General features: G+C 47.0%; 4 protein-coding genes across 5 annotated transcripts in view; all 4 read right to left on the minus strand.

Moving 5' to 3' along the window:
* Positions 1–5,723: 5,723 nt before the first annotated feature.
* LOC129326347 (galectin-1-like) lies at positions 5,724–9,114 on the minus strand. The gene is made up of 4 exons (XM_054974501.1): positions 9,106–9,114; positions 8,465–8,547; positions 7,803–7,909; positions 5,724–5,869 (listed from the first exon to the last, which is right to left on the minus strand). Exons 1-4 carry the CDS (start codon positions 9,112–9,114, stop codon positions 5,724–5,726), a joined length of 345 nt encoding a protein of 114 aa, XP_054830476.1.
* Positions 9,115–29,838: 20,724 nt separating this feature from the next.
* Positions 29,839–47,587, minus strand: LOC129326591 (galectin-1-like). Of its 2 annotated transcripts, XM_054974822.1 has the most exons (5): positions 47,504–47,587; positions 46,016–46,497; positions 37,124–37,254; positions 36,343–36,502; positions 29,839–30,069 (listed from the first exon to the last, which is right to left on the minus strand). In XM_054974822.1, the coding sequence occupies exons 3-5, from the start codon at positions 37,195–37,197 to the stop codon at positions 29,911–29,913; spliced, it is 393 nt and encodes a 130-aa protein (XP_054830797.1). In that variant the 5' UTR covers positions 37,198–37,254; positions 46,016–46,497; positions 47,504–47,587; the 3' UTR covers positions 29,839–29,910. The 2 variants fall into 2 exon arrangements, with proteins under 2 accessions (XP_054830797.1, XP_054830796.1); XM_054974821.1 differs by lacking the exons at positions 46,016–46,497; positions 47,504–47,587 and adding an exon at positions 43,431–43,491.
* Positions 46,339–51,811, minus strand: LOC129326348 (galectin-1-like). The gene is made up of 4 exons (XM_054974502.1): positions 51,753–51,811; positions 50,179–50,309; positions 49,390–49,549; positions 46,339–46,497 (listed from the first exon to the last, which is right to left on the minus strand). The coding sequence occupies exons 1-4, from the start codon at positions 51,759–51,761 to the stop codon at positions 46,339–46,341; spliced, it is 459 nt and encodes a 152-aa protein (XP_054830477.1). The 5' UTR covers positions 51,762–51,811.
* Positions 51,812–64,158: 12,347 nt separating this feature from the next.
* LOC129326677 (galectin-1-like) overlaps positions 64,159–70,577 on the minus strand; it is a 9,899-nt gene continuing 3,480 nt past the window's right edge. The window contains exons 2-4 of the mRNA XM_054974973.1: positions 70,364–70,440; positions 67,412–67,571; positions 64,159–64,391 (exon numbers count right to left, since the gene is read on the minus strand). Coding sequence (XP_054830948.1) covers positions 64,233–64,391; positions 67,412–67,571; positions 70,364–70,440 — 396 coding nt within the window. The 3' untranslated portion in view covers positions 64,159–64,232. The remainder of the gene's footprint in view (positions 64,392–67,411; positions 67,572–70,363; positions 70,441–70,577) is intronic.

Genomic DNA, 70,577 nt, shown 5'->3' on the forward strand with positions numbered 1-70,577 from the left:
CCGAAGAGGTCAGGAAAGCTCCCACTCCTTTGATTTTCTGCAAACTGTGCAAAACGGAATGATTTATTTGCTCATGAGTTACTCCCACCCTCACATAACTTTAGCTTCCATTCCAAATAGCATCAGGGGCTTTCTGATGTTTCAGTTCCCCTCACCGCTGCTTCCCAACTCCCATCATCACGCTGAAGCTGGTGGGCCACTTTTAGAGTCCAGGCTTTAGTTTTGGACGAGCAACAAAGCCCGTTGTGTTTAACAATACAACGGGCTCTAGCAGGGTCTTGTGAGGGCATGCACCACCACAGCAGCATTCCTGTGCTCCTCTAACGATTTCAGCCTCTAACTGGTGGAAATTGCACCAGCCCTGGTCTGCCTCAAATGGGTAAAAATTGGGCCAGGGTGGTGTGCAGGAGCCACTTCAGGGCCTGTTGTGCTGCCCTAGCAGGTTTCCTGCACTCAGCACCAGCCCGATTCAGCCTCAAGTGGGCAGAAATCAGGCTAGTGCAGAGTGCAGAAGCATTCCAGGGGCCATCGCACTACCCCAGCAGTGCTCCTAAGCTCTGCAGTGGCCTGATTCAGCCTCACACAAGTGGAAATTGGGCTGGTGCAGCTAGGGGTGCCAGATCCCTCAAGTCTCCCAGCGGGAGACTGGGACGCTGGATCCTATCCCCATCACCACTCCTGCTGTTGTGCTCCCAGTGTGTGTGATGATGTCACTTCTGGGAGTGATGTCATCACGCAGGGTCAAAGGTGCCCACATGACAACGTCACACGTGCCAGGGAGGGCAGAGAGAGCGTGCAGCTTTCTCTCTCTCTCACCACCACGCTGCTGCCGTGCCCCTTGTCCCTGCTGGCATGGGCAGCACAGGGGCAGTGGCAGCTGCGGCGAGAGAGCGAGCTGCAGTGGCCACGGCCTGCTCTCTTGCTGCGGCCGCCCCTGTGCAGCCGGCGCCGGCAGAGACAAGGGGCGTGGCTGTGGCGCCACCGCCACCACTGCAGCCCTTGTCGCTGCTGGCGCTGGCTGCACAGGAGTGGCCATGGTGAGAGAGCGGGCCGCGACAGCCACAGTGGCAGCAGTGAGAGCAGTGTGCTCTTGCAACCGCTGCCTGCTTTCTCTCTGCCACCGCCACCACCTGCTCTCGTGGCACGGGAGTGCACCCCACACCCAGGGGTGCACCGTGCCACTCCGGGAGGGGGCATTCCAGGGAGCGCACCCCCTGCTGGCCAGGTAAGTGGGCATGGGGGGAGGGGGGATTGGGGGATCCCCCGGCCCAAGCGGGGGGATGGCAACCCTAGGTTCAGCACACAGGAGCACTCTAGGGCCCATCGAGCTGCCCTACCAACGTTCCTGATCATCAGGGCTGAGAAAGGTTGCACAGGCAGGTCAGGCATTCCTGCCTCCACCACACACCAAACGGGGCTGGAAAGAACTGCCAGACAGGCCGACTATTCCCGCCACCACCAAGGTCTGATAGGGGCTGGGGAGGGGTGTGCTGGCGGGCCTGGCTTTCCCGCTGCTGCTGTAGCCTGATTAGGGCTGGAGAGGGGTGCACTGGTTGACTGGGTATTCCCATCGCTGCTATGGCCTGATTGGGGCTGGTTGGCATCCTAGAATTATCTGACTTTCTCACTTCTAATGTAGAGTTCAAGTTGGAAGGGATGCAAAACATTTTATCTGCAAAGTGCCGAACAAAATGGTCACAGCAGGCCTCCAAGCAGCCCACCTCCTCCAGCAGGCTAGATTTCAAAAGGCCTCTAGCATTCGGAACAGCTCCTCTCACCTACCTTGTGTGTGGTGGTGGTGAAGTGTGGTTTCTTTGCCACCATCATCACCACAGAGTAAGCTTCAAAATGAGCTTTTGCTCAAGTCTTCTCAGATTTGTTCTGAGTCTTCCTCTGCTGTCACTCTTGCCATCTCTCTTATCTTTTCATTGCTCACAGCCCATCAGTAAACCAAGGGGCTGTCTTGGCTCAGACCCAAGAGAGATGGGAGCCATCATGTCAAGCTCCCAGTCCCCTAGAAGAACCAGACTAGGGAGCTTCATCACCACCTGCGAGACCACCTCCGTCAGCTCAGGCAGGGTGATTGATGGGCACTGGGGTGGGCAGTACACTAAGAGAATCCCAGTCTGGCCTCTCAGTCCCAACATAATGCATGGACCCTCAAAGCCAGAAGTGTCCTGGATGGGTCACCATGCTAGGAGGACACGATCCTTATATGGAATACAGTGACACCACCTGCCTGCCAAACCTACACTGATGTGTCACTGAGAGCTGAATTAGACAAGACAAAATACAGAAGTCTATGCATGTGTTTATCATCATGTTTGTTCCTACCTGCCCATGTCTAGTCTGTCCATGGTGAGGATGTGCCCTGTAGCTCTACTCTGTGTGTCAGGTTCTAACAGGTGACCCTCCAGATACTTCACTGCATCAGACAAGCCTGTAGGAGTTAAAGCTCTTTATTACTGGATCAGTTTCATTACCCTAACAAGGCATTGACAGGAATAGTGATAAATGGCAAAGCATCAATTCTTATACTTTTCATTGGTGCTCATGTTCAGTATTTCCTTGGGTTCCTCTTCTCCGTCTCCATCCCCATCCTTCTCGGGGACTGGCTCCCCTTTTCTGAGGCTCAGCTTGAACAATTGACCCTTTTGGTGATCCCTTAATTCCATTCCCTTTCTGGCCGAAGCCATTTATGGGATCCATCCTTGGACCGTCATCACCAGCCAATGTCTGTAGTCAGTTGTCGAAGGCTTTCACGGCCGGAGAACGATGGTTGTTGTGGGTTTTCCGGGCTGTATTGCCGTGGTCTTGGCATTGTAGTTTCTGACGTTTCGCCAGCAGCTGTGGCTGGCATCTTCAGAGGTGTAGCACCAAAAGACAGAGATCTCTCAGTGTCACAGTGTGGAAAAGATGTGGCAGGTCATTTATATCTACTCAGGAGGTGTGGGACTGAGCTGAGTCATCCTGTAAGAGTTTCCCAGGGTGTGGGAACCAAGGAAAAACAACCAAGGAAAAACAGTCTCCTGCAGGAAAAGTGTTTTTGCCATATATCAAAGGAATTACTGATCAGATGGGAAGGCTTATGAAAAAGCATAACCTCCAAGCGGTATTCAGACCCACCCGAAAAATACAACAGATGCTACGATCAGCAAAAGACAGTAGAGACCCCCTCACCTCTGCAGGAGTATACCGTATACCCTGCAGCTGTGGACAAGTTTACATCGGGACCACAAAGCGTAGCATCCAGACAAGAATAAAAGAACATGAAAGACACTGCAGACTTGGACAACCTGAAAAATCAGCAGTGGCTGAACATAGCCTAACTCAAACAGGGCACAGTATCTTATTCCAGGACACCAAAATACTGGACAACACTTCCAACTACTTTGTCAGACTGCACAGAGAAGCCATTGAAATTCACAAGCATAAGGAAAACTTCAACAGGAAAGAAGAAACCTTAAGAATGAACAGAGCATGGTTTCCAGTTCTGAAAAACACCAGGCTAACAAAACACTCCACACCCGACAATAGCCCTGCAGAGAAGATTAGCACATCAAGCACCAATCCATATGCAAAAGAACCTCCTCAGGATACAGTGAAGCCTCCCGCCATTAGCATTCCACACCCTGGGAAACTCTTACAGGATGACTCAGCTCAACCCCACCCCTCCTGAGTAGATACAAATGACCTGCCACATCTTTTCCACACTGTGACACTGAGAGATCTCTATCTTTTGGTGTTACACCTCTGAAGATGCCAGCCACAGCTGCTGGCGAAACGTCAGGAACTACAATGCCAAGACCATGGCAATACAGCCCGGAAAACCCACAACAACCATCTGTAGTCAGTTCCTCTCTTAGGTATCACCCCGGCCCGAATTGGTGCCGCTGCACCGAGCCCATGCTTTTCTGTGGGGTCTTTGAGTGGTTCCTTAGTGTTCCCAGGAGTGCCGCTGCACTTAGCCCACGCTCCTCCACGGGGTCTTTGAGTGGTTCCTTAGTGTTCCCAGAAGCTCTGGTGTCCTCTCCTTCTGCTGCCATAGCACAAGTAGTAGGAACTCTCAGATACTCAGGGTCCGAGGGGATCAGTGATTCCTGTCAAAATGTCAGGTTCTGATGGGTGACCCTCCGGACACGTCACTGCATCAGACCAGGCAGTATGAGTAAAAGGTCTTTATTACTGGGTCACAGTTTCATGACTCTAACAAGGCATTGACAGGAATGCTGATACATGACAAAGCATCAGTTCTTATACTTCCTCTCTCTCCCCTCTTCCTTTTCCCAAGCTGGGGACCGTTAGTTTTGGTGCAGAGCTTTCAGGCGGGAAGAGCAGTGTCAGACCTGTTTGTGAGAAGAGTTCTTCAAGGCCAGCTCTTCTCAGACACAGCAGAAAGGCATAACATAAATGATACGGCATCAGCAGAGAGCACTGACTAGTTGAGCTTTACACTACGTTCCTCTCCCCCCAATACAAGCAATGCAGTTGAACCATAGCCCCCCATTCAGGTAGCCATTTCAGCCTACAACAAGTCATGGCAGACATCTACTGAGCATGTCTGACAGTCTTACTCGGGATTGGTTGTGAACTAGAAAGTTTAAAGGTTATTGGTGGAGTTTAGGTTACCAGGTTGATGGGGAAAGTTAGAAAAAGAGAAGGAGATTGATGGATGTTAGAGGATTCCTGGGATTACAGCTTGAGACAGAAAAGCTTAGAAGTGCCAGTTAAGGGTAGATTGATGTGGGTAGGGGTTTTTGATCCAGATTGGATGCCGGCAGAGAAAATAAACTGAATGACATTGGATTCTTTGGTACTAATTGCATACCCAAAGAAAGACATGGGAAGGGGATATAAAAGGATCTTCCATGAAGATTGGTATACTTACATGTCAGGATTCGATAGCCAATAGATTCTTGCATGTAGTGAGGACTACAAAGGGAACCAAATGATTAAGACATAACTGTGGTTGTTGTGGATTTTCCGGGCTGTATAGCCGTGGTCTTGGCATTGTAGTTCCTGACGTTTCGCCAGCAGCTGTGGTTGGCATCTTCAGAGGTGTAGCACCAAAAGACAGAGATCTCTCAGTGTCACAGTGTGGAAAAGATGTTGGCAGGTCATTTATATCTACTCAGGAGGGTTGGGGTTGGGCTGAGTCATCCTGTAAGAGTTTCCCAGGGTGTGGAATGCTAATGGCGGGAGGCTTCACTGTATCCTGAGGAGGTTCTTTTGCATATGGATTGGGGCTTGATATGCTAATCTTCTCTGCAGGGCTATTGTCAGGTATAGAGTGTTTTGTTAGCCTGGTGTTTTTCAGGACTGGAAACCATGCTCTATTTAAAGGACTATAGCTGGACTGAGTTTCCATCAAACCTAGCAGTTTATTTGTGTACTGCACCGACTGTAGATATTTGTGTGTTGAGGAATTCTGTGCATGAATGAATTTGTAACATTGCTTAAAGAAGTAAGAGGCACTTGCACTTTGTAAATCAAGTATTTATTAATAAGAGAGGCTTTGCACGTTGAGTGTTGTTGTTTCCTGCAGGGAACTTTCCCTTCTTTGCTTCAACCCGTTTAAATGTTAACAGCATGCCCAAGGATTATAGAAAGAAGAACCAGGTCTAGAAAGAGGACAAGTTCACAAAGATGTCAAGAAGCAAATAGGGGTTTATTTGCTGACTCATCTGTAGCCCGAACAGAGGCGCAGGGTGGCACAACTGAACTCATTCAATGTCGATAGAATGGACCTCGAAGTCATCATCCACTTTGATGTAGTCGATGTGGTTCAGCTTTAGCGGGCTTTTGAAATCAAACACCTTGCCGTCAGGGTATTCACTTTCACTTCGTCGGCTTTTATGGTGAAAGTGATCTGAGGAGGAGAGATCAAGGCATTAGCTGATTGCAGTTTTCTTGGGGAAAAGAGATACATACCCTCCAGATGGGGAGGACTCGGCCTCACTGGCAGTGCAGTTTATGGAAGGCAGTGACCAGGCCACACACAGTCCTACCTTGGGAGCATCCATATGCCTGGGGTCTTTATGGAGAGGGGTCTCATATCCCCTAAGTGGGAAGCTATGGTGGCGTATCTTTCCCAGGACTCTGTGGGAGAAGGCCATATTCTACCAGCATTTTACAACCAGAGCCTAACCTGGGTGACCTAGGCTAGCCTGACCTTGTCAAATCTTGGAAACTAAGCAGGGTTGGCCCAGGTTAGTACTTGGATGGGAGATCATCAAGGAAGTCCAGGGCTGCTATGAAGAGGCAGGCAATGGCAAACCACCTCCATTAGTCTCTTGCCTTGAAAACCCCAGCAGGGGTCGCCATGAGTCAGCTGTGACTTGATGACCCTTTCCACCTCTACCAAGAGCTGGCAATGTGATTTCTGAGGGAATGAGGGACATGGTTCACATCACAGGTTTTCACATTTTCTGCCTCAGTTCCCCAGCCTGACTTTCATTCCATCAGGGCCAAGCTAGAAGTGACGAATTTACACTCGAATGGCAAGTGAACAGACTCACGTGTATTCCTCCCTGTTCACTTGCGCTCCACGTGATTGAGTAGAGCACAAGTGGAGTGCAAGTGAACAGGTAGGAATACACGTGAGTCTGTTCACTTGCCATTCGAATCGTCACTTCTAGCTTGGCCCTCTGTCACACGTCAGCTGTGGGGAACTCAATCCCCAAACGCAAGAAATTCTGATTCAGAGTGGGGCATTTGTGCAAGGAGTAAAGTGCCTTTTACCCGGCCCTCCCCCCACTTTTCCAGACCCCAAACAGCCACCATGGGGGGGGCATTTCTTGCCCTTGCCTACATGCCCCTTCCTCCCATGTGCCGTGGTCCCAATCCAGATCAGGCCCACACATGATTGGGAATGGTTACAAGCAGGGCAACTGCTGACTGAAAGAGAGCTGCAGGAGAAGAGGGCCACACCAAAGACAGAACGAAGGAATAAAACAAAACAAAGGTGCAGCGGGAAAAGAATTTCCCCCCCATTATACTGCTCCTTTCATCTATGCTTCCCCCCACTCCTGTGAGAGATAGATAACAGTTCAAAGCTCTCATGTAAGCCTTGAGGGACCTGACCAGTGCATTTCCCCCCCTGAAATGCTGTGGGAATTGCTTGAGAGTATTATACAGGTTAGTTTTATATGCATTTTTACATAAGAACATAAGAGTAGCCATCTTGGATCAGGCCAATGGCCCAGCCATTCGTTGGACTTTGTGTCACACAGTGGCCAAAAACCAGGTGTCCTCAGGAGGTCTGCCAGTGGGGAAGGAACGCTAGAAGCCCTCCCACTGATTGCCCCCCCCCCAAACACCAAGAATACAGAGCATCACTGCCCTAGACAGAGAGTTCCATCTGTACCTTGTGGCTAAGAGCCACTGATGGACCTCTGCTCCATATGTTTACCCAGTCCCCTCTTGCTTGAAGCTGCCACCACCTCCTGAGGCAGTGAATTCCATGTGTTAATCATCCTTTGGGTGAAGAAGTACGTCCTTGTATCTATTTTAAACTTAGTTTAGAAGTGCTGTGTGCCAATTCACCCCGAGAAGATGGCTGCTCTGAAGGTGGACTCTATGACATTATACCCTACAAACCTCTCCCTCCTCCAAATCTCCAGCAGTTTCCCAATCTATGGCATGTAACTCTAGCACTCACTGAATGTGCCATGCCCAAGGACACCCCCCCCCATTTTTGGAGCCAGCCATCACGGCTTTTCCCTCAAGTCCTTTCCATTTTCCACTCACCCTGGTGACTTCTCCTTGCTTGAAGGGGAAGTGATAATCCCGCATCTCCTCACCCCACCCTCCATCCTTCCTGGAGTTATACACAATCAACCCTTCAGTAAAGCGAGGGTTAAAGTGAATCAAGGAGGTCAAGTAATCTTTGCCCAGGTTGATGGCAAATCTAAGAGGAAAGGATACAAAGACAGCACGTTTAGGCTTCTGGGTTAATATAACAATTCAAGCTAATGCTCTGTTTTTTTGTCTATTGGTAGTCTGTGCCCCCTTCACTTCAGAAGTGTAGTTGCACAAAGCAACAATAAGCATTTAGTGTTCAGACACAGCCTTAGAGGTGGGTGGGAATGTGGTTGGTATTGTAAGTAAGCCAGCCTGCTGGGCTCCTGTCTTCTGGAATAGTCAGGAGGAAGAGACCACAGATGAGCTTGGAGTTAAAGCACTGGGAAACCTGGTGGAAAGATGGCAATCTTACTGGGGGCTAAAGCAGGGGCAGAGGAAGGAAGGAAGGGAAGGAAGGGAAGGGAAGGAAGTGTGGTTTCTGCCTTAGATGACTGGAAGAAGTCCCTGGCCATGCCCCATAGACCATTTTTGGTTCCAGTGCATTTCAGATGTTTTACGCGACTAATATGGGAAACTTCCTAATATGGAAGACAGAACCCAGCCCATTTCTAAAACCTGCCCAGGACACAGATATGCCCAGTTTTCACCCACCAATACAAACCTCTTAGCTCCTGGTGCCACCCTTCCCTGCACAGTGATCGAATCATCCACATGGAGCTTCTTCAAGTTGCTGATAATCAGTTCCTGAAGGAGAGGGAAAGCAGGAGCATTATTGGTAGGTGGGTGCTCTCTAGCCTGTGGACAACTTGCCTACACCCATTTCTCTAGGAGAAAGGTTAAAGATTTCTGGCCCCAGAAACACCATCAACCAAAGAGGGACCTTCTCCATCCAACTATGCAAGCAGATGTCATCCTGCAAAATGTGACATCAGATATAAAAGCCTTTTAGTGCTCAGGGTGCTGCAAGGCCATTGTCCCCCCCCCCCAAGACATCTGCTAATGAACTGTTGTAGATAAGTCATGCTAGTCCTTTAGCGAGGAGCATAGAGGACAAGCTGTGCCCCACCCCAGATAGAGGAAGAGGGCCAGCTCCTCAGCAATCCCCTCATGTGAGACAACCAGCAATCTTCTGGAGTAATTCAAGACTTCCATTTTGTCTCAGAAATGAAATTCTGGTAGTATAGCTATTGAGATGCACTACATGAAAACACACAACACTGGAGGCAGAAGTACTGTTACTAGCTTTGTCCAGTACTTCTGCAAGGATCTGTCTAGGAAGTTTCACTACAGCAGCAGACTTACTTTGGCCATAGCAGATGAAGGCTGCAATTCTTCTGAAAACCTTTACCTAGAAGGAAGCACCACTGAATCAAATAAGAGCCAAGCTACAAGTGACGCCTGACACAGGTTGGACACTTGTCAGCTTCCCTCAAGTTTTGATGGGAAATGTAGGCATCCTGGTTTTACAGCTTGGCTCTCCATTACAGCTGCAAGACCAGGATGCCTACATTCCCCATCAAAACTTGAGGGAAACTGACAAGTATCCAACCTGTGTCAGGCGTCACTTGTAGCCTGGCTCTAAGGCTTCCGTCTGAGGAAATATGCTTTGAATTCCATTCACTCTCTAAGTACTGCTTCAGAGTTGCCCATCTACCATTCACCCACCGACAAGCATTTCAGCTCTAATAACCCATTCCAGTTAACCACTCAAGAAAGGTTACAGTGCACTATTGACATCTAACAGTTCAAATACACTAAGTTATCAGTCAAGGACTATCCCTACAGGCCATCACCTAGACTTTCGCTCTACAGACAACTTACGTTTGCCATTGCTAAATCTGTAGAACTTTTCCTTAGGACTGCTAAGGCTTGACAAGGCAGCTTCCAGCAGATACCCTGCAATGATGCTTGATTGGGCTGTCTGAACTTCAAATTGAGGCCTGGAGCCCGCCCTTTCTCTTCCCCAACCAATCAGACATGAGGTTGTGAAATCTTTTTTTTTCAAAATTTTTTATTGGATTAGATTATAATATTATTCAAAACATACATTGCCCCCTTATAGATCTTTTTCTAACCCCCTCCCTTTCCTCCCCCCTTTTTGTTGACTTCCAACAGTTTTCCAACCCTAAGTCTATCTTATTATTTAATTACGTAATATCTCATATATCCTATTATACACACATTTAATACTCTTTTCTCTAAGCTTATTTAATCTCTACTAAAAATACTCTATAATATAAATTTCCCTTTGGATGCCTCAATTAAACCACATATCCTACATAAAATAATACTGGCATAATAATATATATTAGCAATCAAGATATTAAAAGATATAACATTGTATTCATTTTACTTTCCAATCACCTATGTTCTTTGCTTTCCACCATCATCCTAACTCTAATATTAGCTTAGACTCTAATACTCTATTACTCATCCATCTTTTACTATTTATGTTCTAGGCTTCTTTTAAATCTATAAGGTAATTGTTATATTCAAATATCTCTTACATACACTTTACTTAAACTATATATTGTAAATAATATCTAACTATCTTAATCTTATATATCCATAGTGAAACATCCATTATTTAGTACTCTATAGTTTTTGATTTTATCATAACTCCATTAATAGCTTAGATTTTTATAATTAAATTCCCCCCTCGGTAAAGTCACTTCTCTCTTCTTCTGTTACATTTCAATAATTCTCGAACTGCCACAGTTCTCCTTTCACGTCCCATTTTTTTTCTAAATATTGTTTCAATTTCTCCCAGTCTACGTTATACTGTCCTGGATCAAGATCTTTAAGTTTTCTGGTCATTTTATCCATCTCAGCCATGTACAACAATTTATACATCCAATCTTCTATAGTTGGTATTTCTTGTACTTTCCACTTCTGCTCATACAAGAGTCTCGCTGCTGTAATCATGTAAAATAACAATGTTCTATACTGTGTTGGAATACCTTCCATTCCCAAGTTTAGTAGCAACAATTCTGGGATCTTATTTATTTGGGTTTGCAAAACCTCATTAATTACTTCAATTATATCTCCCCAGTATTGCTTCGCTACCTCACAAGTCCACCACATATGATATAGTGATCCTTCATGTTTTTTACATTTCCAGCATTTATTTGACATGTTAATATTTCCTAATGCAATTTTCTTTGGTGTCAAATACCAACGATAAATCATTTTATAGACATTCTCTTTAATACTTGTACAAGCCGTAGTCTTCAGAGTCGTTTTCCACAAATATTCCCACGCCTCCATTGTTATTTCTTTATTAAAGTTTATAGCCCACTTCACCATCTGTACTTTTACTGTCTCATCTTCTATAAACCATTTTAAAAGTACTTTATAAATCCTTGAGATTTCCTTTTTACCTTCTTGTAAAATTACCTCTTCTAGTTCTGAGTTCTCCGTTCTTATTCCTCCTTTCAAGCAATCCGAATTGTAAAGATCTCTGATCTGTCTATATTGAAACCAACTGTAACATGAAGACAACTCCTCCTCTGTTTTAATTCTCAATTTTGAAGATTCTACTCGAGTTATCTCCTTATAGGTTAAGCATTGCTGCTCATTATCGACAGTCCTCGGATCTATTACTTCATATGGAACCACCCAAGAAGGAATTCCGTCCTGTAGGTAATTTCTATACTTCTTCCAAATTGTGAAGAGGCTTCTTTGAATATAATGATGTAGAAACATAGAGTCTGCTTTTACTTTGTCATACCACAAGTACACATGCCATCCAAATATTTTTTTATGTCCCTCCAAAGCCAGCAATTTGCGATTCTTCAGTGTCATCCATTCTTTTATCCATGCCAAACATATTGCTTCATAATATAGTCTTAGATTGGGCAGTTGCAATCCATCTCTCTCTTTAGCATCCTGTAATAATTAGCTTCTCTCCAAGTATCGGGGACTTCCTGGTCTTGCATAACTCCATTAATCACCTCTTTCAGGAAAGGCACGAGTTCATTAGCCATTACCTTATAAAATTTAGCTGTTAGTCCATCCGGACCTGGTGCCTTTCCTAATTTTGTTAGCTGAATTGCCTCTTTTATTTCCTCTTCCGTCACTTCCCTATTCAATTTTTCTCTCCAACCTTCAGAAATTGCAGGGAGCTTCATCTTTTCCAAATAGCTCATTATAAAGTCTTTGTTCACTTCCTTTTTTTGATACAGCTTTGCATAAAATTTGAAAAATGCTCTACTAATGGCTGCTTGTTCCAAATGTGTCTTATTTTCCTCACAAATTTTATTTATGGTTGTATTGTCGAAGGCTTTCACGGCCGGAGAACGATGGTTGTTGGGGGTTTTCCGGGCTGTATTGCCGTGGTCTTGGCATTGTAGTTCCTGACGTTTCGCCAGCAGCTGTGGCTGGCATCTTCAGAGGTGTAGCACCAAAAGACAGAGATCTCTCAGTGTCACAGTGTGGAAAAGATGTAGGTCATTTGTATCTACTCAGGAGGGGTGGGGTTGAGCTGAGTCATTCTGTAAGAGTTTCCCAGGGTGTGGAATGCTAATGGCGGGAGGCTTCACTGTATCCTGAGGAGGTTCTTTTGCATATGGATTGGTGCTTGATGTGCTAATCTTGTCTGCAGGGCTATTGTCGGGTATAGAGTGTTTTGTTAGCCTGGTGTTTTTCAGAACTGGAAACCATGCTCTGTTCATTCTTAAGGTTTCTTCTTTCCTGTTGAAGTTTTGCTTATGCTTGTGAATTTCAATGGCTTCCCTGTGCAGTCTGACAAAGTAGTTGGAAGTGTTCCACTTCCAAAATACTGGACAACACTTCCAACTACTTTGTCAGACTGCACAGGGAAGCCATTGAAATTCACAAGCATAAGCAAAACTTCAACAGGAAAGAAGAAACCTTAAGAATGAACAGAGCATGGGCTCCAGTTCTGAAAAACACCAGGCCAACAAAACACTCCACACCCGACAATAGCCCTGCAGAGAAGATTAGCACATCAAGCACCAATCCATATGCAAAAGAACCTCCTCAGGATACAGTGAAGCCTCCCGCCATTAGCATTCCACACCCTGGGAAACTCTTACAGAATGACTCAGCTCAACCCCACCCCTCCTGAGTAGATACAAATGACCTACATCTTTTCCACACTGTGACACTGAGAGATCTCTGTCTTTTGGTGCTACACCTCTGAAGATGCCAGCCACAGCTGCTGGCGAAACGTCAGGAACTACAATGCCAAGACCACGGCAATACAGCCCGGAAAACCCCCAACAACCATTTATTTATGGTTCTCTTCTCTTTTCTTTTCTTTAATTGCCACGCCAAATATTTCCCAGGTTTATTTGCACCCTCAAACGACCTCTGATTCATTCTCTTGTGGTTCCATTCCAATTCTTTATTATTCATTGCCGTCAATTGTTCTTGTAGGATTTTAATATCCTGATATATCTTCTTTTTCCCTGGTCTCTTCTTAAGTTGTATCTCTTTGGCTTTTATTTTCTCCATAATCTCTAACCTCTTCTTCTCTTTTTCTTTTCTAGCTCTTGCATTTAAGTCCATTAGTATGCCTCTGGTCACTGCTTTATAAGTGTCCCATACCTTATTAGTTGAAACTTCCCTGTTCATATTATGTTGTATAAAGAATTTGGTCTCCCTTCGCAACAACTCAATGTTGTTTTCTTCTTGCAAAAGATCTTCATTTATTCTCCATCCTTTTCTTTTATTTCTTTTCCCAAATCTCCACATGATTGGGTTGTGATCTGAGCCTACCATGGGCATTATTTCCACCTCTTTAGTCCATAATGCTAAGTCTTTGGAGGCCCAGATCATGTCAATTCTTGATAAAGTAGAATGTCTTGCAGAATAAAATGTATATTGTCTAGATTTGGGATTCTGTCTCCTCCACACGTCTTCTAAAGTCTCTTGTTCCTTTATTACAAAAACGGATTTTGGTAGTAGTCCTCTTTTCTTTTGTGCAGTTCCAGATTTCTTATCTTCCTCCAAATTAGTAACTCCATTGAAGTCTCCAGCTAAAATTATCTGGTCATAAGATAGTCCATCAAATTGTTTACTCAAGTCCTCAAAATTTTTTTCTTTTGCTCCATTAGGTGCATATATTCCAATCACCAACAGCTTTTTTAAATTCCACATAATTTCCACTGCTAAATATCTAGCTTCTGCATCACTCACTACTAATTTAGGCTGTAATTCTTCTTTTATATACAGCACCACGCCTTTTTTCTTTTTTTTTGAAGCAGCCACAAATTCACTTCCCAATTTTGCACACTTTAAATATTTTGTATCTTGCTTTTTAATATGGGTTTCTTGCAAACACACAATGTCACATTTTTGTTTTAATAGCCAGTGGAAAATATTTTTTCTCTTGTTAGGAGAGTTAAGTCCATTTACATTCCAAGATATTATTTTGCACTCCATACTCATAATCTTGTTGTTGGTAAGTCCTTTACATTGTCCCTAATAAACTTTTCCATCTCCAATTCAGATCTGATGCGCTTTTTAACTCCTCCAAATTCGAAGGACAGCCCTTCTGGTATTTCCCATCTGTATCTTATCTTCATGTCCTTCAAGATCTGAACCAAGTCTTTATATTTTTTCCGTTCCAACAGCATCAATCTGGGCAATTCCTTCATAATAATCACCGCCTTGCCGTCAACCTTCAATGGATCCTGAAATTGTTTACTCACAATCATTTCTCTTATATTTCTAGTCGTGAATTGCACAATCATATCTCTTGGTAATTTCCTCTGGGTCGCGAATCTTGAGTTTATTCTGTATACCACATCTAGGAAAGCCGCAATTTCATCTTCCTCTTTCCCCAGGTATCCAGCCAAAACTTCTATAATCTGTTCTTGGGCAGATTTTCCCTCAATTTCCGGCAAAGCATGAAATCTCAGTTTTCTCCATATGTTTACTTTCTGCTACAACTATTCTGCCTCTCATCTCCCTCATCTCAGTTCGTTGTGTGTCTGCTACAGTGTCCATTGCATTTTCTACTACATTATCCCTTTGCTGTGTGGCTTGCAGTTCATTTTGTATTTTTTCCATACCTTTCGTCAGTTCCGCCAATTCCTTCTTAAGTGTCTCTTTAAACTCCTTCGCCATCACCTGTATCATATCTTTAACTTCTTTATTTCCTTCTGAAACTTTTTTATCTAGACTTTCAATTGCTGCTTGCCACTCCTTTTTTGACATCGTGGGGCTGGCTTTACCTCGCTCCCACGAGTCCGCTCTTTTCCTTAACTCCGTGGCGTTTAACTTTGTGTCCTTTTACTTTTAAAAGTCCCACATTTAATTTATTTCTTAAAAAACACCTTTACACAGTCCAAAATGTCGGGCGTCTTTTCTCAATGGTTATTTCAACTCTACTTTCAATCCAAGATGGCCTACTTCCTCTTCTGCTGAAGCCACGACCTTTCCCTTCTTCAAAATGGCGTTCTTCTGCTTCCTGTCTCATAGAAAGGGCCGCTTCTCTCCAGCTTCTCTATCGTTCTGACGTACTTCCTGTTCCTCTGCCCCACACAGCAGTTCTTGCGATGATGAGGCTTTCCCACAGTCCACTATCTCTTTCTTCCCGCAGGTATGTAAACAATTATCAACTTTCTCTGCTAACTTCGTTATACATAGTCCTTTAAAAAAAAAAAATCTTGCCGGAGTTTCCCCTCGTTACAGTCAACCTGCGGCAGTTTTTAAAATCACTTTAATACTTTGCTTCTTAAAGTACTCAGTCCCGTTTCAAGAGATAGTAATCTTTACCTTCTTAGTCATTTTCTCGGGTTGTAATCACTGTTTCAATATTCAATTCACTTCAAATCCCCTTGTCTCTGTATGAAGCTTGGGTATGAGGGTCTTATGCCAACCGAATTGGCTCCAAGACTGCTGCAGAGATCTTGGCAAAACCTCTCTTCGGGTGGGACCTCAAAGGACAAGAGGGAGTCCGTTGCGTAGGACCCCCCCTCGCCCGAGATCAACGCGCCCTCAGGTTCTTGAGCGTTCTACGCCTGTTCTCCGCCTGAGAACAGTTGGCTACGGGCAAATCCTCGCCCCTCTAGCCTCCAAAACAGCAGCCTGGACAGCTCAGCTCTTAGAGCTGCGTTAGACCTTCATGGATTCCAAGCCGGAAGTCATGAGGTTGTGAAATCTTTACGAGAACCTCATCAGAAACACTTTGGTTTTCCACCTTACAAACACAAGCCAGTGTTGCAATAGTTAAATAACACATTTATTGCATTGCGATTTCCCTCTCCATCTACTCTATATTATGTTGACAATAACCAGGTGCACAGAAAAACAAGGCAATTTCTTTGAGAAGGGACAGCATTGTCATTGATAGCAAAGTTCCACAGAAGTCTTTTCTGAGAGTTGTAGACTTAAACAGCAGCATAATCAAAAAGGGTCCAGTAGCACCTTTAAGACTAACCAATTTTATTGTAGCATAAGCTTTCCGGAATCACAGTTCTCTTCGTCAGATGCACAGCAGCATGACTCTACAAAGTAAAGGATGAAAGTCCAGGGCACAGAGCCGAGGGAATGGATGGAGACCTGTGACAGAGACAGAACTGACTATTCCAGAAAGAGAGAGAAGACATTTTTTCACAGTCACTGTTGATCCAACAAGAAATGCATACGCTCATTATGTGGCAAACATAGAAAAAGTATGTGCAAAATTCTTCCAGTTTTCTGCTGAGTTACCACCTTTGTCTTTCTGCCTCCAGAGTTTTATCCCACTTATTGGGGGAAACTTGCTCTAAAGCAGACACATGGCAAGTAAGAGTCTCCTTGACTGTTTCAAAGCAGTACATTAATCACTAAACCTCAAGGTGGTATGATGATGTTATCTAAAATGCTAACAACCAAATGGCCCTGACACTGGATACTTAAATCTGGAGCTTTGAGCCATGAACGGTCAAGACAGATCTTCCCACATACCTAAAAAATGCCCCAGGTATGCAGAAAAATCTGAAATCTAAAAAAAATGCATTGGGTGGTTAAAATAAAACTCCAAATGATAAAAGGAGTGCCTGAAGCTTTAATCAGTGGATATAGCTAGGCAGCCATAACAGTTTAGCCAGTATACCAACTTGATTTCTATCAGGAAAAGGTGGGGGCAGGGCCATTTCCAGGGCTGTTTTAGCCTTTAAGGGAGGACTAGGGCTGCCAGGACGGGGGCATCTCTGGGGCAGCTGAACAGCAGGGTCACTGCCAGTGGGGCACGACTTCACTTCCAGGAGTGACATCTTCATGCTGGATGAAGGAATGCTCCTGTGATTCTTAAAGAATTGGCCCTGTGCAAAGTGCATGAAGATCTTGAAAATGATGAGTACCGGGTAAGGGGACCTGGCACCTCTAGGGAGGACACATTGAGGCCAGTTCTAGAAGCAACCACCACGCCACTTGATACTACATCACTTGCATGATTCACCCAGACCTGGCTGCTTGTTACTGTTCATCAGCAGCCCTTCCTCCAAAACCAGTGGTTCGAGTTTCAGAGCAGGATCCAGGAGACCCAGGTTCTAATCAGCACTCTGCTGTGGAAGCTCAGTGGCAGACTTTGATCCAGTCAAACACTCTCAACCTAACCCACCTCTCTGGGTTGTTGTGAGGAAATTGCAGGGCTTTTCAGGTCCAGAACTCTCTCTGGGATTCTGCCCTCAAGCAAGCCCCAGAGACTGGCCAGCCAATCAGAGATGCTGAGTAGAGGGGGAGTGACCGCCTCAGTTTAAATGGAGAGCAGAGATACATTTCTCTTTGGACAGGGATATCCAGAGCTTTTAAATTATCCTCAACTAGAAACAAAGCCCGTTGTGGGAAAAAATACAACGGGCTCTAGAAAGGGGAGAGCGGGCAGACAAGTATTCCCTCCTCCTCCGTCACTGATCCCGGCCAGTGAAGGAGGGGGGTAGGCATTGCCACCTGCTCCGCACCTGATCTCAGCAACGTGAAGGGGGTGGTGGGCTTTGCTGCCTGTTGCATGCCTGATAGAGGTTGGGTAAAGGGGGACAGGCATTGCCACCTGCTCCACTTCTGATCCCAGCTGGGTGAAGGGGGTGGGCATTCCACCTGCTCTGCTCCTAATGCCAGTTGTGATAAGGAGAGTGGTGGTAATTACCACCTGCTTCACTCCTAATACCAGCTGGGTTAAGGTGGGGAGTGGGCATTGCCATCTGCTCTCCTAATAACAGCTGAGTTAAGGTGGGGGTGTGCATTGCCGCTTGCTCTGCTCCTAATACCAGCTGGATTAAGGCAGGGGCGGGCATTGCCACCTGCTCTGCTCCTGATCTCAGCTGGCTGAAAGGGGCGGGTATTGCCACCTGCTCCGCTACTAATATCAAGACCAGGGAACCACAACTATGTATAAATTTTTGTTAATCAATTTTTGAAGTGCAAAAGTGCAAAAGTGCCAATGTGAATAAATACAAAAAGATAGTTACAATATAAATACAAAATACAAAATACAAAATTACAGAGTCCATCCATGTATATCACATAAAATCCTGAATAAATATTCAAAATATTCAAAATATTCAAATATTCAAATCCTGAATAAATATTCAAATACTCATACACAATGGTGTATGATTATTTGTTTGTTACAATATATTTTTATGCTTGCAGTGTGTCCGGTCTGAACTGTTTTATGCCCAGGATGAAGTGAGTTTTTACTCACAAAACGGGTTAATGAAAAATTGCCTGCATACTCCCGTCGGTGATTTTTGATGTATTAATTCAAGTTGTTGGACTGTGAAAGAAATAACATCTTGCACTATTCCCCACCTACTGGCTTTTCTATTACTGCTGGCATCTTGCACTTTAAATGTGTTGAAAGAGCTCTACGGACTTTGAATATTTATTCAGGATTTTATGTGATATACATGGATGGACTCTGTAATTTTGTATTTATATTGTAACTATCTTTTTGTATTTATTCACATTGGCACTTTTGTACTTTTGCACTTCAAAAATTGATTAACAAAAATTTATACATAGTTGTGGTTCCCTGGTCTTGTTGTTCTCCTCTGGTTTCATATCAGGGTTGCCCGTTGTTTTCCTCCGCCACTAATATCAGCTGGGTTAATGTGGGGGGTGGGAATTGCCACATGCTCCACTTCTAATACCAGCTGGTTTAAGGTGGAAGACGAGCATTGCCACCTGCTCCGCTATTAATACCATCTGGCTGAAGGGGGCAAGCATTGCCACCTTCTCCGCTATTAATACCAGCTGGGTTAAGGTGGTGGTGGATGTTGCCACCTGTTCCACTCCTAATACCAGCTGGCTGAAGGGGGGGCAGGCATTGCTACCTCCTCTGCTCCTGATATCAGCTGGGTTATGGTGGGGGGGTGGGCATTGCCCCCTGCTCCACACCTAATATCAGCAGGGTTAAGTTGCAGGGAGGGCATTGCCACTTGCTCTGCTCTTGTTCCTGGCCTGGGCTTCTCACCACAGCATGTTCTCTGGAGTGATATGGTGAGTTACCTGGGCTTTCCTCTGCGGCATCGCCCTCTGGTGGTGCACCAGGGTATAAAGTGAGTTGTTTGAAACACGTTTACTGAATTATCAGGGATTAGGAACGGTGGATAAGAAACTGGAACCAGCTTAGTCGCTTCTCAGTTCCCAGTTTCTTATTTGCCGTTCCTAGTTCCTTATTCGTAAATGCAAACACAATTATTAAGGAAAATTGAAAAGCTCTGCACTCCAAAATAAATTTTGGAGCAGCACATATCATATACCTCCATATTCAGGGACACTGCCCTCCAAGTGGACCTATGCTGGGTCCTGCTCCAAAGCCCAGTTCTTGTGGTGTTCACTCTTTCAAAATAGGGTGCCCCAGAACAAATGCACAGGCAGAAAGGGGGGAAGCTGCACCTAAAACAATCTTTGGATCACCCTGAATCACACAGCCACAATCTGCAGAGATTGTCCCCTACAGGAAGACATGCACTGGTGCCAGTCCAGATGTTGGTTCTGGCATAAAGAGCTGTTTGGGCTCTCTTGTCAGGTGTTGTTTGCATCTGTCATATTCAGACTGAAGCCTGGGACTGGATGTTATGGTTATTCTGGCCTACGCTGTAAGAGGTTAATAAGAGTTAGTAACTTTGTCTCTCAACCTCACAATGTGAAAGTATGTTTGTTATCTCATATAGACTCTGCATAACTTTAAATCCTGCTGCTGTTTCCTGCATAGATGTTTACCAATGGATTTAGCCATCCTTTAGGAAAGGGAGGGGTAGCAAAGAGGGAGTTTTAGCCTTTAATATATATGCCTAATACCTGCTTGTACCCTCATTCCTGGCAATGAATAAGTATGAACCAGTATGATCCTGGTTAGAGGTGGGCATGGTCCAGAAAACAGACCTAAATTAGACATGGTCCTACCCGATTTTTGGTTCACTAACACACAGTTTGTGGGACTCACTATTCATGAACTTTGGTCAATTTGGGCTGGTCCATCAGTCCGTGGTCCATGAGTCCAGACTAGAGATGGGCACGATCTGCATTACGATCGAAAAAACCCCACGATAATGGCAATCGCACGATCATGACATGGCGGATTGTTGTCTTCCATGGCGAACGATCCAGCGGTCGGGAGGGGGTTGGACCGGGGCTGGACCGGGGCGATGGTGATAGGATCGGGAAGCCAGACATTCAGGCACCAGTAATCTATTCCCCTGGCAATGGAGCCAGGGGAATTCCTGAGCTCTGTTTGCCCTCCTTCTGTCACGGAGGTTTCATGCTGCACACGGAGGTTTCATACTGCAGCTTGAGGTTAACTTTTTAGCAAAAGAAATTTAAGGCAAGAAACTTGATAATATTTCCCCTAGGGAGGAAAAGCAAACAGTTGTGAGTGAAAAGGTGGCTTCCTGAGAAAAATATAAGCAAAGTGATTGGGAGAGGAAGGGGTTAAGAGAGAGAGAAAACAAAAACCCCTGGCTTTGAGAGCGGCTATCAGCTGAAGCTGTTTTGCGCTCCTCTCCTCCTGAGTTCATTCAGTGCGTTGAAAGAGTTAATACTGAAAAGAGATCTCTCTCTCCTCCTGGCTTCTCAGCCCAGTGCCTGCATCCCTTTTCCAAGAAGTTAAGAAGGAGAAGAGGGAGAAGTTAATGTGCAAAAGAAAATACAGCCGTCTTTAAACTCTCAGCTGGTGGAACTCTAATTAGACAGGTGGTACAAATGATTTGGCTTTTTCATGACTAGAAGGGTAATACTTGGTAAATAGAGGGCTCAGAGGAGCTGAGCGGGAGTGTTTGCACGTGCCCAGCGCCCGCCACTGATCCACGGATCGGGAAACGGGAGATGCTCGGCACGAATCGTTAATTTGGGATCGGCGCCAGCACCAATCCACGATCAGCTTGATCATTAATTTTTTGGAGATCGTGCCCACCTCTAGTCCAGACATCCTGGCGCTGATCTGTCAATTCCCTAGGCAATGGAGGAGATGTCCGCAGACCTTTTGCAGCCCAGAAGTGACATCATCATATGGTCCCAGGAGCACATGCACGCACTTCGTGCGTACATATGGTGACAGGGTCACCACCTCCTGCCAGGAGTTGCCCCAAGTGCTGGCAAATAAGTTCTACCACCTCTTTCCCTAGAAAAAAAAGCTTTGCTTGTAAGTGCTTAATTGTCTGATACAAAATATGCTGGCAGATATATAATCACAAAGCAAAATCATATACAATATACAGAAAATATTATCTCCACAATGGCAATCTTCAGTCTTCAGTACTTGTGTTGATGAACACACGTGTGCTAAAATCGAATGTGCGTAGGTCGTGTGATCATTAAAACAAGTACTTGTCAGATAGGCCTTTAGCATATCTGCCATGTATCAGGTGTGTTGTGATAGTATTGTGTCTCTGAGTAAAACCAGTATTCTGTTGCTTTGTTGCAAACTACTTATCTTCCAGACAAGGTGTTTTGGTTACCAGTTCCTGCTGAAGCCTGGGAACCCGACCTTGGAATTAACGCAGAGACTGAGCAGAGCTCCTCTCTCCCCCCCTTCCCTTCTTCCCAGGCAATGCGCGCCAAAACCTCCATTGGCCTCTCCTTCCCACTGGGGGTGGGGGTGGAGACAGTGACCTATAATTGATCCTGCTTTACTACCTTTAGGCATTCCAGTCAATTCCATTGTTACAGCTTCTTGAACTGATATCTTTCCTTAAAAAAATAATCTTTAACTCATACACCACAGTGATGCAGTGAAGTGATTGGCGAAGTACCTGGCAAGACTTGACAGTACTGAAGACTGGCGACTGACATTATGGAGAAATATGGCCTGCATATTTTGTGCCAGACAATTAAGCACTGTTACAAGTAAATTTTGTATTGTGTTTCATTAGTCCATAGCACGGTGTTATTTTGTGTTTGCAATGAAACTCTTCTTTCTTAATTTCATGCCCTTGCTGGGATTTATTTGGTAATATTTTCATTTGTCATTTCATAATGCAAGTGCTATTATTAGTGAGGTCTTCCTCTTGCAGTAATTTCTCCTGAATTTCGGGATACTGTTAAAATCTTCTATCATGTCATTGCCACCAGGAAAACCACAAAGTTTAGCAATATGGTGTGGCTATGCCTCCCACTCCTCTACTGGTTCTGATACCCTTTGGTTAATTTACGTTGAATGGAGTCCTTTCTTCTGGGTGTTCAGTATGCCTCGCTGTGAACAGAACTGGGGGTTTCTTTCTATCTTCTTTAGGCATTTTGCCAGCAGCAATCCAGGCCTTGCAGAGATCTTTGCCTTCTTGTTCATCACTGATTTGAAACTGTGGCTTCTTCCTGCAGCCAAGTTCTCTTTTCTCAGGTACACTGGAGGAAACCTGGTCAATCCAGCCCCAACATTCCCATACTTCCATAGCTCCCTCAGCACAGGCCACTATGAGAAGCCATCTCAGACCCCCTCCAGCCAGCATGACCTAAGCCTTGCTCAAGATAAACTGAAGTCACATGCTAGGACCAAAATCATGGGGCATACTTAGAGTACGGAATCTTGCACTTTGGGATTTTTTGTTTTTAATTTTTTAAAAATTTATTCGTGCAAAGCAAAGAAAAGGGGGAAAGTGGAAAGAAGAAACAATAACCACAGGGAAAAAAACCCAGTTAAACAATGATGGTGAATCTATACATAAGTGTCTATAAAAGGTCTCCAAATATCTAAAAATAAGTCCATTTGCAGGTCATCTATATGTGATACATTCAAATGTTGATACGTTAAGGTTTTCAATCCAATCAGCTATTCCTTAGGATCACTCAAAAAGTTCATAGGATCCAGCTTCAAGTATAGGTCCAAGGGCTTTCCTTAGGAGCAGCAACCGACGCATGTTTAAATGTAGTTTGAATGAGAGTTTCTGAATATTGAAAATAATGTCGGTGAGATAACTATCTTTGAAAAAGACCCTGAAACGGGACCCCCCAAATGAACCGGTCTGCCCGTTAGATGGGGAAAAAATTCCAACCTGCATGTACTTGGACCTATACTTGAAGCTGGATCCTATGAACTTTTTGAGTGATCCTAAGGAATATTAATGGACTTTAAAAGTATCAACTATTTATAGAGAGTATCATCATTGCTTTGCACTAGCACTTTATGTATAGGTCTATATATGAAGACTGTGTGTATTGACATATATTGAATGGCAAATTAAACTATGCAATAACAATAAGAATATTTTTGCAGTTGTTATAAGTGTTTATTTCATTAGGTTGTCACAATTATTGTTTTCCTTTGCTATGTTAGTCTGTAGTAGCAAAATAGAAGAGTCCAGTAGCACCTTTAAGACTAACCAACTTTACTGTAGCATAAGCTTTCAAGAACCACAGCTCTCTTTGTCAGATGCAGTTTCATGTAGGTGTTGGGGGAGAGTTGCCTGGTCCCCCAGGGACCAAACCCAAACCAGGGAGCAGAGGCTTGGGAGGTGGAGGGAAGCAGGTATATAACTCCTGTACATGTGTTTTGCACACACGTGCTCCCGAGCTCCCCTGTTGTGCTGGAAATGGCATCATTCTGAAAACAGATTCATTAAAAATTGCCTGCTTGGAGGTATATTTTTTAAAAAAATTATTTTTTTAAAGCATTGAAGAGATACAGAAAAAATGGGGGAGACGTACAAAAAATTAAATTTAAGAAAATATAGAAAATACACGTTACAAGGATTATTAGAATGCTACAGCCATATAACATTTTTCAGGTATGCAATATAGATGAATTAATAAAATATTTCCTCTTTCCTTCCTAATCGCTTCTCTCTCAGATCAACAATATTAAACTATATAATCAAATTAATCCATAATGAAATTTATTCATCATTAACTATTGCAAATTATAAAATATTTAACATTCTATACTAAAATGTTATTACTACATTGCTATAATAACATCTTTGTATTTTATAATTGTTGATTTAATAAAGAACCAATACATTTTCAAATAGGTTATCAATACATCTTGTCGAAGGCTTTCTCGGCTGGAGAATGATGGTTGTTGTGGATTTTCTGGGCTGTATGGCCGTGGTCTTGGCATTGTAGTTCCTGACGTTTCGTCAGCAGCTGTGACTGGCATCTTCAGAGGTGTAGCACGGAAAGACAGAGATCTCTCAGTGTCAAACTGTGGAGAAGATGTTAGCAGGTAATTTATATCTACTCAGGAAGGTGGGTTTGGGCTGAGTCATCCTGTAAGAGTTTCCCAGGGTGTGGCATGCTAATGGAATGCTAATACTTCACTGTATCCTGAGGAGGTACTTTTGCATATGGATTCTTTTGCATATGGATTATACATCTTCTCCACAGTTTGACACTGAGAGATCCCTGTCTTTCAGTGCTACACCTCTGAAAATGCCAGTCACAGCTGCTGGTGAAACGTCAGGAACTACAGTGTCAAGACCATGGCTATACAGCCCGGAAAATCCACAACAACTATCATACATCTATTTATAGAATACCATGTCATATTAAAATTATTAATGTTAATTACTCTGGGTGTAAACAGTATTGAATAACATGCAACTTACATCAGAACAGACTTAATGTTGCTCCTGCTCGGGCACTGCTCTGTCTCTGCCACCTTGCTACTGCTTTGCCAGCCAGTTTCCTGTCATAGTTTGCACCTTCTGCCACTCACCTTTTTGGGTGCCCTTTGTTGTTGTATGCAGGCATGTGTGTAGCATAATTGAGGAAAAACTGCTGTGGATTGATGTTTTAGAGGGAGGGTTGATGTAGTTTTTGGTTAAGAGTGAAAATAACTGTCCCAGAGACCCGTTTCCCCAACTCCTCTTAAACAGTGTGCATATGCACAGCTGCCAAACACTTGCTTGGATACTGTTCTCAAAGCATTCTTCAAGATTTGTAAAAAATGAACCCCATTGCTGTGTGTGCTCAAACTTTGTGGGCTGATGGTTTAGAGAAAAGACTGTGTTCTGTGAAATTATGACAAAATTAAGTGCCAGTTTGGTGTTGAGACCCAGTTTGGTGTAGTGGTTAAGAGCACGGGACTCGAATCTGGAGAGCCGGGTTTGATTCCCCACTCCTCCACGAAGCCAGCTGGGTGACCTTGGGCGAGTCACAGTTATCTGGAGCTCTCTCAGCCCCACCCACCTCACAGGGTGATTGTTGTGGGGTAATAATAACACTTTGTAAACCGCTCTGAGTGGGCATTAAGTTGCCCTGAAGGGCGGTATATAAATCGAATGTTATTATGTTATTATTATTAAAAAGAGTTTCCCCTAACAGCGGAAGCCTTCATTGCAAAGAACAGATCCAAAACTCATAATAACAAAAAAAAATCCCACATGTATTAGACCCAAACTGGCAATGCCCCACATGGAAAAAAACAATAACAATTCATACTTTGTTTAGAAACACCAGATTCAAAACTAAAATTGAAATTTTCTCAGTGCACACTCTGGCTCATGGGTTCCCTTAATGTAGCAAAAAGTTCTCAATTCCAAGGAGCAGTAAAAAGTTTAAATGAAGGTGCCATCTACTGGCTAACATTGGAATTGCAGGGAAACCATGAAAGATTTTATGATGTGCTCATATCAGGTGATACATGTTCTTAGACCTCTTTTTTACTTTGGTGAAATATGATGATGGTATTTAGTTATGTTGTGGTACCTCTTTCCATTTTATATGTTTACAAATCAATACGATGCAAAACCAAATTATTCAAAAAGGCTTTTTACTCAGATAGGAGGGCTGTATTGTAGGGAGGGGGTCTCAGATGCTTCACTAATGAGTTAGGGACCATAGACTTCATCACTATATTGCCTTATGTCCTATCTGTTGCTTTAAATATATGCTCGGCTCCTATGAGCTACCTGTGCTTCATGCTGTCTAAAGTCAGTCCTAGAATTGCTTATGTTCTCTTTCAGAATTTCTTCCACTCTGTATTGGATTCTTACTAATGGTATGTCTTTGTGAACTTGTGTTTATGAACCCTATGGCATTATTTATGGAAGCATCCATGATATTGACTGTACTCATCTTACACTGTGTGATCTGCCTTGAGTCTCAGTGAGAAAGGCGGACTATAAATGACATAAATTAAATAAATAAATTAAGAAGACGAAGAGGGGGACTTGCAAGGGCTTGCGAGGGATGGAGCGGAAATCATATTCATCTCTTGCCAAGTTCTATTCCCCCCTTCTGGCCCCAAATCCTTCCTCCCTTGCCTCCTCCTCCTCCTCCTGTTAGGGAACCTCTAGCACATAGCTACATGTCAAAAAACCTACCCAGATGTCAATTCTATTTTTTCTTTTTATTTACTTACTTATTTATAGCCCTCCTTCTCCCTGGGGCTCAAGGCAGATTACCCAATGTAAGTCAAATGCAACCAGTCCGATGGGACATCCGATAAACAATGCAACGGGATTTGGATTTGTAGAAATCTGCCACCACCTAGAAATCTGAAACTGTCCTGTGCTTGGGTAGATGGTCTCCTCAGGAATCAGTTGCTTGGCAAGCGGGCCTATGAAGAAGCTGGAGGCTCGGGTCTCAGAGCTGGACCACAATAAGCTTGCAATAAGTGAACTGGTTGGTCCAGCACTGAAGCTCTGCCAAGCCTCAGCCCAAGTAAGCTCAGAGGTATCTGCCACCAAGTGTTGGGGCCCGGGAGACCCTGCTCTGCTCTGGCCATGGTCCTGAAAGGAAGTCTCGCCGCCAGAGTCCTGAGTCTGACCTGAGTCTGCAGGGAGATGGTGTGCAGCCAGCCTTGCGCTTTGCCTTCTCGGAGCCACTTCTGCCACAGTCCTTAACCCTTTACCCGAGAAACTTTCTCAACTGTTTTGTTATACTGGCTTCTGCCTGGCTCCAGCTTAGGGACAGAATGCCGAGCTTCAGAAAAGAGACAGCAGTGAGCACGTTTACAAATAATTGCTCTACATTCAACCAAATCCGTTATCAGGCCACACACATTGGATAATGCCCCTTCAATGCTCTTTAGCGATCATTTGGAACTGGGTTTTTTGTGTGTGAAACAAAAAACCCACTTCCAAAGCATTGCTAAAGTGCATTGAAAGTGCATTATCCAACATGTGTGGAAACAGCCCAGGAGACTGACATTAATATCAGAGTCTAGCAACATCACAAAAGGCACCACCAGAATCAAACTCCCTCCCATTCCACATAATCCTCTCTTTCCTGCTCTGACCTGGAGAACATCGAGCAGAGGAAGTCTTGTCGGGCCCTCCTGTCTGAGGGGATGGTGCTGGGACCTTCCATATGCAACATGTGCCCTCTGTCCCTAAGCTTTTGATCCTTTACTACTGGGGCGCACACCACTTAACCTGTGCCCTAGAGAGCCTGCTGCTCCATCCCGATTGCTTGTGTAACCCTTGGTCCACTAGAGGGGGAAAAGGGGCAATTTTCCTGGAGAGATTGTAGGGCCTGAAACTGTAGGAAGAAGCACTCTCATTTCTGGAGTACTCCTTTCTATGAATATCATATATTAATATTTTAGACGTGAGAATTTCTTATACTCATTACTGGAAGGGAGGATTGTGTTTATATTAATTGGCTGTTACATGAATAATTTTCCCTGAGAGATTCCAGGGCCTGAAACTGGAGGGAGAAACACTCTCACCTCAGGAGGAGCACTTCTTTCTATGAACACTTTCTATTAATATTTTAAAAACTCCTGTAAAGAACAGAAGACACCGAATGCAAGGCATGGCTACAAGTTAGTGCATTTTCAAGGGACTGGCTAGACAGAAAGACTGAGACCTGGGTCTGCTTGAATACAACATGCATGATTTGTTACATGACTGTTATTGTATATGCTTAACGACAGTTCCAAATAAGATTTTTTTCCAAGTGGGTTCATTGTTATTTTTATAAATGCAAGTGTTTTAAATTAGATATATATATTTATTCGATGTTGCACCTTGTACTAAACAGGTTACACTTGCTTGCAGTTAGATTGAGACTTGTCCTTAAAAACCACCTTTGGGTGATTTTAGGTGGTTAGCCATGTTGGTCTGCAGTGGAACAGCAGGATTTATGTCCAGGGGCACCTTAGGGACCAGATTTTCAGGCTGTTAAGCATTTGAGAGTCTTATCTCTCTTCTTCAGACACCTCTCTAAAGAAGAAAGCTCTGACTCTTGGATCTTACACTGAAAAAAAAACTAGTCGGTCTCTAAGGTGCCTCGGGACTCAAATCCTGCTGTTCCCCTTTGGGTGCTGTCTCCTGATGTACCACACAGGGGCAGCCATCTCGCAGATTTTTAAAAACAAGAGCTACATTTTATTTTATTTTTAAAAAACATCAGTTTCCCCCACATTTTTATAAGGCTTACAGAATATGCTGCTTCACCTCATCCTGATAGTCACCTAAAGTATAATAGACAGTTGTAGCTTATTCTTTTGTCTTTCCAATGAGCCATAGCATGAAGAAATTCATTTTGATATGCCACAGGTAGGTACATGAGAATGGATCCATGTGTTGTGTGGTAATTCAGCATAACTGCATAATAGACAACTTTGTGTTATTGCAAAGGGACATCTTTGTGAGTTCAGCTACTGTTCAAAATGCACACATTTTCATTTTCAGATCTTTCATCATCATCATTTAATGAATTTTATTTTCTAAGGGACTGTATATCACAGGGGTGGCCAAGCTGTGGCTCAGGATACCCAGAGGTCTCTGAGTATCGCTGTGGCCATACATTTTCTTTAGTCTAGTTTATTTCCCTCCCTCCCTTTCTCCCTTTCCTCCTTTCTTTCCATGCCTTTCCCTCCCTTTTCCTTTTTTCCTTCCTTCCTTCTTTCTTTCCATGTCTTTCACATTTTCAGTAAATAAATTGGGGTTGCCAGGTCTGACTTAGGAAATATCTGGGGACTTTGAGGGTGAAGGCTAGCAAGGATGTGACATCACTTTTGTGATGTCACTTCCAAGTCAAAGGTCAGGTGATGACTCTTCCCAAGCTCCACCCCTTCCAATGATGTCACTTCCAGCATACTGCACCCAAACCCCACCCCTTCCTGTGATGTCACTTTCAGGACACTCCCCCAAACCCACCTCCTCATCTGAAGTCACTTCAATGTATCATGTCTTGCGGCTCTCAAACATCTGACGTTTATTCTATGTGGCTCTTACATTAACTAAGTTTGGCCACCCCTGGCCTAAGATGTAATTGGCAGAAGGATACACCACCCACAATTCTTCATTATCAGAGCAGGATTTGAACGTGGGTCTTCCTGCTTTACTTAAATGCTATCCACTAAAAGAAAAAGCTCATATGCTTTGGAGTAATTATCCCCCCCTTGCTATTTCTAGCTTGTCTGTTTGCTACACTTCAATAGGTTTACCTGTGGGTTTATGCTGAGGTAAGGCCCATTATGTTCTACGGGGCAGTTCAAGGCCTGTCGCAAGCCTCACATACGTCTTCTTAGTGCTGATCTCAATGCATTCAGTACACAGTGGAGAAAAGAGTGTGAGGTGCAGCAGCCAAGGAATAGCTTGGTAAAACTTGCAGCTAAACTGGCATTTGAATGATAATAGCATGCAAAAGGATTCTAGAAAGAAGAAGAATGACAAGAAAGAGGCCAGGCTCACGCAGTGGTCAATGCTGGTTTATTGGCAGACTCATCTGCAGCCGGAAGAGAGGCACAGGCTGGCACAACTGAACTCATTGCGTGCGGTCAGGGTACTGCTGGAAGTCGCCATCCACTGCCACATATTTGTTAACGTGCCGTCTTACTGGGCTGCTGAATCGAAACTGAGTGTGGTCAGGTAATTCTACGGTCACAATGGTGTTATTGTCTCTCCCCTCAAGGAAGAAAGTGATCTGAGGAGAAGAGATCGAGGCGTTAGCTGACTGCAGTTTTCAGGGGAAGATAAATATGTCCCACCTGCTCTAGATGTGGAGGACCCAGTCTCACTGGCTGGGTAGTTTATTGAAGGCAATGACCAGACCTCACACAGTCCTGCCTCAGGAGCATCCATGTTTCTGGGCTCTTTATCTGGAGGGGTCTCTGCTCATATCTCCTCAGTGGGAAGCTACGGCAGCCTATCCCAGCATTCTGTAGGCAAAGACCGCTCCCTAACCAGCATTTTACAACCAGCTGTTTGGCCCAGGCTAGCCTGATGTTGTCAGATCTTGGAATCTCAGCAGGGTTGGCCCTGATTAGGACATGGATGGGAGATCATCAACGAAGGCCATGGTCGCTGAACAGAGGCAGGCAAAGGCAAACCACCTCCGCTAGCCTCTTGCCTTGAAAAACCAGCAGGGGTCGGCCATACGTCACCTGAGACTTGACAGACTTTTTTGCCTCTGCTGAGAGCTGGCAACGTGATTCCTGAGGGACTGAAGGCCAAGCTACACATCACAGGTTTTTCGCAGGTTGCGTCTCAGAGCCAAGCTGCAAGAGATGAGTTACACAAGGACAAGCACGTGAAGAGAGTTGCAATGCTAGCCAGGAGGCTGAGTTTTAAAAGAGATTGGGAGGCTTTGTCAAGTTCCTCTCTCTACAGAGCCAGGGAAGAGCTCTGAGAGGGTTTGTCCATTTCCTCTTTGCCTCCTAGTACAGAGGTGAAACTGACAGACCCTTCCACAGGCAAAGAGGAAATTGACAAATGCTCTCAGGCGCCATCTCTTTTAAAACACAGCTTTCTGGCTAGCATTGCACTCTCTTCATGCGCTTGCTCTGTGTAATTCGTCTCTTATAGCTCGGAATGCCATGCTGGAAGGCACAGCACACACCCACATGCTCCGGAGCACCCCCACGTTCCTGCGTCATGCTGTGGGATGATTGTGTGAAAACTGGGTCGGTTTTCACACAATCAGAACCAGGCCCAACCCGTTATCTCCACGTCATGGCAGGAATGGCACAGGGCACTCTAGAGCTGGCTTTGTATGCACACGAGATAAGACCCTCCACCCCACATATGACTAGCGTTGCCAGGTCCCTCTACCCTCCCACCCCAAATGAACCGGGGGACGTCACTTCTGGGAGTGTTCCTGACATGCTTGCCAGTGGTGATCGGTAGACAAGGGGGCAAATTCCCAGGAGTTTGCCCACCACCGTTGGGCACCTGGAAACCGTACGTGTGACTCCCTCCCATGCCTCTCCCACCCCCTGGCTTGGCCCTAGGATTGCCAGGTCCAGCTTGTTGCATTCCTGGAGATTTGGGGGGTAAAGTGTGGAGAAGACAGGGTTTGGAGAAGGGGGGCCCCTCAGTGGGTTATAATTTCATACAGCCCACCCTCCAAATCAGCCTTTGTTTGTTTGTCTGTTAGTTTGTCTGTTTGTTTGTTTATTCCACCCTCCCCGCATCAGCAGGCTCAGGGCGGGTTACAACTAAAATTTAAATTACATATTACAATTTATACGATTTAAAACCGTAAAATATTTAAATACCATAATTAAAATGCATATATATATAAACACAGCGGCACAATGATCTAGCCAACCACCTTTTTAGCCATCTCCAGAGCATTCGGCAGGGAAATATGTGAGAGATGGAAGGTGTCACTAGTAGGGAGGGCATATGTTGTACTCCTCTGGCTAGGAGGCACCACCTTGCATCAACCAAATGCCTGGTGGAACAGCTCTGTCTTACAGGCCTGGTGGAAAGATAACAAATCCCGCTCGGTCCTGGTCTCATTAGACAGAGTGTTCCACCAGGCTGGGGCCAGGACTGAAAAGGCCCTGGCCCTAGTTGATGCCAGGCAGGCATCCCTGGGACCAGGGATCTTTAACAGATGTTTATCACTGGAACAAAGAGTCCTCTGGGGTTCATATGGGGAGACGTGGTCCCACAGATACGCCGATCCCAGACCGCATAGGGCTTTATAGTTTAATACCAGAACCTTGAACCTGATTTGATACTCCACCGGCAACCAGTGCTGCTGATGCAGTACCGGTGTTATATGCACACACATTGGCGTTCTGGTGATGACTCACGCCACCGCATTTTCTACCAGCTGTAACCACCGGATCAGGTTCAGGAGAAGCCCAGTGTTGAGTGTGTTACAGTAGTCTAGCCTAGATATGACCATTGCCTGGACCACTGTAGTCAAGTCATGGGACAAGAGATAAGGGGCAAGCTGCCTGGTCTGTCAGAGATAGAAAAAAGTTCTGGCAACTGTGGTGACCTGGTCCTCCATCGCCAAGGAGGAATCCAGGATCACCCCCAGGCTCCTAACTCTCAGAGCTAGTGTAAGCACCACCCCATCGAATGTAGGAAGCCGGGGTCTCGAATCCATGTTTCTGCGACCCAAGTACAGGGTCTCCATCTTCGCCAGGTTTAATTTCAGCCAACTTTGCCTCAACCATCCAGCCACAGCTTCAAAAGCACACTCCAGAACATCTGGAGCCGATCTAGGCCAGCCGTCCAACAACAGATACAGCTGGGTGTCGTCCGCATATTGATGACACCCAAGCCCAAAACTTTGCACCAACTGGGCGAGAGGGAGCATATAGATATTAAATAATAAGGGGGAGAGTATCATCCCCTGCGGCACACCACATATTAGTGGCCTACGGGATGATAACTTCTCCCCCAGCGCCACCCTCCGTCCCCGATCATGAAGAAAAGAGACTAGCCACTGTAGCACCGTCCCCTGAACCTCCACATGGGTGAGGCGGTGGGTCAGAAGATTGTAATCAACCGTACCAAAGCTGCTGAAAGATCTAATAAAATCAGCGGTGCCGATCCGCTTCAATCCAGATACCTGTGAAGATCATCCATGAGGGCAATCAGCAATGTCTCCACCCTGTGTCCTGGGCGAAAACCGGACTGGAAGGGATCTAGGGCTGAGGTCTCCTTCAGGAAACTCTGCAGTTGTTTCTCCGCCACCCGCTCAATCACCTTACCTAGAACCGGGAGGTTCAAGACCAGGTGGTAGTTGAGCAGGTCGGCGGAGTCTAGAATGGTTTCTTTAAAAGGGGCCGCACCACAGCCTCCTTAGTGCCATGGGAAACACCCCAGAGCCCAGGGACAGGTTGACAATGGCCTCCAAAGAATCCCGTAATCTGTCGACACTGGCTTTTACCAGCCATGACGGACACAAGTCCAGAAGGCATGTGGTAGGCCTCACCACCTGCAGAATCTGTCCACCCCTTCCCCAGAAAGAGGCCTGACATGATCGAATATCTGCCCCGAAGACAGCCAAGGGGCCTCTAGTTGACGTACTGTATTAACTGTGGCTAGTAAGTCGTGGAAGAGAGAAGATTTTATCAGCAAAAAAGCTCGCAAAAGCCTGACACCTTATCGCCAAATTCCAATTTTGATGGTCTCCACCTGAGTGGGAGACCAATGAACGTACCACATTAAACAATTTAGCCCGGCGTGAGCTAGCCAATGCATAATATTCCTTCTTCACAGCTTTCACTGCCATCTCATAGGATTGCACATGCAACCTATAAGATGTTCTTGCTTCCTCGTCATGAGATCGCCACCACATGCGCTCAAGTCGTTTTCTCCAGAACAACTTATGTCTGTCATCTGGAGATCAGTTGTAATTCTGGGAGATCTCCAGCCATCATCTGGAGGCTGGTAACAAGGGTTCCCGTGAACGTGAGCTCCTGCGCTACGGCGCAGGAATTGTCACAACTCAGTGCAGAGCTGAGAAGCCTCAGCGCACGGAAGGCGCTGGGCGCTGGAGGAGGCACCGCCGCAGGCATCCACGTGTCCTTTCCCCAGCCCCCCACCAGGCTTGGGGGAAAGAGCCGCAGCAGACACCTGCATGTCCTTTCCCCAGCCCCTCGCAAGGCGCTGGAGGAGGCACTGCAGCAGGCGCCCTCGTGGCCTTTCCTTGGCCCCTCACGGGGCTCTGGAAGAGGAGCCGCGGCAGGCGCCCGCACAACCTTTCAACAGCCCCTCACTGGGCTCTGGAGGAGGCACTGCAGCAGCCGCTTGCACGGCCTTTCTCCGGCCCCTCGCCAGGCTTGGGGGGAAAGAGCCACGGCAGGCACCCAGGCAGCCTCTCCCCAGCCCGTCGCCAAGCTCTGGAGGAGGCACCGCAGCAGGCGCCCACGGCCTTTCCCTGGCCCCTCGCCGCTCTAGGGGAAGAGCCAAGGCAGGCACCCGTGCAGCCTTTCCCAGGCCCGTTGCCAGGCTCTGGAAGAAGAGCCATGGCGGGCACCCGCGTGGCCTTTCCCCGGCCCCTCGTTGGGCTCTGGAGGAAGAGCCGTGGCAGGCGCCCATGCGGCCTTTCCCAGTCCCTTTGCCGGGCTCTGGAAGAAGAGCCATGGTGGGCACCCGCACAGCCTTTCCCCAGCCCCTCGCCAGGCTCTGGGGGAAGAGCTGTGGCAGGCGCCCGCACAGCCTTTCCCAGGCCCCTCGTTGGGCTCTGGAGGAGGCGCTGCAGCAGCCGCCAACACAGCCTTTCCCCAGCCCCTCAGAGGAAAGAGCTGTGGCAGGCATCCATGCGGCCTTACCCAGGCCCGTTGCTGGGTATGGAAGAGGAGCCACGGTGGGCATCCCCAAGGCCTTTCGCCAGCCCGCCAAGCATCCTCTCTGGCCCAGTGCTGGAGGAAAAGGCGGCAGCGGCAGGCACCCATGCTATTTCTCACCAGCCCACCGAGCAGCCTCTCTCGCCCAACGTGGGTGCTGGAGGAGGAGGAGGAGGAGATGGCGGTGGTGTTTCACACTCCTAGGGTTGCCAGCTCCAGGTAGGGAAATACTCTTTGTGTGTGTGTGTGTAAATTCATGACTAAGGAAATCTATTTTACATGCACAGAGAACATTGACTCCCTAGTCACAAGGACTTGCATGGCCAGGAAAATTCGTGACAGAGCTAGGGTCTGAGTCTGGGAATTTTACACGTGCTGGTAAGACAGGCTGTCCTCTCGTTAAATTACTCCATGGGGAGTGGGGAGCTGCGGCCTCAGTTTTACCCATATTTTTGTACATCAATGGCATTCTGCTTATATCTTCAGGGGAGAATAGATCATTGCAATACAGTGTAATAAAACAGAATGGCAAGCAAGGAGAAGGCAGGACTTCAGTGCTGACTTTAAGCTTTATGACTTGATTTCATTTCAAAGATTCCATGACCAGAACTCACAAAGAGAAAAGGAAAGAGTTTCAAAGCCATGAAGCCTCCAGGGTGACTAAAGGCCAGTTTTGGGCTGTTCCAATGAGCAGCTCTCAGCTGGAAGCTACATAGGTGCTCCCCCTGCAACCTCAGTCAGCTTCCTTCTTCTTTCTGCAGACCTGGCCACAGAAGAGACAGGAAATGCCAATCGACAAAGCAGAGGTAGAGGGAGGGATGACTGCCCATCACATTCTGTTTAGGATTTGCTTGTGGGCAAAGAGGAACCCTTACTGAAGCTCATCTGCCTGACGTTGCCCAAAATGCAAAGAAAACTCTGGCAATACCCTGATGCCTGTGGAAAGAAATGGTGTCTGAGCTATTTGCAGGCATGCTTCAAAACACCTTTTTATATAAAACATAGACGGGAATAGCCAGAGAGTGAGGGCATTGCGGGGCTGGATGATGCACAATTCTTCTTCTCCGTAGATCCAGAGGAGTTAGCCGTGTTAGTCTGTAGTTGCAAAATAGTAAAGAGTCCAGTAGCATCTTTAAGACTAACCAACTTTATTGAGGCATAAGCTTTTGAGAACCACATGCCTAAGTGGGTGTCATCAACATATTGATGGCACCCAATACCAATGCCTCAGGCAACCTAAATCAAAAGTCTTTTAATCAAATGGATTCTGGTTTTCGAAAAGGCGCGCTCACAACTTGCAAGTTGCTGCTCACAAATTGGATTTCTGGCTCACAACACTGCACCGCTTAGAGGGAACATTGCTGGTAACCCTACTTGGCCCCCAAGAGACCTAGCAATCCTTTCCAGATGACAGAGATCAGTATCCCTGGAGAAAATAGCTACTTGGTAGGCCGGACTCTATGGCACTTGACCCTGCTGAGGCCCCTCCCCTCACCAAACTCCTCCCTCCCCAGGCTCCACCCCCCAATCTCCGGGACTTTCCCAACCTGCTGTTGCCAACCCTGGCACCCACTGAGTGTGCCTTGCTCAGGACACCTCCCCTCAGTTTCAGAGCCAGCCGTCACGGCTTCTCCCTCACGTCTTCTCCATCTTCTACTCACCTGGACTTCTTGTCCCTCGTGGAAAGGGCATGAAAGACATGTCCGCTCTGGACCACATTTTCCATCTTTCTTGTAATGGCACTTAATAATCCCATTAGCTAAGTCAGGCTTAAAGCAAATATACAAGTTTGAGGCATCCTGGCCCAGGCTGATGGCAAAGCTACGAGGAAAGGATGAGACAACACAGTTAGGCCTCTGATTTAACAGGAGCAGAAATATAGCAAATCAAGCGAACCCTCTCGTTTTCCTTCTATTTCGGGTCTGTGCCACCTGCAGTTCAGAAGTGTAATTGCACCAGGCAACAGTAGGCATACAGTGTCCAGGCACAGCCTTAGTGGAGGGTGGTGGTGCTGTCCGTATTGCAAATAAGCCTGCCTGCTGGGCTCCTGGGTCTTCTGGAGTAGTCAGGAGGAAGAGACCACAAATGAGGCTGGAGTTCAAGCACTGGGAAAGCAGAGGGAAAGATGGCAACCTTACTGGGGGCTGAAGCAAAGGGGAGGGAAGGAAGGAAGGAAGGAAGGAAGGAAGGAAGGAAGGAAGGAAGGAAGGAAGGAAGGAAGGAAGGAAGGAAGGAAGGAAGGAAGGAAGGAAGGAAGGAAGGAAGAGTGGTTTGTGCTTTGGATTGATACTGGGGGAGTTCACTGGCCAGGCCCCATAGACTGGTTTTTGTTCCAGTGCATTTCAGATGTGTTAAGCAACTAACAAGGGAGACAGGACAGGGAGCATTTCTAAACCCTGCCCAGGACACACATGTACCCTGTTTTCACCGGCCAATACAAACCTCTTGGCTTTTGCTGCCACCTTTCCCTTCACAATGATAGACTCATCCACAAGGAAGCGCTCCAGTTGGGTCATCTTCCATATCCGAATGGGACGGGAAGCAGCAGCATTATTAGATGGACACTGTCTAGCCTGTAGACAAATCAGTAACACACACACACCCATTTTATACAAAAAAGGTTAAAGATTTCTAACCCAAGAAACACCATCACTCAAAGAAGCACCCTCTCCACCCATCTGTGCAATCAGATGCCATGCCCCCAAATGCTACACCTTTTAGTCCTTAGAGGGCTGCAAGACAATTGTTTATTTTCCCACAAAGAACTGTTTGTGGGAAATGAACTGTTACAGATAAGTCTGGGGTAGCCCTTTAGCAGAGAGCATAGAAAACACGATGTGCCCCTCTGCACAGAAACGGAGGGACATCTCTCCACCAATACCCCCGGGGGGGGGCAGGCACTGCCAGCTGTTCTGCTCCTGATCCCACTTAGGTGATGATGGAGGGTGGGCATTGCCACCTGCTCTGCTCCTAATGCCAGGTGGGTGAAGGCAGGGGGGGAAGGCATTTCCCCCTGACCCATGCCACAATGGACTCAGGCTCTGTGCACCTGATGAGCTGGGGGCGGGGCATTGCCAGCTGCTCTGCCTCTGATCTCAGCCGTGTGAAGAGAGGAAGGCAATGCAATCTGCTCCGCGCCTGATTCTGGCAGAGTGAAGGGGGGCAGCCATTGCCACCTGCTCCACTATTGATCCCAACCGGGTGAAGGGGGTAGGCATTGCCTCTTGCTCGTCACCTGATCCCAGCTGGGTAAAGGCGGGCAGGTGTTGCTTCATCCTCCATGGAGGGAATTCCAGCCCATCATAGGACGTTGATATTTTATATGACTGCAGCAGCTAGACTTTTGTATGCGCAGAAATGGAAAGTACAAGAAGTGCCAACTATTGAAGATTGGATCTACAAATTGCTGTATATGGCTGAAATGGATAAGATGACAAGAAAACTGAGAGATCTGGACTCAGGGCAGTTTAACACAGACTGGGAGAAGCTGAAACAATATTTGGAGAAGAAGTGGGAGGTGGGAGGAAAACTGTGGCAGTTTGAGAACTACTGAAGTACAATAAAAGTATAAAAGAGAGGGGTGACTTTACCGGGGGAGGAAGAGAAATGTGAATTTATAAGCAGTTAGATTAATTAATTGATTGAGATATATATAGATATGTAAGGTTAATTGATAGAATATTGATAGAGAATAATTAACGGTTTAAACATGAGGATTGAGTAATTAACAATATTTTTTTTTACTTGATAAGACTTATATGCACCAAACTGAATGTATAGAAGAGTTAAAACGACTGACTATGTGATGAGTTATATAGAAATACTATAAAAAGAAGAAATGATTAATATATAGAGAACAAATCAAATTGTTTGATTTAAATGTGGGAAATTTTTATGGTTTATGATATATAGAAATATTCAAAACTGGAAAATGGGATAAATTGTTTATCTAAAGAAGTATAGTTTGGATGTATAATAAGTAAAAGAGTTAAAGATGTACTGCTTAATATAATGGAGAATATATATTTGTTTTAGACAGAGGAAGTTAATAGAAGTAAGGGAAAAGGGACAGAGGGTGGGAAAGCTGTTGGAAGTCAACAAAAGGGGGGGAAAGGGAGAGGGTTAGAAACGAAAAATTAGGGGAAAATTGAATGTAATGTAATGTAAAAATATTAATGTTCTAACCCAATAAAATTTTTTTTTTAAAAAAAAAAGGAGTCAGGCATTGCTGCCTGCTCTGCTCCCGAACCTGGCCGGGTGAAGAGGGGTTGGACATTGCCTCCTGCTAAGTGCCTGATCCCACAACCAAATAGGAAGCTCTCCCAGTTAGATTGAGCAAAAATAGATTTGGTTTCGTTTTCTCCGCCATGTCGGACGCTCCTCTTCGCTGGCTCGAGAGGAAGCGGCCGAGCACCCTGTCCGGGCGGCTGATCTGCGAAGATTAGCCCCCAAAACTCCCAGTGAGGGAGGCTGGGTCCGGGACGCTGCGGGAAGAGCCCCCCGGAATCAATGCGGGGGGTTAATTGCCCGTTTGTCCCTACGGAGGCCGGCGGACGTGCGCGGCGCCTCGAGTGCTGCCGGGCCATGAGAAACGGCAAAGAGCAGAACTAGGCGAGAGCCTACAAGTAAGCGAATTCCTTCTGTTATTACAAGCGTACGTGAAGGAGAGGTGAGATCTGAAGCTAAGAAGGCTCACTCTTCCCCTTTGCTGAATCTCAAAATTTGGTTGGCGGCCCCCCCCCCCAAATGGCAACAAAAAAACAAAGTCCTGTCCTTGGCAAGTCAGTTTCGGCTGCCTTAAAGGGAGAATCGCTGGAGGAAATTGTACGGAGGGCGGTTGGTGAAGCTATAAAACCCTTTGTTGACAAGCTGAATGAAACAGATCAAAGGGTGGGCTTAATTGAGAGCGAAGTGAAAACCATCAAGGAAGCAGCGGGGGGGGGCAGAGAAGTCTGCTCGGGAAAGTGCGTCACTCGTGAAGGCTACGAATAAAGAGCTTAAACTGGTGGAGAATCAGTTGATCGGGCTACAAGTGGAACGAACACAGACAAGTTTGCGCCTCCAGAATGTGAAAGAGGAGGAAAACGAGGACTTACGGGGTCTTGTCTCGGAACTATTGGCGACACCCGCGAGGGCAACTAAAGAAGAAGTTAAAAGCGCCATTTTGGAAGCCCGTCGGGCTACTTCAAAGTATGCAATGAAGCGTCAGTTGCCGCGCGAGATCATCATCGATTTTTCATCTAAGAGGATCCGGGACACTATCCTATACAATTCATACAATGCGGATTTGGACTTCTTGGGCAACAAAATTAAGATATTGAAAGACGTCCCATTTCTAGTCCGGAAAAGACGTTTTAAGTATAAAAAGTTCGCAGCTCTTCTGAGAGAACGTGGAATAAAGTACAAATGGTTATTTCCGGAAGGAATCTGGTTCACCCATAAAGATCAAGCCTTTAAGATATTATCAGAAGATCAACTAAGGGATTTTGAGGACAGGAACCCAGAATTCCAGTGCACCAAGCAAGACGAAAAGGAGAAGTCTGAGGGGGAGGGGGAGGAAACGAGCACTGCGGCTGCAGTTGCGCAGAGAGAACTCCGTCCGGGACCCAGGAGGGGAAGAAAATTTAACTTGAAATTAAATTGTAATTTGCATTTAGTAAGGTCAACCACTCCATCAATATAATATAAAGCTTTAACTTTTGAATAATGGCAGTATGAGGGGAAAACAGAAATGTAGTGTTTAGTGTTTAGTGTTTGTAGGGTACCTTCCCCTTTTTTCCACCCCTCCCTCCCTCTCTCTTTTTTCTCTCCTCTTTCCTATCCCTTGTGCTATTGTAGTCTTTTGTAGTTACTGTTTTGTAGGGTATGTATGTATGTAGTAGTTGTATGTTAGATATTGAAAATAAAAAATTATATAAAAAAAAAAAGATTGAGCAAAAATAAATAGTGGATACCCACAGCTGAAAGTGGATACTATAACACAATTCTTAAAGTTGTTTTTTATAATTGATCCCAGCTCGGTGAAGATGGATGGTGGGCATCTCCACGTGCTTTGTGTCTGATCCCAGCTGGGTGAAGGTGGGGGGTGGGCATTGCCATCTGCTCCGCTCCTGATTCCAGCTGGGTGATGGCAGCAGGCAGGAATCATCACCTGCTTCGAGTTTGATCTCAACTGGGTGAAGGTGGTGGGCGGGCTTTGCTACTTGCTCCATTCCTGATCCCATTTGGTTATGGCGGCGGGGGGGGGGCGGGGAGGGGAGAGGCATTGCCATCTGTACTGCTGCTGATTCCAGATGAATGAAGTTGGGGCAGGCATTTCCACCTGCTCTGCTTCTGATCCCAACTGTGGGAAGGTGGGGTGTGGGCATTGCCACCTGCTCCACGCCTGCTCCCAGCCTGGCCTTCCCGCTGTGACATGCTCTCAGAGGGGTGGGATACCTCATCTGGGCTTTCCTCCACAACAGCGCCCTCTGGAGGCATACCAGGTTAGGAAGTGAGTTGTCTAGAACACAGTTAGTCTTCTACATAGTAGGATTACACTAGGTCAACGCAGCTACCCAGCTGAAGCAAACAGGCTAGGATGTTTCACTATCAGAGCAGACTGTTACTTTGGGCATAACCAGTAGCTATGGACATAGCCAAAATCCAGTAACACTTATAAGACTAACAAAATTTGTGGTAAGGTATGAGCTTTCATGAGTCACAGCTCACTTCTTCAGATACAATTATTGCAATAGCAACTGATAACGAAGCTCAAGACAATGCATCCACCTGGACTGAATTGAAACATTGGCTTCCTGTCTCATTACCAATGCTAATTTCTCCACACCTACTGCCCCTCTGCATGCCCCCACCCTATTCAATAACACTTGCCATTGTCATTCACTGACTATTATCATTCTACTTCTGCAATCACTCTACTCTTCAAGATATAAGGACAGATGGACTCACATACTAGCTGTGTAAGCAGCCAGCCTGACCTCCACCATATTTAATAGCTACTCCATAGCTATTTTGTTTTATAAAATCACAAGATCCCTGGATTAAATGCAGTTTGATTTGAAGCAAGAGAATTCCAGCCAGCATTGCTGAAGCCAGGCATGAATGGAATGCCACTTGCAAATGCAGAGTGGCCCGAGGTGATTAGTTTACTATCCTCTCAGCTCCTGATGGAGTCAGAGCAAGAAAGGTCTCTCTGCGTCACCCTCTTTAACACATTCCTTTCCCCTTCTTCTGTGATGAAATCCCCAGCCCAAGATTGAGTAGAAATCAATTACCACCAATAAGATTTATAATTCATTCCTGGGAAGGTGCATTCCTCCAACTAAATACATCAAGTCAGCTCAGGGAGTGTCATTTGCAAATTGCCTCTTTTGTGAGACAGCAGGAGAGATTTTACATTTTCTTTTACACACCCTGGCAGCACCAATCAAGAAGTAATCAAACCTTTGTAATTCTCAGGAACTGACCATTGGGGCCTTTTTTCCAACAGCTGAGGAGGCTTCCCAGCCTCAGGGCATGTTTTTCCCTATAAGAACTGGGGCTTCAGCCCCTTTCAAACTGTGCATGCTGTGCCTCCAGATCTCTGTGTTGTAACCTTGGGGTCACTTCCCTAAGCCTCAGTCTCCTGGCCGAGAACGTGGGATGTTTGAAGTTACTCTCGTCCTCTGTGGACTACCCTACTTGCCTGGATAGGTAAGTATACTTCCCCTCCCTCTATTCCAAATCTCTGGAAAACTTCCTAGGACTCTGTGTGTGTGTGTGTGTGTGTGTGTGTGTATTGAACTATTTTATTGCTCCTGTGTGGGCATGTTTCCTCTTTAAATAAAATTACTCTTTGACCTTGAAACACCAAGTCTCATCTGCTACCTTGGGGGAAAGGACCTCGCAAAGACTGGTGGAGATTTTCTCATTGTTACCCCTCTCATATAGGGGTCTTCCTTGGCACGAATTCCCCCCACTTCCTTGCAAGCAGACCCATTTCTGGTTACAGCTGTACCTGAAGAAGTGAGCCATGGCTCACAAATCTCCTGCCCTACCACAAATGTTGTTAGTCTTATAGGCACTACTGGACTCTTGCTCTTTTCTACTGCTACAGTCAGAATAAAATGGCTACCCATCTTGATCTATCTCTTTGATCATAGCAGATTAAGGCTATCATCCTTTTGAAAATGTTTGCCTAGAATGAAGCACCACTGCATGAAGTAGGCCTTCCTTCTGAGAAAACGTGCTCTGAATTCCATTAGCTCTCTAGATCAACTCAAGCCTGAATTCTCCAAAGAAGCTAAAATAATGAGACTGAGGCTATCATACTTTGGTCACAGCGTGAGAAGACAAGACTTTCTGGAAAAGACAATAATGCTAAGAAAAGTAGAAGGCAGTAGGAAAAGAGGAAGACCTACAATATGACTGACATAATAAAAGATGCCACATCCTCCAGTTTGCAGGATCAGAGCAAGTCTGTTAATAATAGAACATTTTGGACATTTCATTAATGGGGTCATCATAAGTCCAAAGCACGTAACACAAAGACACACACAGAGCTCTCTAGGCACTGCTTCAGAGTTGCCCAGCTACTATTCCTTCCACTGATAAGCATTTTGATTCTAACAACCCATTCCACCCAAGCACTGAACAGAACAATCATCCAGTGCACAACAGACAATCATCAGTTCAAATACACTAAGCTATCTGTCAAAGAACATCCCTACACACCATGGCCTAGACCGTCCCTCCACAGACAACTTACATTTGCCATTGGTGAGTCTGTAGACCTTCCACTTGGGATTGCTAAGGATTGGCAAGGCAGCTTCCAACAGATACGCTGCAATGACGCTTGATTGGGCTGTCTGAACTTTAAATAGAGGCCTGGAGCCCGCCCTTTCTCTTTCCCAACCAATCAGACACAAGGTTGTGAAATCTTTAAGAGAACTTTATCAGAAACACTTTGGCTTTCCACCTTACAAACGCAAGCCAGTGTTGCAATAGCTGAATAATAAACCCGTTTCATTGTGAGTTCCCTCTGTATGATGTTGACCATTAGCTGGTACCAGTTGTGAAATAATGAAAGAAAGCTGGGCTCCACCAGAACTGATCTTCTGTGGAAATGTGGAATCTTTTACTGGGGAGGTATTCAGGTTTATATTTTCTTTTAATCTGTAATATTTTGATGATTACTTGTAAGTCAACTTGAGCCAAAAGGAAAAGCAAGGTATAAATGTGTGTGTTATGTGCCATAAAGTCCCCTCCAACCCATGGCGACCCTGTGAATGAAAGACCTCCAAAATGTCCTGTCAATAACAGTCTTGCTCAGATGTTGGAACCCAGAAGACGTGGCTTCCTTTATTGACTCAAGCCATCTCATTTTGGGTCTTCCTCTTTTCCTTCTGCCTTCCACTTTTCCTAGCATTATTGACTTTTCCAAATAACCTCATCTTCTCATAAATAGTTTTAATAATTAATAAACAATTTCATTAATTAATAAAATCTGAGAAAGACTCAAACAGCATTTATCACTGTATTAGAAACAAAGCCCATTGTAGCAAAAAACACAATGGGCTCTAGAAAGGGCGGGGGGCTGGGCTGGGCATTTCCCCCTCCCCAGCAACCCGATCTGGGTTGGGGGAAGGAAGGCAGGGCAGCAGGGCTGGTCATTGCTCCCTTCCTAGAGCCCTAATCTGGGATGGGGGAAGGAGGGTAGGGCAGTGGGGCTAGGCATTGCTCCCTCCCTAGAGCCCCTATCTGGGGGTGGGGAGGGTGGCCTGGATGGGTATTTCCCCTCCTTAGTGCCCTGATCTGGGGTGCAGGAAGGAAGACAGGGCGGCCTGATGGCATAGTTCACTCTCCAGTACCGCAATGTGAGGGGTGGCACCAGGTGCCCTGACGGGCTCCTACACCTGGCAGTGACCACAGCGGACGGAAAGTGTGCAAGGGGAGTGGTGACTCCAGCTTGTCCAACCAACAGCCACCCAGATTAGGGCTGCTGCAGGCGAGGAGCGCGCAAGGGAAGTGGCTCCAGATCCTGCGCCCGGCAATGACTTGTTCCAGCCCCACATTAGCACATCAAGCACCAATCCATATGCAAAAGAACCTCCTCAGGATACAGTGAAGCCTCCCGCCATTAGCATTCCACACCCTGGGAAACGCTTACAGGATGACTCAGCTCAACCCCATCCCTCCTGAGTAGATACAAATGACCTGCCAACATCTTTTCCACACTGTGACACTGAGAGATCTCTGTCTTTTGGTGCTACACCTCTGAAGATGCCAGCCACAGCTGCTGGCGAAACATCAGGAACTACAATGCCAAGACCACAGCAATACAGCCCGGAAAACCCACAACAACCAATGTGGGTCATGTCGGTGGCCACCAGGCCTGGTGGGCTGGGGGAGGTGGAGGCGGGCCCCCTCCCCTCTAGGGGGTGGGGGGTTTGGCTGTTCACCGGCAGCACCCCCATGTGCCCACCTGCTGGGCATCGCAGAGGCTACTTTCTGCCAAGTCCGGAAGGTGGGTCAGATCAGCAGATGCCGGGCCTGACAAGCTGGGGAAGGCAGAGGTGGGCCACCTCCCCTCTAGGGGATGGGCTATGTGGCCTCTCACCGGCGGTACCCCCTATGTGCCCACCTGCCAGGCTTCCCAGAGGCTACTTTCCGCCAAGGTATGAATGTAGGTTATGTTGACGGCCGCCAGGCCTGGTGGGCTCGGGGAGGCGGTGGTGGGCTGCCTCCCCTCTAGGGGCCGGGGGTGTGGCCGCTCACTGGTGGCACCCCCCATGCACCCACCCGCCAGGGTGTTTAACTCACACCACGTCCTTCTCTCTTTCAGGACCCTGCAACTTCTTTCACCAGGTATCAAAGACCAGTAAATAGCCCTGATGTTATGTTGTGTCAAAAAGCGGGAAAGGAGTTGTGTGGTACCTTCAACAGATGTATTGAAACTCAGCTTCTCCATTTTGAAGGCGGAGCTGAGCGTCACACACCCTCTTCCTGAAGGGTCTACATTTCTCAGGAGTAAAGGGGAAGCAAAAGACAGGAGCCGGACGAGTCATACCCAGATGGAGCCTGATGCTGTCTGGAAGCTTCGTACACTGCAGACGCTTCCTGTGTTCAGTGCGGGGTGGGGGTGGGGATTCCTGGGGTGGAAACAGCCTAAGATGTAATTGGCACAAGGACACACCACCCACAGTGCTTCTTTAGCAGAGCAGGATTTGAACTTGGGTCTTCCTGCTTTACTTGAATGCCATCCACTAAAAGAAAAAGCTCTTCTGCTTTGGAGTAATTATCCCTCCCTTGCGATTTCTAGCTTGTCTGTTTGCTACACTTCAATAGGTTTACCTGTGGGTTTACGCAGAGGTAAGGCCCATTATGTTCTACAGGGCAGTTCAAGGACTGTTGCAAGCCTCACGTACGTCTTCTTAGTGCTGATCTCAATGCACTCAGTACGCAGTGGAGAAAAGAGTGTGAGACCCAGCAGCCAAGGAATAGCTTGGTGTGCAGCTAAACTGGCATTCAAATGAAAACATTAAGTAAAAGGATTCTAGAACGAAGAAGTGTGACAAGAAAGAGGCCAGGTTCATGTAGTGGTCAAGAAGCAAATGCTGGTTTATTGGCAGACTCATCTGCAGCCAGAAGAGAGGCATGGGCTGGCCCGACTGAACTCATTTCGAGAGGTCAGGGTAGTGCCGGAAGTCTCCATCCACTTTCACGTATTTGTTAATGTTCAGTCTTACTGGGTTGCTGAATCGAAAATGAGTGTGGTCTGGCAAGTTCACAGTAACAATGGAGCCACTGTCTGTCGCCTCAAAGAGGAAAGTGATCTGAGGAGAAGAGATCAAGGCATTAGCTGACTGCAGTTTTTAGGAGAAGATGAGTACGTCCCCCCCTGCTACAGATGTGGAGGATTCAATCTGACTGGCTGGGTAGTATATCGAAGGCAATGACCAGATCTCACACAGTCCTGCCTCCGAAGCATCCATGTATCTGGGCTCTTTATCTAGAGGGGTCTCTTCTCATATCTCCTCAGTGGGAAGCTACGGCAGCCTATCCCAGCATTCTGTGGGCAAAGACCACTCCCTAACCAGGATTTTACAACCAGCTAAGAGCCTGGCCTGTTCGGCCCAGGCTAGCCTGATGTTGTCAGATCCTGGAATCTCAGCAGGGTTGGCCCTGGTTAGGACATGGATGAGAGATCATCAGTGAAGGCCAGGGTTGCTGACCTGAGGCAGGCAAAGGCAAACCAGCTCCGCTAGCCTCTTGCCTTGAATAACCAGCAGGGGTCGGCCGTAAATCACCAGACTTTTTTGCCTCCCCAGAGAGCTGGCAACGTGATTCCTGAGGGAATGAAGGCCAAGCTACACATCATAGGTTTTCAGGGGTTGCATCTCAGAGCCAAGCTACAAGAGACGAATTACACAAGGACAAGCACATGAAGAGAGTTGCAGTGCAAGCCGGGAGGCTGAGTTTTAAAAGCAATTGGGAGGCTTTATCGATTCCCTCTCTCTATAGAGCCAGGGAAGAGCTCTGAGAGCATTTGTCAATTTCCTCTTCGGGGGGGGGGGGCTAGAACAGAGGTGAAACTGAGGCAAAGAGGAAATTGACAAATCCTCTCAGGAGCCATCTCTTTTAAAGCTCGGCTTCCCGGCTAGCACTGCAACTCTTTTCGTGTGCTTGTGCTGCGTAAGTCATCTCTTGTAGCTTGGCTCTCAGTTGGCCAGCCTGACTTTCATTCATTCAGAGCGACGCTACAAGTGACAAATTTCACGTGTTTGACACGTGAAATGACTTGCACGTGTTCCCCCCCTTCTTTCATGTGCACTTGCCTACCGTGATCACATTGCTGTAGATCCCGTGTCTGTCCTTGCACGGGTTTCTTCCTTGTTCCTCCCATACTGTGAGAGGTATCCCATGAATCACCACGGGTTTGCGCATGCTCAATTCTTTTTTGTTGAATTTTCTCTACAGAAAATGTTTTCAACCTTTGACCACCAGGTGGCGCTGCTGTGCACAGTCGTTCCTAAATCCTTTTTACGGTGCTATTGGAAATACATGCTCTGTAAGGAGCTGCTAGACTCAACTACAAGTATTGCAGTTTAAAAAGCATTTGGTGGTCCTCGCACAGAGCTCTCCAAACCCCTCTCGCTCTCTGTAAATTGCAGATTATCAGGTGCCTACATGATACAGTCTTGTTTATTAAAAACCTTAGAAAAATGATACACTGGAGTCTAGATAGAGAGAGGGTGTAAACAGCCCGTGCAGGACCATTAATGAGCTGTCAGCTCTGCTCAGAGCCCTTCATGTCTGCTGTAGGTGGCCCGAGCGAGCAAGCGCACTTGTCACTCCGCCTGGAAGCGGAGCTGGAGCTGGAGTCCTGGCTTGCGCCTGGTTTGGAGAGCTTGTGGGTGTGTGTGTGTGTGTGTGTGTGCTGGGAACTCGATCCCTAAACACACGGAGTTCTGATTCTGATTCAGAGTGGGCCATTTGTGCATGGAGTGACATGCATTCGGCCTTGCCCTCCCCTCAGTTTTCCAGATCCCAAGCAGCCCCACACGGGGAGCTTTCCCTGTTGTGCACCCACACATGTTCTGATGGTCGACATGCCCCTTCTTCCATGTATCACGGTGCCAATCCAGATCAGGCCTACACATGGTTGGGAAAGGTGCCTAGCAGGGAAATGGCTGACTGAAAGAGAGATGGAGGAGAAGAGGGCCACGCCACAGACAGAGCAATGGATAAAAAAAATAATAATGATACAGCCGGAAAAGAATGGTTTTCTTCCATTATGCTGCCCATTTTGCCTCATAGGAGAGATAACAGTTCAAAGCCCTAATGTAACCCAGGAGGGAACCAAGCAGCACACTTTATTATGGCAACTGTGTGCTAGTGTTATACAGCTTAGTTTTATATGCATTTTCCCAACTTTTAAAAGTCTAGGGGCGTGGTATGCAAATGTTGGTGGTTCTGTATACATAGAAGCACTTTTCACATGCTTGGCATCTTTTACCATGGTTTTTTACCATGTTGTGAAATTATTGTCTTAATCGTATTTAATGACAAAATATTATTTATATGTTTATAGATCCCCTTCAAGAAGCGCATGTGAAATGGGTAGAGGCAGCATAACAGAATAAAACTATTCCTTTCCCCACTTCGCCGTTGTTCTTTTGCTCTGCCTGAAAGAGAGGGCTGGGAACTCAGTTGCAGAGGCAAAGAACGGAGGCTGCGAGGGTCCTCTCTCATTCACCTCAGCAACTCGCTCCCTGACACAAGCCAAGATGGACCCTGGCAAGAGAGCAGCCAAGGCCAGTCAAGGAAGAGAAGTCACTCAGTCCTCTGTTATTTCAGAAAGAAGGTAACCAAGGAATTGGGGCTTTTGCACACACAGAACTCTAGTAGAAGGTCTCTGGAGAAGGAGACAAGACGTTGGCCTTTTTTCCTACATCTTAAAAATAGTGCCCCACTTTCTCACGATCTGCCCTGGAGAAAATGGCCGCTTGACAGGCTGGACTCTATGGCATTGGATGCTGCTGAGGCCACTCCCCTCACCAAACTCCGCCCTCCCCAGGCTCCACACCCCAATCTCCGGGACTTTCCCAACCTGCTGTTGCCAACCCTGGCACCCACTAAGTGTGCCTTGCCCAAGAACACCTCCCCTCAGTTTCAGAGCCAGCCGTCATGGCTTCCCCCTCACGTCCTCTCCATCTTCTACTCACCTTGACTTCTTGTCCCTCATGGAAAGGGCATGAACGACCAGTCACCTCCTGACCACACTTTCCATCTTCCTTGTAATGGCACTTAATAATCCCTTTAGTTAAGTCAGCCTTAAAGCAAATATACAAGTTTGAGGCATCTGTGCCCAGGCTGATGGCAAAGCTACGAGGAAAGGATGAGACAACCCAGTTAGGCCTCTGATTTAACAGGAGCAGAAATATAGCAAATCAACCAAATCCTCTCGTTTTCCTTCTCTTTCGGGTCTGTGCCCCCTGCAGTTCAGAAGTGTAAGTGCACCAGGCAGCAATAAGCATATAGTGCGCAGATACAGCCTTAGTGGAGGGTGGTGGTCCTGTCCTTATTGCAAATAAGCCTGCCTGGTGGGCTCCTGGGTCTTCTGGAGTAGTCAGGAGGAAGTGACCACAGATGAGGCTGTTTCAGTTCAAGCACTGGGAAAGCTGAGGGAAAGATGGCAACCTTACTGGGGGCTGAAGCAAAGGGGAAGGGAGGGAGGAAGGAAGGAAGGAAGGAAAATTGGAAGGAAGGAAGGAAGGAAGGGTTGGAAGGGAGGGAGGGAGGAAGGAAGGTGAATTGGATGGGAGGAAGGAAGGAAGGGTGATTTGTGCTTTGGATTGATACTGGAGGAGGTCACTGGTCATGCTCCATAGACTGGTTTTTGTTCCAGTGCATTTCAGATGTGTTAAGCAATTAATAAGGGAGACGGGACAGGGAGCATTTCTAAACCCTGCCCAGGACACACATGTACCCTGTCTTCACCCACCAATACAAACCTCTTGGCTTTTGGTGCCACCCTCCCTCGCACATCGAAAGAACCATCCACAGGGAAGCTCTCCAACTGGTTCGCGTTCCGTATCCGAATGAGATTGGAAGCAGCAGCGTTATCAGACAGATGCTCTGTAGCCTGTGGACAAATCAGTAACACACACACACACATTTCAGTAGAGAAAAGGACAAAATTTCTAACACAAGAAACAGATCCCAAGAAATAGATCCAGAGGATGCATCTGACAAAGAAAACTGCAATTCTTGAAAGCTTATGCTACAGGAAAGTTGGTTCGTCTTAAAGGTGCTACTGGACTCTTTTCTATTTAACCCAAGAAACTCCTTCAGCCAAAAAAGGACCCCCTCCACCCATCTGTGCATGCAGATACCATGCCACAAAATGCTACACCTTTTGGTCCTTCGAGTGCTGCAAGGCTATTGTTTATTTTCCCCACAAACATCTGCTAATGAACTGCTACAGATAAGTCTGGGCTAGCCCTTTAAGCAGGGAGCAGAGCGAACAAGATGTGCCCCCTACACAGAAACAGAGGGTCATCTCTCCAACAATACCCCCCTCTCCACCAATATCCTCTCCCACCAATAGATACACCTATTGCAATTGCAACTGATAAAGAAGCTCAAGACAAAGCATTCACCTGGGCTGAATAGAGACATTGCCTTCCTCTCTCATTACGAGTGCTAATTTCTCTACACCCTCTACCCCTGTCCACGTTATTCAATCGTGCCTGCCATTGTCATTCACTGGCTATTATGATTCAGCTTCTGCAATCACTTCACTCTTCAAGAGATAGTGAAAGATGGACTCACAAGCTAGCTGTATCTGAAGAAGTGAGCAGTGGTTCATGAAAGCTCATACCTTACCACCAATTTTGTTAGTCTTATAGGTGCTACTGGACTCTTGCTATTTTCTCGTGCTACAGACAACTAACATGGCTGCCCATATTGATCTATCACTTTGGCCATAGCAGACCAAGGCTGCAATTCTTTTGAAAACGTTTGCCTAGAAAAACACTGAATGAAGCAGGACTTCCTTCTGAGGAAACGTACTCTGAACTCCATGAGTTCAAATCCAACCTGAATTCTCCCTAGAAGCTAAAAGGATGAGACTGAGGCTGTCGTTCTTTGGTCACAGCATGAGAAGACAAGACTCTCTGGAAAAGACAATAATGCTAGGAAAAGTGGAAGGCAGTAGGGAGAGAGGAAGATCTAAAATGAGATGGCTTCATTCAGTAAAAGAGGCCACGTCCTCCAGTTCGCAAAATCTGAGCAAGTCTGTTAATGATGGGACGTTTCAGAGGCCTTTCATTCATAGGGCTACTATGAGCCTGCACATAACACACAAAGAGAGAGAGCTCTCTAGGTACTGCTTCAGAGTTGCCCAGCTACTCTTCCTTCCGCTGACAAGCATTTTAATTCTAACAACCCATCCCACCCAACCACTGAACAGAACAAACATCCAGGGAACAACTGACAATCACAAACACACTAAGCTATCTGTCAAAGACCATCCCTATATGCCGTAGCCTAGACCCGCCCCCCCACCCCTCCACAGACAACTTACGTATGCCATTGCTGAATCTGTAGATCTTCCGCTTGGGATTGCTGAGGCTTGACAAGGCAGCTCCCAATAGATACCCTGCAATGAGGCCTGATTGGGCTGTCTGAACTTTAAATAGAGGCCTGGAGCCCGCCCTTTCTCTTCCCCAACCAATCAAACATGAGGTTGTGAAATCTTTAAGAGAACATCAGAAAACTTTGGTTTTCCACCTTACAAGCCAGTGTTGCAATAGCTACAATAGCTGAATAACAAACCCGTTGCGTTGTGAGTTTCCTCTGAATGATGCTGACCATTGGGTGGTACCAGTTGAGAAATAATGGAACAAAACTGGGCTCGCCCAGAACCGATCTTCTGGGAAACTATGGAATGTTTTAGGAGGGAGGTGATCAGGTTTTTATTTTCTTTTAATCGGTAACATTGTGATGATTACAGTCAACTTGAGCCAAAAAGAAAAGGGGAATATAAATAGTTCCATTAACTAATAAAACTTGGGAAAGACTTCAAGAGCATGTGTTATTATATTGGCCTGCATTGGTGTCAACAATCAAAAACCATCAAAATTGCTGGGCCTGAAGCTCTCGGTGGATCCAACAGCTTACAATTAATTGACCATCTGCAAAACAGTGAAGAGAACGGTAGCTCACGTACAACGGACATGCATTTCCAATCACAAAGCTCAAACAGAATATAAAACTAGCTAATTTCTCACTGCTTTGAAATGCTTGAGCCAGTCCTGCAATTTTGGGGCATCAGCCGATTATTTGATAAAGGAAGGGATTGTCTTTGTTATCAAAGCTCAGGGAAAGGCTTCTCTGCGAGATGCAGACGTAGACCCTTTTCACACTCACGGTCAAAATCGCTATTTCTGAGCAGTCGCTCCGATCGCGGTGGCTTCTGATTTGCACCCTCGCGTGTTATACGGTCCGCTGCCTATTCGATTCTGCTTTTGTTTTTTCATTTAAATTTGATATCAGGTACTGCTCTAGGTGCAGGCTTTGTGGGCTTGCGATATAATGTCACTCTTTTTTTAAAAAACTTTGAGCATGTGCTTTAATGATGTGGGGAGTGATCTGTTCAGGGAGGGGGAAAGTCCCAGGTTCAATCCCTGGCTCACAACCTCTTCCTAACCACCGTCCCCCCCCCCGCCCAGCTCCAGTGGTGCTCCAGAGCTTCACAGCAGCAAGCGACTAGGCTTGAGTTTTGCTGCCTCCCTCCTGCCCACCCCTCGAAGGGTGATGTGGCTCTGTACCACGGCCCAGCCTCGTTGCGAGCACGCACCCAGTGCTCCAGAGCAGGGCTGGAGCACTGTGATGCCTTCCTGGCTTCTCCCCCAGCACCTGCAAACCAAAGGATGAGAGTCCAGGGCGTAGAGCAGTGGGAATAGATGGAGACCTGAGACGGGACAGAACTGGCTATTCCAGAAGGAGAGGGAAGATGTTCTTTGGGAGCTTGGCCCTGCTTGTGGGCGAATCCTTGTTTTGAAACAGACACATGGGAAACAAAAGCCTCTTTGACTATTCCAGCATAGTGCATTAATCACTAAACCTCAAGGCTGTATTAAGACATCATGTATAGTAATGGCCAAGTGGCCCTGATAGTGGATTCTTCAGTCTGGAGTTTGGAGCCATGAACAGTCCGGATAGATCTTCTGACTCGCCTGAGCAATAATTCCAGAGCTGCTGAAGAATCTGAACGGATGTGCAGAATGCATTCCAATACATGTGCAGATACTGGGGGGTGGACCACCCCCAAATCACAGATCCCCAGACTCCAGAGACTGACCCGTACCGGTAGACGTGTCCTGGTGCCCAGTCTGCACACCGGTTCGGACACCCCGAAACTCACCTTTGAATCAGGCAGATTCACAGATTCCCTTTCTCCAGTTTTTGCATTTGTCCTGGGGCCCCCACCCCCACGTTTGGTGCAGACCTTTTAAATTATCCTTAACATTTGTAGTTGGGTTCCCAAATAAGGAACTAGGAAATGTGAAAAAGGAATCGGGAACTAGAACCCTCTTAAGACTTACAAAGGAAATGAGATCTCTTATGGGCATCTTAGCAGCATCGGGCTGAAGTGGGTCGGCCGGCCAGCTTCAGACTTCGGCACTTATCTGTTGAGCTGCAAGAGACCTGCGTCTGCCCATCCTTGCTGACTCCATCTTTCAGGATCTGGGCGGGGGACTGACTCCTCCTGCTCCAGTCTGGTATTCCCAGACCTCTTCGGAAGCCTCTGCTGTTATCTCCACCGCTTTTCTGGGTCCCTTTTGGTTTCTTCACACTTCCGTGGAAGCGTCTGTTGTTATCTCCACCGCTTCTGCTGGTGCATTTCTTAGTCTCTTTTGGATTGTTTTTCTCACTTCTCTGGAAGTGTTTTGTTTCATTTCATAGAATCCTAGAGTTGGAAGGGATCTCCAGGGTCATCTAGTCCAACCCCCTGCACAGTGCAGGAAATTCACAACTACCTCCCCCTACACCCCCCCACCAATGACCCCTGCTTTATGCCCAGAAGTTGGCAAACCACAGTCAGGACCCCTGGCCAAACTGGTCTGGTGAAAATAACTACCTGACCTCAAGGTGGCGATCGGCCTTACCCTGGGCATTTAAGAATGGGCCAGGAGAATTAATGAAATTCAATTAAACTGAAACCACTGTAACTGAAGGCAGATACAAAAGAAATCCGATAGAAAAATGCCCGTGCCCCTCTGCTGATGGGAAAATAGAATCCTTAGAACATGTTATTTTTGAGTGTAAAATGTACAATCAGATCAGAAAAGTCTCTATAATGCCTTTACTTGTACTGTACCCAGGAAGACAAAGAGCTCTTCTTCTCTCAAAAATGCTGTCGGATAAAATAAATCAGAGGTAACATACAAGGTTGACACCATGAAGCCGCGGGGGCTAAATAGTGAGTTACTGTTTAATTGTTTTTTGGGGTGAACAGTACTGAATGTATCTGCGTTTTTGTATGCAGTAATTAGGTTCCTTTAAATCCCTTGTTTTCTTCTGTAGTTTGTATGTGTTGAGGTTTCTCTGTACTTTTTGTATTCCTCTGTAGAGGGCGCCTGCTTTCCCTTCTGAGCAGGGGCGAATGGGTCCCATGATTCCTGCCCTTTCCATGAAGGCAGGAAGGTGGGTGATGCTGGCGGCATCCTGCCTGTACTACCAGCACAGGTCAGCTGTCTCTGGGTGGTGTGGATTCTGTGGAACTGCCATCTTCTGTAGGGTGTGCTAAATAGACTTCCATGTCTGTGATGGCAGGTCAGTGGGTGGTGCGGGGGGCAGCCCACAGCTCCCTATGTGGGCACCTACCTGTCTGCCCACAATCCCCTTTCCTAGGGGAACTGATGCTTCTCCCATGATGAGCGGGCGGAGGCATCCTCCGCCACCTCGACAGCCAGCACGTAAACCTCTGCTTCTACATCTTAGGGGCTGGTCCCACCACCCACTCTTGGTTCTTTCCTTCCAACTTTCTAATGATGGGATAACGCAAAATATTTAAGCAATCCACATGTCTCCGCAACATGCCTGTACACAGTATCTGTCTCTCCTGTCAATCCAATACAGGTATTCAATGTATCCAAGCATCCCTCTATCCTATACACCTATCCCATACAGCTATGCACCTGTCTGTCGAGAAACTTATCTATCCCATGTACCTAAATGTCCAGTGCTCCATGTCCAGCCAGTGTGTTTGGGTGGCAACAGGCTCTGCACCACGCAAGGTGTAGACAACAGCACTGGCCCTGATGCCATGATGTCCCCATCTGGTGGACGTAGGTTGGTGCCTCTGACCCACCAGGGGGTGTGTTTGTGTGTGCAAGGCCTCTGCATATGCCATCACGTCTTGCTGGAGGGTTTTCTTTGCAGACGATTTCTGGGTTATTTGGTTATGTGGCAGCTGCCAACATGACCCACATTCATACCTTGGCAAAAAGTAGCCTCTGAGAGGCCTGGCGGGTAGGCATATGGGGGTGCTGCTGGCGAGCGTCCACACACCCCGCCTCCTAGAGAGGATGTAGCCCGCCAATGCCTCCCCAAGCCCACCAGGCCCACAGATATGGCCCACATTCATACCTCTGGGAGGCCTGACGGTTGGGCACATGGGGGATGCCATCGGCGACCAGCCACACCCCCGGCCCTTAGAGGGAAGGCGGCCCACCACTGCCTCCCTGAGCCTGCCAAGCCTGGCGGCCTCCAAAACCAACCACATTCATACCTTGGTGGAAAGTAGTCTCTGGGAGGCCTGGTGGGCAGATACATGGGGTGCTGCCGGTGAGCGGCCACACTCCTGGCTCCTAGAGGGGAGCCTCCCCCAGCCCCCCCCCTCTAATAGCTAATAAAAAGGTGTGAGGAACAGAGATAAAGGATTTAAAAAACACAGAAATAAGGAAGAACCAATATCGCTGGTAAAGAATATATACTGAAAGGAAACCCAATGAAGAAAATTTTAAAAAAATGGGTTTTAGAAATGGGAGTGAGGGCAGAAAGAAGAATAAGGAAGAAAACAAAAAGACAGAACAGAGAACTAAAATTAGAAGGACAGCAACAAGAAAGTGAGAAATGCCGTAAATTTAAAGGGAGGGATGAAACAAAATTAGAAAGTAAGAGGACCAAAAAAACCTACAAAGTAAATAATAATAATAATAATATGTTTATTGCTTTTCCGGCCGAAGCCATAAGCCATACAAACACCAACAAAATATGAACTGTACACTTGAACAGACCCAATTCACACAGACATAACTCGTCATTATCACTTTAAACTATCTAAGCTCATGAAGATTTTGTTTCTTTATCACCGTGGCTAAAAAGGAAGCCACTATAGCAGAGGTTTGATTGTCAGGAAAGTTATCAGACAATAACACTGAGATTGCCCAAGGAAGGAAGGGAAGCTTTTCTTTTAACATAATAGGAATAATAAATCTCTCTCTTTCCTTACTCCACTTAGGGCAAAATACTATTATATGATCCAAGGTCTCTAACTTTCCTTGTCCACAGTCACAAACTCGTTCAGAATAAGGGAGTCCAGAGAAACGACCAGAAAGCACTTTAGAGGGGAAGGAGTTAAGTCTGGCCAATGTGAAGGCTCTGCGTTGAGCTGGAATCTTTAAAGAATAGCAATAAGATGGAATAGCCTCTGGAGGTGAAAGTCCCAGGGATAAGCCCGAACATGTACGTCTGGCTCTCTGGAGAGTACTGCTGTAATCGAGATCCTTTAGTTTTATTTTTATAACTCTTAGGGCCTCATTTGTCTGTAAAGATGTTATATCAATATCCAGAATTTTTAGTTTCTGGTTAATTAAATTAGTTCGGCTACTCTTATAGGTATCCTGCGAGATCAAATGTGCAAAACCTACTTTCCCTGAATTGTCCTTGTAAATTTCCTTGTTCAAGAACAACTTAAAGGCTGTAATCCATGCTCTCTTCTCAATTGAGGGTTGGGCGAATTCCACCCTAAGTGCAGTACCTGCTACGCATCTCGGGACTGCCGCTCTCTCCCTCAAAAATGTGTGTAGAGGGGTGTCAAGGTTGTCGGATACACCTTCAATCCACACTCCACACCCATAAAGTATCTGTGGGATAACCTTAGCATTAAAAATCCTAATGGCTGCTGGTATATGACAAAGTAAATAAAATATGCACAAGATATCAAACAGTGGGATGAAAGAGCTACAGAAAGAGAATGAGAGGTGGAGAATATAAAAAGGACTAGAAAAGACAGAGAAATGCACAATTTAAAAAATGCTGGGATAAAACAGCCAGGAAGAGACAGGATGATAACTGAAAAATCATTTTTGAAAGAGGGTTACGTGAGAATTAGACAGGGAATTATGCAGGGAATTATGAATAATGACAACTGAGCTCACATACGGCTCTTCTGGACAGATTAGCGTCCCACTCCGAGCGGTCAGAGGTCTGAAAGGGAGAAAATGAGAGGCGAGGAGGGAGACAGAAGCGAGGGGGCTGAATCAAAGAGCTATGCAGCGAGGGAAGGAGGCAGGAAGTTCCAAACCCACAAAATCCGGGACCCAAGAAGAAGGCGAGGATGGGGAGGGGCCATGCTGGGGAGCTGCTCACCCACCTACCCGCCGCCCGGCCTCCCTCGGGACCCACCGGCTCCTTCCTCCCTGGCCAGCTCTGGGAGGGCCTGAGGCGGGCACCCTGACAGCCTGACGCCACCGGGGATGATGGGGTGGGATGGGGGCTGGAAGCCAACCTTCCCACAGTCCACCAGGCCCAGCGGCCGCCGACCTGACCCACCTTCTGGCCTTGGTGGAAAGTAGTATCTGGGAGGCCTGGCAGGCGGGCACATGGGGGGGGGTGGCGAGCAGCCAAACCCTTCGCCCCCCAGAGTTGATTGGATCTGTCAGGAAGCTGGAGTTGTCTTGATGGGATCAGCTGGGAATGTCGGTGCTTGATGGGCACATCAATATGAATCCATTGTCTGTTTTGTTCGGCCAGCACATCTCTTCCGTCCCAGGGCTGTGGCCAGCGATCTGCATATCAGGGTGAGGCTGGGCTCCGTGGATGTGACAGGAGCCTGAACTTGAATTGGCAGCTTCGGAGTAAACTGCCCTTGGTGTTTCTTTGCTGCCTGAGAACAGGGCTTCTCCCTTGGCACGCTTCGTGGGCTGGCTAGCAGGCTGCCCAGTGGCGAGGGCAGACCCAGTGATCGTCCTGCCAGGGGCTCCCTGCGGGAACTGACCAGGGGGTGCCTGGCCAGGCTCGTGGAGAGTCCCTCTGGCTGGCGCTGTGCTGCTAGTGGTATGGCTCTGGGCCCTAACAGAGTCTTTTAAAAAGCTATCTCTAGCACGAAGTTGCGCTGCTCAACCCAAGGCCCATCTCTACCTGTGGTGAGAGCAGCCAGAGGCTAAGAATGGTAAACAGAGGCTGGGATATAGCAGGAGACGGGATGGACAGTCCCACTGTCATGAAGACAAGAACTCACATTTTGTTACATATAATCAGACTCTGGTTTTCATTTACACCAGCCAGCCCCCTCACAGAACTGAGAAGCAGCTGCATATCTGGTTGATGAATCAAGAGAAGGAAAAGGGGAATTTTGGTGGGGAGGGAAAGAGACACGAGATGAGGTGGTAGTATGGATCTCATTCCCCCAATTTCACCCTCCACCACTGCTTACCTGGCTGGCCGGGGAGAAAGGTGCAGAAATGGGCCTCCCGGATGTGCTACCAGGGCAGCGCATCAAAATCACAAACTCTGCATGTGTTCCAGAGGATCCCTTAAACCCTCTATAAGGCACAGGGGTATCTGTGTGAGAAAGTGAGCATCATGAAAGCTCATCCTGAAATGTTAGTCTTTAGTTGACCCTGGACTTTTGTTTCATTCCATCATCTGCGTCAGTCCTTGCAATGCGAATGAGTCAGTATGAAAGGAGCACTCTGAAGAAGGACGTGCATGGTCTGGCTAGTGTCAGACTCTGATTTAAAAAACCTGGGTTCAAACCGTGTTCAGCCTTAGGGCTCCCAGGGAGAGTGCACCCGGATTGGCCTACCCCATTGTTCATTGAAGGTGGGAAGAGATCCCTGTGGACCAACTTGATTTTCTAGGAGGAAGAGCAGCATGGGAAGTCTATGTAGTAGGAAAAAGTAACAGGGACAGGTGTGTGTGTGTGACTCATTGACTCCTTAGACTGGAATGGCCTGCCATCATTTGGTGCTGCTCCTGGTTAAGGAAGAAATGCAGCAGGTTATTCCAACGAACCAGCCTGAGGCTGTGAAATATAGAAGACAATGAGGAAATGGAGCATTTTAGCATGTAAAAAAACAGTTTTGAGGGGCATGCTCCATGGCTTCTGCCTGGGCCTGATTTAGGGACAGAATGCTGGGCTTCAAAAAGCAGTCTGCAGTGCATACATTAACAAATTCTTGCTCCACATTCAACCAAAGCCTCAGATCTCATGAGTAGAGATGGGCACGATCGGCATTATGATAGAAAAATACCCACGATAATGGCATTCACGCGATCTGGACCCAGCGGATCGGTGCCGTCCACGGCGACCGATCCAGCGTTCGGGGGGGGGGGCTTCATCGGGGCTTCATCGGGGCCATTGGGATCTGATCGGGGATGCAGACAATCAGGCGCCAGTAATCTATTCCCGGGGGAACGGAGCCAGGGGAATGCCTGAGCTGTGTTTGCCCTCCTTCTGTCGCCCTGGAAACCCGAATGGAAGCCCAGCTTTCCTTGATCAGCAGGGCTTCCTTCCAACCATGGAGCAGCAACGCACTCACCAGTTGGGAGAAGAGACCCAGGGGAGGGATGGGGAAGGGGGTGTTCTGTAGCCATGGGCACTCCAAACGTTTTTTGCTTTTTAAAAAAACGGGGCTTTGTAGGAGGAATGGCTGTTTTTCTGTCTGTCACTCTCTGTTTTTAACCTGCTTTTAAAACACTGTATTTTGTGGGAAAACCTCATTCACGGCTCTGTGTGTGTGTTTAAAATATGCTTTTGGAAGACTGGCTGCTTGCTTTTAAAATCAGGTGGGGAGGAATAGAGGATTCTGTCCCTGCTTTTTTTTAAAAGCTGGCTGAAACATGTTGACGGGGTGTCTTCCCCCCCTGCTCTAAGTGTGTGTGTGTGTGTGAATGTCCCCTCCCTGAGGGGAGGCGGCTCTTTGCTGGGTTAAAAACTCCCCCCCTGCTCTAAGTGCGTGCGTGCGTGCGTGCGTGCGTGTGTGTGTGTGTGTGAACGTCCCCTCCCTGAGGGGAGGCAGCTCATCGGCACCTCCCCGTGCCTGCTGGGCCCGGTGGTCGCCTCCACCACCCACCTTCCCACATAGCTGGGAACAGTGGGGCGCCCCTCCACTTTGGCCTCCCCAATCCACGGATCGGAAACGGGAGATGATTGGTGTGGATCAGTGATTTGGGGTCGTTGCCAGCACCAATCCCCGATCAGCTTGATCGGTATTTTTGGGGGGATCATGCCCACCTCTACTCATGAGTGTGACATGTAAACCAAGGTCGAGCAGCTGCAGGCACAACGCAGCATCGCAAAGTATGCTGGGTGTAGCTCTTGGCTTGCTGATGCATTCAGGAATACAGTGTCATGCCCCAGCATCTTTTATGAGTTGGGAAACTGCCTCATACCAAGGCATGCCCCTTATTCCCCATTCATTCTGGGTAATCCACTATTGCCTGCTCTAATCGGGAGAGTGTCCAGCAAGGTCTTTCCCAGACCTCCTGTAATGAGAAGAATGTCCAGAGGAGAAAGGTCTTTCCCAGACCTCCTGTCTGATGGTGCTGTGACCTTCTGCATGCAATGTGTATACTCCAGTCCTAAGCGTTTTTGACCTTTTCCATGGCAAGCATTATTGCTACTGGATTGCAGGCCTCTTAACCTGCGCCCTAGAGATCCTGCTGCTCTGTTACCAGAAGTGGTCTCCTTGCAATAGAATATGATTTGTGGGGGAATTAGCTAGCAAGGAAGACGGCTATATGAGAGGCGGTAACGGGGATCTGTCACCAGTGTATACCAGGTCCCTTCCGAAATAGGCAAATGAGGCTGGTTCTTAATATCAACCAATAACTTTTATTAAGAACAAAATGACATGCACATACACTCACAATTACTGAGTAAAAATGATTACACACACACATTCATACAAAGTTCTAGGAGCTTAGCCAGAAAGGTGGGAATAGAGGGAGAGGGAGCAAGTATATCTACCTATCCTGTAGAGCAGGGAAGTCCGTGGAGAGAGAGAGAGAGAGAGAGAGAGAGAGAGATTCAAACATCTAGCATCCTCAGCCAAGAGGGCAAGAGGCTCAGAGCAAACCTCAAGGGAACAGTGCTTGTGAATCCGGAAATGTGTTCGATTTGAATGGGGCCAGGGCTCAACCTTTATAGGTCAATCAATCAATCAATTACATTTATTGACATTAGCAACCTTTATAGGTAAAATGTGCCCTGAGGTGGAATAGCCCACCAAGCTGTTAGGACAAAGACTCCAATGGTTAGGACAAAGACTCCAATAGCCCACCAAGCTGTTAGGACAAAGACTTCCTGGGTTGGACAAAAGGTTTGATGGCTTTGGTCGATGGCTGCCGGGGTGTGTGAAAACAAATGCAAAGTGTGTTCCAGCACTTGCACAAAGGAATAGCTTGTTTTTTTGGGGGGGGGGGGAACATTTTATTGGATAGGTTGAAAAAAAAACATAATCACTTCAATATCTCTTTCTCCTACAAATTACATATTTCATCCCAACCCACCCTTCCCTTCCCCACCCTTCTGACCTCCAACAGCACTTATACCCTTTAATTCACACAATATTCCCTCTAATTCTACTATTTCTCATTTTCTTCTAAGGTAAAGTTACAGTCAATATATAATTCAACAGAGTGCATAATGCTCATCAAAAATTGTCCATGGACCACAATTGGTCCTTTACATCCCAATTCTTTTCCAAATAATCTTTAAATTTTTTCCAATCCATCAAAAAAATCATTTGAGCTTTGTTCTTTAAACTTTCTAGTTAGTTTGTCCATTTCCACCATGTGCAAAGGAATAGCTTGTTGATAAGGTCCACCGGAGCCAAGTTAAGTACTTTTAGGGCGGGACGGTTCTTTCCCAGGAACGACTGTATAGACTTATGAATGTCATTTGATTAGCTCCTCAGTCAAGGACAGGAGATCTCGTCACGGAAGAAGGGAAAGGAGTGTGTTAAGTGGGGTGACTCTGCGAGGCCTTTGTTGCACTGGGCACCTTTTGGGGCCAGAGGGACTGCAAGTCCAATCATTCCTTAATCACCCCGCATTCCCGAGTGGCATTCCAATCATGCTGGCTCTCCCGGGTGGGACTCAGCAACTGCTGGAGGTCCTCTGGTGGCAATACAGCAGCCATTTTAACTCCAGAGGCCTGAACATTTTAAAAATATAAGCAGACATATCCAGGACTGCTTATTAAAATGGCAGAGGCCGGTCTGTCTGCTTACAGCTCCACCCAGACTGCTTGCTTGCAGTTGGGTTGAAACTTGTCCTTAAAAGCCACTGGCAATTCACCTCTGGGTGCCATCCCCTGATGTGCCACACAGGGGCAGCCATCGCTTCGATTTTAAGAAACAAAAGCTACATTATACTTATTTTTTTTCAAAAGACTCACCCAAACGAATATAATAACACAGTGTGCAAACGTTATCTTAATTTTTAATTCAATTTAATTTATTGCATTTCTAGCCCGCTCTCCCTGGATGTGGGCTCTGGGTGGGTAACACCATAAAATAGGTAATTCACACTAGGCCAGTGCAGGGGAAAGGCAGGGGAAGAGGCCTCCTGGGACCGCTCCCACACTTTGCACTGGTCCAATTTGAGCCAGCAGGGTACGGGGACCTGGCAACCAGGACTTCGTGTCCCATTTGTCAGGTGCACGGGGAGGAAAGGGCTCAAGCCTGCTCCCCTGTGGTGTTCTTAACTTGAAACGGCCGTGGGAGGAGCTGTTTGCCCCGCTTGGGGAAACTTACATACGCCGATGTCTGTCTTGTACACTAATAGCCAAATGGCCCCGATCTGTGGATACTGAAATCTGGATGTGAGGGCGATCTGGCTGCGACATCGGTCACCCCATTGATCGCCAGGGTTGATTCGGCTGATCTGGCTGGCTAGGCGGGTGTCCCGTTCCTCCCTCACCGCTCCATGTGCGTCCCTCCCGAAGCTGCGCGCTCGGTGGAAGAGGACGACCATCCCAGATAGAAGGAGTGTACCGTTCTTCGGATACTGAAATCTGGAGAATGGAGCCATGAACTGGAGCCATGAATGGATGAGAGAGATTTCCCAACACACCTGAAAAATATCCCAGAGATGCACGCTCTGCGGCGTTTTCATGCTGCACCAGGAATGACGTCATTACCGGCGTGTCAAGGACGTTAGGACTCCCTCGGTTGGGGGGGGGGGGCTGAATTGTTGAGTCTTGGGTCACCTTCAATAATGAAATGTTTTAAATGTTTTTAATGCTGTTATCCGCCCTGAGCCTGCTTGCGGGGAGGGCGGAATATAAATATGATAAAATAAATAAATAAATAAAATAAAAAAATAGTTTTTTATTGGTGGAGCTTAATTTTACACACTCCCATGGAGCCTACATGTCTGCATTCTGGGGATTCCCCCCCCCCCCCGCCCAGGTAGCCACCCTAGAGTTTTTCCTTTTCTTCAGAGAAAAAAAGGCTTAAATTTTCTCCTGAGCGAAGGGGAAACAAAAGACAGGAGCCAGACAAGTCATATAGAGACCGAGCCTGCTGTTGTCCGGGCACTCCTTAACTGCAGGAGACCTCTACTGTCCACACAGTGGGAAAGAATAACTTGGTAAAACTAGCACGCCAACTGGAATTTGAATGGTAACAGTAAGCCCCAAGGATTCTAGAAAGAAGAACCGTGAGAAGAAAGAGGCCAGGCTCAGACGGATGTCAAGAATCAAATACTACTTTATTTGCAGACTCATTGGTAGTCAGAAGAGAGACACAGGTTGGCTCAACCGGACTCACGCCATGGTGACGGATTGGACCACGAAGTCTCCCTCCACCAAGATGTAAGCTATGTAGTCCAGATTTACTTGGCTGTTGAATTGAAACTGAGTGTTGTCAGGCAGGGTCACGGTCACCTGGGTGTCAACTTCTGTCCCGATAAAGGAGAAACTCATCTGAGGAGGACAGATCCAGGCATTAGTCAATTGCAGTTTTCTTGGGGAAGATAGATACTCACCCCCAGATGTGGAGGAGCTCTCTTCACTGGCAGTGCAGTTTATAGAAGGCAGAGACCAGGCCACACAGAGTCCTGCCTCAGGAGCATCCACATGTCTGGGCTCTTTATGTAGAGGGGTCTCTGCTCATGTCTCCTCAGTGGGAAGCTACGGCAGCCTACCTTTTCCAGGACTCTGTGTGCGAAGGCCACTCCCTGACCAGCATTTTACAACCAGGCAGGCAAGGGCAAACCACCTCTGTTCATCTTGTTCCTTTCAAACCCCAGCAGGGGTTGCCTTAAATCGACAGTGACTTGATGGCCCTTTCCATGATTCCCAAGGGCCAACCTACATGTCACAGTTTTACACAGGATGTGTCTCAGTTCCCTATCCTGACTTTCATTCAGTCAGTCAGTCAGATGTCAGATGTGAGATCCCTGCTAGAAACTCAATCCCCAAACTGCATGGAGTTCTGATTTACAGAGGGACAGGGCTTTTTTTCAGCTGGAACTACGGCATCTCTTGAAAATGGTCACACGGCCAGTTACCCCACCCTCTGATCTCCAGACAGAGGGGAGTTTAAATTGCCCTGCACACCAGCAGTGCAGAGGACAATCTAAACTCCCCTCTGTCTAGAGATCAAGGGGCGGGGCCATCGGCCATGTGACCATTTTCACCGAGGGCAATTTAAACTTTAAAAAAGTCCCCTCCCCTTGTTCCAGCTGACCCAAAGTGACATCATTGTGTGGTCCTGGGAGCGTGCACCACTTTGTGCACGCACATGAGGTACCAGGGGCACCACCCTGTGCTGGCAACCCACTGAGTTCCACCACCTCTTTTCCCAGAAAAAAAGGCCTGCAGAGGGGCATTTGTGCACAGGGTGAAATGCCTTCTGCCCTGGCCTCCCTCCAAATATCCAGACCCCAAACAGCCCCACATGGGGAACATTGCCTGTCCTTTTGGGTGCCTACACATGTACTGTCTTCTCATAAGCCATGGTTCCAATCCTGATCAGGCCGGCCACACATGTTTGGGAACAGTTCCTAGCAGGGAAATGTCTGGCTGAAGGAGAACTGCAGAAGAAGAGGGGCACGCCAAAGACTCACGTGCATTCCTCCCTGTTCGCTTATGCTCCACTTGCACCCCACTTGATCAGGTGAACAGGGAGGAATGCACGTGAGTCTGTTCACTTGCCGTTCAAGTGTAATTTGTCACTTGTAGCTTGGCCCTAAGGGACAAAAAAAAAAGTGCAGTGGGATGTATAAGAATATAAAAAAATAATGAATTAATTTTTAATGAATCATTTAAAATAAAAAAATAAAAAATAGGGTAGAAGACTGCATGTGAAAAATTCATGAGTGTATACGGAACCACAATTCCATGAGAATATTACAGCTATTATACAGGTGCAATGCATGGTTGTAAACACAGATCTTAAAACAAAAATATTTATAAAACTAACCTGTATAATAATGTCAAGGAGTTCCCACAGCAACAGAAATTTCAGGAGAAAAGACAGCTGGTCTGGTCCCTTGTGGCTTAGATGAGCGCCTCAAACTGTTATCTCTCATATGAGAGCACACCAGCACACTTATCTTCCTAAAATTCTGTCGCTGTCAGACTACTTGATACTGTTATAGAGGTTTGTTTTACACATACTTTCTACCCGGGGCAAGTTTAGGAGTGTTGTGTACAAATTCTCTTTTAAGAGCTGTGTTTCAAATTGTGTATTGCACCTGTATAATGTCTGTAATATTCTCACAGATTTGTGGTTCTATATTCATTTACGCAGGTTTCACATGCTCAGCTGTTGTTTTCCTTCAGTACGGAGTGCCCCAGAAGACATGATTGCGTGCTCCTGTGCTTCAAATTCCTGGGTGACCATGGGGCAGTCGCACCCTCTCAGCCTAAACTACCTCCCAGGGTTGTTGTGAAGATAAAATGGAGGAGAGGAGAGCAATATAAGCTGCTTTGAGTCCCTACTGGGGAAAAATGGCATTTAAAAGGCAAGCGGGATATAAAATAAAATAAAATTTAACATTTAAAAGTTTATGGTTAGAAAGAGGACTCAGTGTGAATTTCTTCTCAGAAATAATTCAACCCCCTGGCAGGGGAAGGAAATCACCCACTCCATGAATCTGCCTCATGCCAGTGCTTACATGGTTGGTGGGGGGAAGGTGCAGGAAATGGGCCCGGGAGGCAAGGTACCTCCCAGGCAAGTGTGTAGCGGGCGCTCTGTCGGCTGGCACAACGATGGGACTTCTTCAAGTGACGTCATTGCGCCTGGTGGGGGGCATGCTCCTGTACTTTGCAGGGGCCAATTTTGCAGGGGCCCCCGAGGGGCTGATTTGGCCCCACACGAAGCGCGGGAGTAAGCCCACTGCCAGCACAATGATGTCACTTTCCAGAGGTGATGTCATCGCTTTGACACCGGGAGTGTGCGCTTTGCGCTCGTGCAGTGCTTAGCCTCAAAGTAAGAGCCAGGTTCCGCCCTCCCACCAGGAGGTATACTTTGTAGGGGCCAATTTCGGCCACCGAGGGGCTGAATTGGCCCCACGCAAAGCACGGGAGTAAGCCCGCTGCCAGCACAGGGACATCACTTACCAGAAGTGACGTCATTGCTTTGACACCGGAAGTGTGCGCTTTGCGCTCGTGCAGTGCTTAGCCTCAAGATAAGAGCCAGGTTCCACCCTCCCACCAGGAGGTATAAGGACCTGGGAACCCTAGATGACAGAGATCATTTCCCCTGGAGAAAATGACTGCTTTGGAGGGTGGCCTCTAAGGCATTCTACCCTGCTGAGGTCCCTCCCTTCTCCAAACGCCTCCCTCCCCAGGCTCCACCCCAAATCTCCAGCTGTTTCTTAGTCTGCTGTCAGCAACTCTAGCGCTCACTGAAGGTGCCTTGCCCAAGGACAACTCCCCTCCATTTTGGAGGCAGCCATCTCGGCTTCTCCCTCAAGTCCTCTCCATCTTCCACTCACCTTGGCTGCTGTTCCCGGCGTGAAAGAGGATGAAGGATATGACATCTCGGGACCATCCTTTCCACCTGTCTTGTACTTGCACAGAATAACCCCATTAGTTAAGTCAGGTTTAAAGCAAATCAGCAAGTTTGAGGCATCTGCGCCCAGGCTGAGGGTAAAGCTAAGAGGAAAGGATCAGACAGCACGTTTAGGCCTCTGATGTAACAGGAGCAGAAATAAAACAAATCAAGCAAATTCTCTCGTTTTCTCTCTTTTTCTAGTCTGTGTTCCCTTCAGTTCAGAAGTGTAGCCGCACCAGGCAATAATAAGCATTAATGTACGGACACAGCCTTAGAGGAGGTGGTGCAAATAAGCCTGCCTGCTGGGCTCCTGGGCCTTCTGGAGTAGTCGGGACGGGAGGAAGAGACCACCGATGCGCTTGGAGTTCAAACACAGGGAAAGCTGAAGATAAGGTGGCAATCTTACTGGGGGCTGAAGCAGGAGCAGAGGAAGAAAGAAAGTGTGGTTTCTGCCTTATCGGGTTGCCAGCCTCCAGGTGGTGGCAGGAGATCTCCTGGAATTGCAACTGATCTCCAGACCACAGAGATCAGTTCCCCTGTATTAGGAATTAGTTGTATTTCGTTTTATGGTAGCAGCAGAGTTACTTAGTCAGAAGCGTTTAACCCCAGCATGCATTAATTAATCTTCAGACAAATTGTAGAAAGATAGAACTTACAGTTTTATTGAGATTGATTCCACCCACAGCAATAACTTGGAGAAGAAGGAAAGGGTCCTAATCTAAAGAGTCACTCTTCCTCTCACTAAACCAGAGCCTGAGATTGGCAGTGAGACTGAGATGTGGGTCTGTGGGTAAGCCCTTCATGGCAGGAGCTCAGAGGGTCACATCTGTCTCCTTGGAAGACCAGGAGGCAAGAGAGTGAGAGAGAGAGCAATCTCCCAAGAAGCACAGAGACAGAGGAGCTGTCAGGAGTAGAGGTGGGCACGATCCCCAAAAAATTGCCAATCAAGCTGATTGTGGATCTGTGGCAGCGACAACCCCAAATCACTGATGCACACCTGTCATCTTCTGTTTCCGATCTGTGGATCGGGAATCGGGGAGGCCAAAGTGGGGCGTGCTGCTATTCCCAGCTATATGGGAAGGTGGGTGGTGGCGGTGGATGCCGGGCCCGGCTGGCACGGGGAGATGGCAATGAGCCGCCTCCCCTCAGGGAGGGGACGTTCACACCAGGGCTGGATCTACAGTTGCCAGTGCCCAGGGCAACCGTAGTCAGGCTCTTGCACGTGCACGCTCCTGGGTCGCCCCCCCCCACCCACACAGCAAGCCGGCTGTCCCAGTGTGCTACAGAGCTGGCGGTAGTGCGAGTGGCTTGGAGGCTGCCCACGCCATTCACCTGCCCCGCAAGACAAGGGGCGGCCAGCTTGCCTGTGCACCCCTTGTCCTGGGGAAAGATGAACGGCGCAGGTGGCCTCCCAGCCACCCGTGCTGCCTTTTGCCTTTCCCAAGGACAAGGTGTAGCCGGCTTGCCCGCATGCCCCTTGTCCTGGGGAAAGACGAGTGGTGCGGGCAGCCTCCCAGCCACCCACACTGCCTTTTGCCTTTCCCCAGGACAAGGGGAGGCTGGCTTGCCCGTGCGCCCCTTGTCCTGGGGAAAGACAAACGGCACGGGCGGCCTCCCAGGAGGCCCTCTGCCCGCGCCATTCGACTTTTCCCAGGGACACTCTCAGGGCTGGCAACTGCACCCGGTGCCCCCTCTTTAGCGCTGCTGGGGGCAGACTACCCCCTGCCCCCCCGTCGATCTGGCCCTGATTCACACACACACACACACACACACACACACACACACACACACACACACACACTTAGAGCAGAGGGGGGGGAGTTTTTAACCCGTCCCTGCCTCTCCAAATAGAGAGAGACATCCCATCCACATGTTTCAGCCAGCTTTTTAAAAAAAAGCAGGGCCAGAATCCTCCATTCCTCCCCACCCGATTTTAAAAGAAAGCAGCCAGTCTTCCAAAAGCATATTTTAAACACACACACAGAGCCGTAAATGAGGTTTTCCCACAAAACACAGTGTTTTGAAAGCAGGTTAAAAACAGAGTGACAGACAGAAAAACACCCATTCCTCCTACGAAGCCCCGGTTTTTTAAAAAGCAAAAAACGTTTGGAGTGCCCATGGCTACAGACCACCCCCTTGCCCCTCCCTCCCCTGGGTTGCTGCTCCGTGGCTGGAAGGAAGCCCTGCTAATCAAGGAAAGCTGGGATTCCATTCGGTTTTCCAGGGTGACAGAAGGAGGGCAAACACAAGCTCAGGCATTTCCCCTGGCTCCATTGCTAGTGGAATAGAATATTGGCGCCTGAGTGTCTGGCTCTCTGATCAGATCCCAATGGCCCCCCAGATCAAGCCCTGATCAAGCCCCCCGCCCCGAACGCTGGATTGGTCGCCGTGGACGGAACCGATTCGCTGGGTCCTGATTGCGCAATCGCCATTATCGTGGTTATTTTTCTATCGTAATGCTGGTCGTGCCCATCTCTAGTCAGGAGGTGTTCCCACCATAGACAGCGTTACACATCCACACAAAGAGACATGCAGCGTCCCCCAATGGCCAAGGTATGCTGAGTCTCCTACTCCAAAATGGCTGCTTTGAAAGGTGGACTCTATGACATTATGATTCCCAGTTATTATACCCTTGTCTGTTCCCTCCCCAAACCCCACCTTCTCCAGGCTCCACTCCCAAATTCTCCAGAACTTTTCCAACCTGGAGATTGCAACCCTACTGCCTTAGATGATTGGAAGAAGTCACTGGTAATGCCCCATCTCAGAATTTAATAAAACTGTTTTGAGGACAAGTCCATTTCAGATGTTTTCGTCCATTCATATGGGAGACAGAACCAGATCTCAGATCTGCCCAGGATATAGTTAAGCCCAGTTTTAATCTACCAGTACAAACCCCTTGGCTCCTCGTGTCAAGTTCCCCATCACTTGGATCGAATTGGCATCCTTCTTCAGGTTTTTGATGAGCAGTGTCTGCACAAGAGAAGAAACAGCAGCGTTCTTTCATTCGTCCACCGGTCCGTCCATCCATTCTTTCATTCAAAATGTCTATTAGCTGCCTGTCCACCAAAAAGGAGCTCAAGGCAGCTTACAATATAAAACATTAAAAA

This window comes from Eublepharis macularius, chromosome 3 (assembly GCF_028583425.1).
Source record: "Eublepharis macularius isolate TG4126 chromosome 3, MPM_Emac_v1.0, whole genome shotgun sequence".
Taxonomy (NCBI): domain Eukaryota; kingdom Metazoa; phylum Chordata; class Lepidosauria; order Squamata; family Eublepharidae; genus Eublepharis; species Eublepharis macularius.

Coding starts and splice junctions, on each gene's coding strand:
- LOC129326347 (XM_054974501.1), bottom strand. Junction 7,910..8,464: donor GTGGCACCAGGAGCTAAGAG/GTTTGTATTGGT, acceptor CTTTCCTCTTAG/ATTTGCCATCAACCTGGGCA. Junction 5,870..7,802: donor CAGGAAGGATGGAGGGTGGG/GTGAGGAGATGC, acceptor TCTCCTCCTCAG/ATCACTTTCACCATAAAAGC.
- LOC129326591 (XM_054974821.1), bottom strand. Junction 36,503..37,123: donor GTGGCAGCAAAAGCCAAGAG/GTTTGTATTGGC, acceptor CTTTCCTCGTAG/CTTTGCCATCAGCCTGGGCC. Junction 30,070..36,342: donor ACGAGGGACAAGAAGTCCAG/GTGAGTAGAAGA, acceptor TCTTCTCCTCAG/ATCACTTTCTTCCTTGAGGG.
- LOC129326348 (XM_054974502.1), bottom strand. Junction 49,550..50,178: donor GTGGCACCAAAAGCCAAGAG/GTTTGTATTGGT, acceptor CTTTCCTCGTAG/CTTTGCCATCAGCCTGGGCA. Junction 46,498..49,389: donor ATGAGGGACAAGAAGTCAAG/GTGAGTAGAAGA, acceptor TCTTCTCCTCAG/ATCACTTTCCTCTTTGAGGC.